The 68,313-nt window shown below is 38.9% G+C and overlaps 9 protein-coding genes, 2 long non-coding RNA genes and 1 pseudogene across 11 annotated transcripts; 2 read left to right on the plus strand and 10 right to left on the minus strand.

The window, feature by feature from the left end:
• Window positions 1–10,281: 10,281 nt before the first annotated feature.
• LOC123475658 lies at window positions 10,282–12,715 on the minus strand. Its single transcript, XM_045178656.1, has 4 exons — window positions 12,569–12,715; window positions 11,342–12,148; window positions 10,498–11,284; window positions 10,282–10,334 (listed from the first exon to the last, which is right to left on the minus strand). The coding sequence occupies exons 1-4, from the start codon at window positions 12,713–12,715 to the stop codon at window positions 10,282–10,284; spliced, it is 1,794 nt and encodes a 597-aa protein (XP_045034591.1).
• An 11,650-nt stretch (window positions 12,716–24,365) lies between these two features.
• Window positions 24,366–25,658, plus strand: LOC123475763. The gene is made up of 2 exons (XM_045178795.1): window positions 24,366–24,774; window positions 24,833–25,658. The coding sequence occupies exons 1-2, from the start codon at window positions 24,423–24,425 to the stop codon at window positions 24,940–24,942; spliced, it is 462 nt and encodes a 153-aa protein (XP_045034730.1). The 5' UTR covers window positions 24,366–24,422; the 3' UTR covers window positions 24,943–25,658.
• A 6,361-nt stretch (window positions 25,659–32,019) lies between these two features.
• LOC123466380 lies at window positions 32,020–32,961 on the minus strand. The gene is made up of 4 exons (XM_045178657.1): window positions 32,720–32,961; window positions 32,471–32,652; window positions 32,313–32,406; window positions 32,020–32,250 (listed from the first exon to the last, which is right to left on the minus strand). Exons 2-4 carry the CDS (start codon window positions 32,563–32,565, stop codon window positions 32,020–32,022), a joined length of 420 nt encoding a protein of 139 aa, XP_045034592.1. The 5' UTR covers window positions 32,566–32,652; window positions 32,720–32,961.
• Window positions 32,962–33,759: 798 nt separating this feature from the next.
• LOC123475659 lies at window positions 33,760–34,500 on the minus strand. The gene is made up of 3 exons (XM_045178658.1): window positions 34,366–34,500; window positions 34,052–34,188; window positions 33,760–33,990 (listed from the first exon to the last, which is right to left on the minus strand). The coding sequence occupies exons 1-3, from the start codon at window positions 34,406–34,408 to the stop codon at window positions 33,760–33,762; spliced, it is 411 nt and encodes a 136-aa protein (XP_045034593.1). The 5' UTR covers window positions 34,409–34,500.
• A 30-nt stretch (window positions 34,501–34,530) lies between these two features.
• On the minus strand, window positions 34,531–35,966 carry LOC123475660. The gene is made up of 6 exons (XM_045178659.1): window positions 35,804–35,966; window positions 35,421–35,656; window positions 35,197–35,360; window positions 34,916–35,131; window positions 34,627–34,839; window positions 34,531–34,546 (listed from the first exon to the last, which is right to left on the minus strand). The coding sequence occupies exons 1-6, from the start codon at window positions 35,886–35,888 to the stop codon at window positions 34,531–34,533; spliced, it is 930 nt and encodes a 309-aa protein (XP_045034594.1). The 5' UTR covers window positions 35,889–35,966.
• Window positions 35,967–36,112: 146 nt separating this feature from the next.
• On the minus strand, window positions 36,113–37,525 carry LOC123475762. The gene has a single exon (XM_045178794.1). The coding sequence runs from the start codon at window positions 37,464–37,466 to the stop codon at window positions 36,297–36,299; it is 1,170 nt and encodes a 389-aa protein (XP_045034729.1). The 5' UTR covers window positions 37,467–37,525; the 3' UTR covers window positions 36,113–36,296.
• A 2,708-nt stretch (window positions 37,526–40,233) lies between these two features.
• LOC123475764 lies at window positions 40,234–41,771 on the plus strand (annotated as a pseudogene).
• A 387-nt stretch (window positions 41,772–42,158) lies between these two features.
• LOC123475765 lies at window positions 42,159–42,835 on the minus strand. The gene is made up of 3 exons (XR_006651073.1): window positions 42,471–42,835; window positions 42,341–42,395; window positions 42,159–42,280 (listed from the first exon to the last, which is right to left on the minus strand). It is a non-coding gene; the product is annotated as an uncharacterized LOC123475765 (long non-coding RNA).
• Window positions 42,836–43,787: 952 nt separating this feature from the next.
• Window positions 43,788–48,277, minus strand: LOC116931920. Its single transcript, XM_045178793.1, has 8 exons — window positions 48,158–48,277; window positions 47,925–48,090; window positions 47,072–47,867; window positions 46,763–47,011; window positions 45,523–46,691; window positions 45,353–45,445; window positions 44,242–45,027; window positions 43,788–44,179 (listed from the first exon to the last, which is right to left on the minus strand). Exons 3-8 carry the CDS (start codon window positions 47,352–47,354, stop codon window positions 44,051–44,053), a joined length of 2,709 nt encoding a protein of 902 aa, XP_045034728.1. The 5' UTR covers window positions 47,355–47,867; window positions 47,925–48,090; window positions 48,158–48,277; the 3' UTR covers window positions 43,788–44,050.
• LOC123475766 lies at window positions 48,267–48,838 on the minus strand. The gene is made up of 4 exons (XR_006651074.1): window positions 48,768–48,838; window positions 48,555–48,707; window positions 48,412–48,490; window positions 48,267–48,337 (listed from the first exon to the last, which is right to left on the minus strand). It is a non-coding gene; the product is annotated as an uncharacterized LOC123475766 (long non-coding RNA).
• A 4,593-nt stretch (window positions 48,839–53,431) lies between these two features.
• On the minus strand, window positions 53,432–56,527 carry LOC123475661. The gene is made up of 12 exons (XM_045178660.1): window positions 56,427–56,527; window positions 56,237–56,352; window positions 56,060–56,162; window positions 55,867–55,998; window positions 55,615–55,801; window positions 55,186–55,392; window positions 54,870–55,098; window positions 54,613–54,812; window positions 54,414–54,540; window positions 54,011–54,358; window positions 53,715–53,761; window positions 53,432–53,557 (listed from the first exon to the last, which is right to left on the minus strand). The coding sequence occupies exons 1-12, from the start codon at window positions 56,525–56,527 to the stop codon at window positions 53,432–53,434; spliced, it is 1,923 nt and encodes a 640-aa protein (XP_045034595.1).
• A 2,984-nt stretch (window positions 56,528–59,511) lies between these two features.
• Window positions 59,512–61,016, minus strand: LOC116933612. The gene is made up of 5 exons (XM_045178796.1): window positions 60,834–61,016; window positions 60,278–60,761; window positions 60,099–60,209; window positions 59,944–60,027; window positions 59,512–59,883 (listed from the first exon to the last, which is right to left on the minus strand). Exons 2-5 carry the CDS (start codon window positions 60,354–60,356, stop codon window positions 59,708–59,710), a joined length of 450 nt encoding a protein of 149 aa, XP_045034731.1. The 5' UTR covers window positions 60,357–60,761; window positions 60,834–61,016; the 3' UTR covers window positions 59,512–59,707.
• Window positions 61,017–68,313: the final 7,297 nt, after the last annotated feature.

The raw sequence follows: 68,313 nt of genomic DNA on the forward strand, positions 1-68,313 counted from the left end.
ACGATTATCTACTAAAGAAATCTACTTTGAATGTCAATGTTTTTTTTTTTTTTTTTTTTTTTTTTTTTTTTTTGTTTTTTTTATGTCCTTTGTCTTTTAACTGTCTGAGTCTAGTCTGAGAAGTTTTTCTACAGTATATGTGAATGTTTTCTTTAATTGATCCCTCCTTTTTGCAAACAAAAACTTTTTATGTAAATGTTAGATTTTAACGACTCCTCCTTATAAGGAGTTTCAGTCTCGTACGCGATTTCTCTCTTTTGTAAAATGGACTTTGGAATGTTATTTCTTCCCCCCCCCTCTTTTATTGTTTTATTATTTTTTTATTATTGTTATATATTTTTTTTTATTAAGATTGCGTCAAGGCGATCAAAGTAGTCTGGTGTAGCGTCTTCTTTGTTCTTCAGTTGTCGCTTGACTGTCTTTGCCGTTTGTTTTTTGAATCCCCCATTTCCCGTCATTATGTATACGTTGGATTTCGTTTCTCAGCATCTTGCTGAAATTAGAATGGCTTTTTCGCTTTTCCACCCGTTAATCTTCCAAAATCCGTGTTGTGAATTTCGTCGCTTTACGACTGCCGATGTGCAGTTGTTCGATGAGTTGTTCAACACGGTTCGGAGTGGTGTATCCTTTCCCGTTGCTCCCGTATCCGTGGTGCAACCGGTTTGGTGTAACGATTTTTACTACAAGTAAGTCCGTTTTTTTTTCGTTTGTGTTATCCTTTTCTGTTTTGGATGTTCTGGATCCTGTTCTGTTCTGGATTCTTTTTTTGTTTTGTTATTTTTGTTCTATTTTCTTTTTAGTTATTATTATTATTATTATAAAAAAAAAAAAAATTTTTAAAAATTTTTTTTTTTTTTTATATAGTGAATATCCTGGCTACGCCCGACTTCGCGATGTTCTTCCCCTGCTGCACGCACGGTTCTTGTGGTGGGCAGAATCCGGAGATGATATTTATCATCCTTCAGCTTCGGTTTCCAATTTTTATCCGGAGTTGACGTATGCCGATATCCAAATACGACTTGAGCACCGCCAAGTCTGATTGGCTGTTTTGAATCATTTGAGTGATTCTGCTGAGGAAGATTGATTTGCTTTTCCGTCGGTGTACTCTATTTTTCACTATGGTTTTGTTTTGTATTTTGTTTTTGTTTTTGTTTTTGTTTTAACTACTGATTGGAAATATAATCCTTTTCTACGTCTACGATTTTTTGGTTGTTTTTTTTTTTTTTTAATTACGGATTGGAAATAAAATCCTTTACTACATCTTTGTTTCTTTTTGTTTTTGGTTGTTTTTGGTTGTTTTTTTTTTTTTTTTTTTTTTTTAACGTTATTTGTTAATTGTGCGTTTTAAATGGTCTTCTGGAGTACATCTGCATAGATCCTCCCACACCATTCCGTATCCAACGACATAGCTGCAGGTCGTGTGGCTACCTGTACATTCCTTGTTTTGCTCGTTTTCCCATTTTAATTCTTCGATAGGGTACAATTTTCCTTTCTTTGGTGCACTTGGTGTGTTTATCGACGTAAGGGTTTCTTTTGGTGTTTCTGTTGCTAACGTCATTAAAGGTGCAAATTCCCTAATGAACGGTTTTTCATTTGCTCCTCCAGCGCTGTAGATGGGTTCTGGTATCATTGAATCCATTTCTTGACCATCACTTTCGCTCACGTTACGTGATTGCTTGCGTCGTCTGAAGCTTTCCTTAATCCGTGGAATAGGATTACAGGCAATAAAAATTCTTAGACAGATGAGGAATAGGATGAATCCTATCGCTGAGAGAGCCATAATTTTTAATGTGTCAAACCAGGAAAACATGTTCCCGATTTGATTGTCCTGCTCTTCTGTTACTAGGATGTCAGGTAACTCTTTGCCTTCTCCTTCATTAATTCGTCCCACCAGGTCATTTAAGATGTTTAGCTGTTCCATTTCCATGGTTCCATGAGCTGGATGGTTCCTTAATCCATAGTCGAAACTGTTTAAGTGCAGTTCTTCGAATTCTGCAATTAAATCCAGATTTGAAGTATGTATGGTCGCCTCTTGTTTAATCCAGTCTCCTGCTGTGGCGTTATGTTGCCACGTATGAGAATATCCGTTGATGTTTATCAATTGGGATTTCCAAAAGCACTCCGAATACGGATGAATAGACCATCCGTCGAGTCCGATTGTACAGTTGTTTTTTCCGTAAACAAAAAATGGCTGGAACCCACACTTGGTCTCTTTTGCTGATAGTGATATCCTTTTTGGGTCGCATTGTTGCAATGTCATGGCTTGACCAAAACCATATATCCTTGTACACATTGGAAGTCCGAGTGCGGCGGCTGCAAGCAATCCATTTGTTTGGGCTAAGATTATGGCTTGCGTTCGTTTTATCTTTGATAACTGGCAGTAAACATCCCGAATTTCTTTTGCCAATTTATTGTCGTGTTCAGTTTCAATACTGATTTTGTATTGCTCGTGCATTTTTCCAAGCTCGTATTTTATCAAGTCACTTAGCTCCTCAGTGGATTTTGGTAGACCGTTACTTGTATTAGCGTCATTTAGCGGTCGATAGTCATCTATTACAAGTTCGTGTGCTGTATTTTCTTTTTGTTGTGTTGAAGCCTTTAATTGATCATTTGAATTTTTGTCTTGAAATTCTGACTTATCTCGGGTTGTATTGTTTTGTCTCTCAAATTTTTCTATATCTTCTTCTTCGTTATCCCTTGATTTTGTTATTTCAGTGGTTGTTGTTTTGCTTGGCTGTTCTCTTATTTGACTTGGTGTAAGATATTTTAGGCTTATAGTTGGCTCGGTGGACGAAATAATTTCAGCTTGGTTAGATTTTGGTTTTATTGTGTCTGTCGTTGTGGTTTCTGTGAAAACTTTTTCTGTAGTTGTAGATGACTGTGTCGTGATAGTCGTTTTGAGTGATGTACTAGTTAATGTTGTTGATGCGGTTGTTGATGTTATTGTTGGTAATTTCTCTGCTTCTGTTGTGAAAAGTATTTAAATCTAATTAACAACTCTAATACCTGCGATTCAATACCTTTGTAAATTTAACTTAGGCAGGTTCTACCACTGGTTTATTTGAAACTAACTTATGACACAAGAAATGGCGTCTGCCTTTACACAGGGAAAAATTCTAACAAAGGCTATTGCCGATATCGGCCACCAAGAAGGCTCTGCTTGGCAGCGCCCCTGGCGGCCTACACAAGGTTTACAATTATAACATAAATTATAAATCAAAAACAGTAGGCCGTCTGACGGGCCTTCCAAACTTGGATACTCTTTCTTCTTGTGGGTTTTTACAATCCGCAACATCCTCCCCGCCGGAATCGCCAGCGTCCTCGCGCGATTCCAAATTCTTCTTACGGAGCGGATTCTTCTTTCTTGTAGACGTAGTCTTCTCCACTGTGCCGATTCCGGTATCATCGACGGGCGTGTCGATATCGGCTTGAACTTCTAATGGGTAGACAGTCTGGATGCTCCTGGTGGTTTCCTTACCCGAACGTAGTCGTAAAACAACCGCTCGCACCTTGGCGTCGGTTCCAGGTATCACTCCTGTAACAATAGCTGTCGGCCACGAAACACGTTTGATGTTAGGTTCTTTCAGCAGGACGATTTCGCCAACACGCGGAATTCTGGTGCCCTTTCCCTTGCGACAGTGAAATCGCTTAAGATCAGACAGGTATGACTCTTGCCACAGCCTCCACCATGTTAAGGCGTGTTCGCTCCTCTGCTTGTCCAGCTCGATGAGGTCATTACGGCTCATCTTCGTTGAGTCGGGTGACTCTGATGTAGCTCCAGGTTGTCTTCCGGTCAGCAACTTTTGTGGAGACAAAACTTCGTAGGAATGTGCGTCGCCAGAAACATAAGTTAGGGGCCGTGAATTCACGATAGCTTCAATTTCCACCAGTATGGTGTGAAGTTGGTCGAAACTAACCTTCATTTTCCCCAGCACCTTTCTTAGCGGTTCTTTAACGGAGCGGACCATCCTCTCCCAAAACCCACCCCACCATGGAGCTAGGCTAGGAGAAAACTTCCATTCTATACCCTTACTTGAGAGCCAGTTGGCTAGGGTAGGATCTTCCGTCACTAGTTTTGCGGCACAAGTAAACGTTGACGCGTTGTCACTGTAGATAATTTTACAATCTTCTCGGCGTGACATCATTCTTCTTAACGCGTACATAAAGGTTTGTGTTGTCAGATCAGTCACAAGCTCCAAATGCACAGCCCTTGTGACTGCACAAGTAAACAAGCACGCATGCACTTTCTTTTCACCAACACGAGTTTTCTCGATATCGTTCCCATCACTGTCCTTTTCAATAAGAATCACTTCTTCTAGCACAAACATTGGGCCGAAGTAGTCGATCCCGATCACTTCAAATGGCTGCGCTTTCTTGGTTCGATCCAATGGCATCGCAGCAGTTTCTTCATTAAAGGGACGCGATTGAACTCGTTGGCACTTTACACACTTTTTTATGACACTTTTAATCCGTTGGCGTGCACGAATGATCCAAAAACGATTTCGTAAGAACGTCAGAGTGTTTTGGACACCAGCATGCTTCCGTTTAACATGATGATAGTGAATCATCATGTCGACAATCCTGTCGTTTGATGGAAGAAGGATGGGTGGATCGATGAGCAGTTCTTTTAGGGCCGGGCCTATTCTTCCAGTCACTCGGATGAGTTGCTCCTTTGCATCCCAAATGGGCTTGAGTGTATCAATACCGTGAAGCAGTTTACCATGTGGTTTTCCCTTTTGCAAGGACTCTCTGCAAATGCCCTTTTTTGAATGAGTTTTAAGATGAAGTTCTCGGCGACGGCGATTTCGTGAACAGAGAGACAGGAAACTTCCACTCCCCTGATCATTTCAGTTGCTTTGCCGGGCGACTCCTTCCTAAAAATCCTAAACATCCAGGCGATTGTACGTAAAACTCTCAGATAACTGCTTGCTCTTGATACGAGTACGTCAAACCAATCCGAAGTACTATTAGCTGCAAGGATTTGCAGTTTCTGCTTCAATTTTGCTTCGATCTCCATCAATTGCATTACTTCTGATGTCAGCATATCTTGTTGCGGCCATTCCGTCTTTTCTAGTTTCAGCCAGGAGGGACCTCCCCACCAGGAAGAAGCCGCAACTAACTTCTTTGCTGTCAAGCTTCTTGATGCGTGGTCTGCTGGGTTGTCCTTCCCCGGACAATGTTTCCAGTGATCTGGCCCAAACCTCTTCTGGATGGCTTCAACTCTGTTTCTGACGAACATCTTCCAACGGTTTGCTTCTCCGCGAATCCATCCAAGGGTTGCCATTGAGTCAGTCCATAAATGGACTTCCCAATTTACTTTGTCAACTGCGTTGACGATTCTTTCAGCTAGAACACTGCCGAGTTCGGCACTAAGTAACTCTAACCGTGGTAGAGAAACCTCGTTCTTCGGGAGTGGTGCTGCTCTGGTTTTGCAGCAAATTAGCCGAATGAACTCTGGATGTCTTGATTTCACGTAAGCAACAGCTCCATACGCTTTGGTTGAAGCGTCACAAAAAACATGGAGTTCTTGCGTGTGTTTGCTAGGTGCCATAGAAATCATTCTTGGCACTTGAATCTTGTCAATGTATTTTAAATCTTCAACAATTGTCCTGAAACGGCTTTCCGTTTCTTCGGGCACCTTCTCGTCCCATCCAATCTTGAATTCCCACAATTCTTGAAAAAGAAGCTTAAATTGGAGCGTTACAGGTCCAATTAATCCAAGTGGATCGAACAATTTTGTTGAAATCTTTGCAAAAGCTCGTTTAGTCAACATTTGAACTTTTGCTGCTGCGTCTACGATTACGTCTGCCTTGAAATAAAAGCAATCCGTGCTAGTATTCCATCTAACTCCAAGCACTTTTTGTGGGTCTAAATTAAGACATGAGTGCGACTTGTCGGAGTCATTGGTTAGGCCTTGTTTTTGTAGATATCTGCGCAGCTGTTGGTTGTTTGTTACCCATTTTCTTAAGTCCATGTTTGCGTCAGCAAAAAGTTTCAGCACAATTCCGATTACGGCCATTGCTTCTTCTACTGTAGATGCATTCGACAAGTAGTCATCTACATATAGGTGGCGTAGAATTTGCTTGCTGATTTCTGCTAAGTCACCTTCATAGGACTCCAAATGTTTCTTCAGGACGGTCCTGAGCACTGCCGGGCTGCATGTGAGTCCAAATGGAAGCCTGTTCCATTTATAAAATTGCAGTGATCCTGGGACGTTTTCATCCTCTAGAAAAAACCGTAACGCTTCCGCGTCTTCTTTAAGCAGTTTCACCATTAGAAACGCTTGTCTAATGTCAGCTGTCCAGGCAATGGGGTTGAGCCTAAACTGTAACATGATGTCAAGAATGTCTGGGTTCAGATTGGGTCCTTCTTCTAGGCAATCATGGGCGCTGAAACCCGTTTTCGGTTTTGCTGAACCATTGAAAACTGGCCTTACTCTACTGGTGGTTTTGTCTTTTCTGACAACCGGATGATGGGGCAGAACCGTGTAGATACCGTCGAATGACGTATCCGCCTTGGAAATGAACCTAAGTTCCTTTAATTTGCTGAACTCGGCTTCGTATGAAGTCTTCATCTCCTGGTCTCTGTCCAATCTTCTTATCAGTGCCTTTGCCTGACCTTCTGCCATGGCTTCATTCTTGCTGAGGTGTTTTTTGTTCCCATTCCATGGGAGCGGTGCTACATAATGTCCATCATCATCTTGAGTGATGGACTCTGCATAGGTCTTCCACTGTACTGAAAGTGGCACCTTTTCCAGTGGATCTAGACTCTCTAGTTTCCACCATCTGGCAAAATCGATTTCTTCTTTTTTCGGGTCAGTTTCTTCATGTAAATCTTTGGGTGTTCCTAGTTTAGCTTTTAAGAGAAAGCTGATAGCCGTTGTAGACGATAACGCCACCTTCTCATCTTGCCCTAGTAATAGCCATCCCAATTTACTTTCTATCGCTCGAATACCTGTATTCGACACGATCTGTTTTGAGCCGAGAACCTTCCATACTTGATTCGCTCCGATCAAGATGTCTATTTGGCAGGGTCCTGCTTTTCCGCTCAGTATTCTGTCGTCGGCTAGTTGGTGTCCTTGTCTCCAAAGTTCGCTGACGAATTCTGTCTTACTTGACCCAGCAATTTTCCCGATTTCGGGTTGCTCTATTGCTTCAAGTTCAATATCTTCCGCCTGTGGGATTGTTCCGCGAAGTCGTAGCTTTCTTACGCTTCTTTCTTTCTCTGGATGGATGTGTCCCACTGCTTGCAGCTTCAGATTAATTTTCCCGACTTCTTGTAGCCCTAAAGTCTGTGCCAATTCACTTCTAACAAGGGTTGCATTCGATCCTTGATCGATATAGGCGATAGCTTTATGCCACCCGTTTGGGCCTTCCACTACCACTGTTGCCGTTTGGACGTATACGCCACCAAATAGGCGTGCTTCGATTGAGAGAGGAGCGCCATCTGCTACTTTTAACATTGGAGACGCTGCCACAGTTGCTGTCACCGATTTCGGTTTAACTGCCTTGTTGCAGATAGACGTGTGGTGACCCATTCCGCACTTGTAGCATTTTCTTGTACTCCAACACTCTCTCACCTGATGATTTTGTCCCAGGCACTTCCAACACCTTTTTTCTTTCTTGATTAGCTCCAGTTTCTTCTCTAGGGTGATATCACATTTAGCCGGTGAATGTTTATCATTGCAGAATAAACATCTTCTTTTGACCATAGGGTTCTGTTTCCTGTCCTTATATTCTGTAGCAGTGCCTGTGACTGCTAGTTCAGCTGCCGTAGGTGTGGTGGCAAATGTTACTTTTTGCGTTTTTTCGCTTGCTTCTGGTTTTGTCTTCTTCTTCTCTTGCTTCTCGGTTGAGTAAGCATACTCCCAATCTGCAGCTATTGAGTCGATGAAGGTAAAGAAATCTTCTAATGTCTTGTTGAACTGCCTGGTTTTGCCATGCCATCGAGATTTTAGTTCAATTGGCAGTTTTCTGGTCAAGATTTCCATAATTGCTTCATTCTGAGCTGTTTGTTGGTCTAAGCTGCCGAGGTTTAAAGCATGGCCCATTGCCTTGTCATGTAGTTTCCGTAGTCCTTTAAAGTCTTCTTGATGCTCTACTCTTGGAAGTTCTGTGATGGCAATATAATGGTCTGCTTTTACCGATCTCGGCTTGTTGTATTTCCCAGTCAAAATGTCTATTGCTTTGATATAATTGTTGTCTGTCAGATCCAAGTACGATATCGCACCAGCTGCGTCCTCCGTTAAATGCAATTTCAGTCTGCTAAATTTCTCGATGGGTCTCATTGACGGATTCTCGTGGATCAGTGTGCGAAAAATTGCCCACCAATCCTCCCATTTGCTAAGATCTCCCTCAAACTTGGTGATTTCTATCCGTGGTAACAGATGTGAAATGTTCCACGGGGTTGAAGGTACTTGCAATTGCATCGCATTCATCGGTGGAGTAATTGTGCTTGGAGGTGTATTGTTTCCACTTGGAGCTTCTACTTGAAGTATGGGGCTTGCCATACTTGTTGTTACTACTGGTTTCTTTTTCTTCCAGTCGATGGTTATTTTGTGGAAACGGTCGACGAACTCTTCATGCTGCACCAGGTACTTCTGTTGAACTTCGGGGGCTTGTTCCAACATAGGGATGATTGTTTCGTAATTTCTGATTAGTCGTTTCATCCTGTCATCGGCCAGCTCAAACGAAGTTTCAGCTTCCTGCAATCTGTTTTCAGAAGCTGCGGTTTCATAATTCTTTAGGTCTTTATGAAGTTCTTTCTCCAACACTTCTATGGTCACCGCCAACGTTGCTTGATTCAATCTCTTGGCAGCCATTTTTGTTGTGGAGCTCTATTGGTGATCTGAAAAAGTTGTCTAAATAACAATTATAGTGGGATATCCCAAGGCAATATTGTATCTGAGAAAGCAACACAAAAACGAGTTTAAGAAGAAACAAAAGAATGTATTTTTGCGAAATCGCACACCTTTAACGACTTGTTAATTAGGTAACAGATAGGTCAAAACACTTACACTATAACTTAATAGCGGGTTGAAAATTTCCCTAACACGTGATGCCTTACAACAAGTGTTGAATCTCTCACTCAAAGTCTACACTTTAAATTACGCCAATTACTTGGACGATATCGTCAGTCTCAAAAAAGGTTCGAAGGACCATGAAAAGTATTTAAATCTAATTAACAACTCTAATACCTGCGATTCAATACCTTTGTAAATTTAACTTAGGCAGGTTCTACCACTGGTTTATTTGAAACTAACTTATGACACAAGAAATGGCGTCTGCCTTTACACAGGGAAAAATTCTAACAAAGGCTATTGCCGATATCGGTCACCAAGAAGGCTCTGCTTGGCAGCGCCCCTGGCGGCCTACACAAGGTTTACAATTATAACATAAATTATAAATCAAAAACAGTAGGCCGTCTGACGGGCCTTCCAAACTTGGATACTCTTTCTTCTTGTGGGTTTTTACAATCCGCAACATGTTGATATTGTCGTAGATTTTGATGTTGTAGTTGATTTGGAGGCTGGTATTTGTGTGGTAGTGGTTGTTTTTAGTGTGGTAGTATTTGGCTTTTGAATGATGGTGGTCGGTTTTTGTGTGGTAGTGGTTGGTTTTTGTGTGGTTGTGGTCGGTTTTTGTGTGGTTGTGGTCGGATTTTTTGTGGTTGTTGTCGGCTTTTTTGTGGTAGTAGTTGATTTTGTTGTTGTTGTTCTGAAGGTTGTTGTCGGTTTTGTTGTGGTTGTAGTCGGCCTAATCGATGTTGTTGTTGTTTCTGTCTTCGCACTTGTTGTTACCTTGGCTGCAATGGAAGGTATGACTGATTTATCTGTTGTAGCAGTCATGGATGTTGCTGACTTTGTCGTTATGGTCGAATTTTTAGTTATTCCTTCCGTTGCGTTTGTTTTATAGTTAATCTCCTTTGGATCACGATGGTTTAATGGTGGCAAGATTGGTAGATTTTTTCCAAATAAGGCGTGTTGCGTATGTAGAGATATTATTGCTGCTGCCGTCAATGTTCTAGGTTGATGTGGATTCCGGTACTCGAAGCTAAAATGTTGTTTCTGGCTTGCTCCATGACAGTGTCCCAACGATAATTTGTCGATCCGTCTTGTTAGGCATTTCCGGTCCGAAGCGCCTGAATGAAGTCCTGTTCTATCACTTGCCATTAATTGTCCTGTGTGATCGAATGTTCCCCAGATGGAACTTTTATCTGAGCATTCGTGCAGGATGAGCATCGTTGTGTTCGCTTTAATGCAGTTGTTTGTGTTAAATGGTCTTATCGTGAAGTCTGAGGAATATTCGAAGGCTTGGCCCTTGCTAGATGCTTCGCTACAGTTAGCCACGGTTGTTTGTGATTGCACCAAGGGGTCATTACTTGTTAATAATTTTTGTAGGCTTGTTTGACATTTGATCCAGTTAGGATCGCATGCTTCGAGTGTTATTGGTTTGTTAACGCCATTGTGTGTTAAACATTTTTCATCGGGTGACTTACCATGTTTCATTAGTCCCCATCCTATCATGTCCCATATGATGTTTCCTCTCCCATGGTTCCGCTTCAATAATCCTCCAAAAATTGGCGAACTGACGGTCGTTGTTACTGATGTCCTCTGTTCCAACTGGATTTCTTCGAATTCGTCAATGGATGCATCTGGGAAATTGTCCAACACATCCGGGTTTGTTGTTAGGATTTCGATAACCCATTGTTGATTTTCACTAATTGTTCCCTGTCTACTGCACGTTTTTAGTGTTGCCAATCTAACTCGTCCTTCTTCTTCATCATGTAAGGTGATGCACAGGCCTGTTTCTAGAGAAATCCATTGGTAGTTAATTAAATCCAGTATCCATCTTGATGTTTTTTCGGTACAATTTTCTGCCATAATTTGATTGTTTTCATTTGCCACGATGCAGATGTTAGTGTTCATAAGCCTTATGCTGTGATCTACGATGTATTCGAATTTTGTTCCTGTTGGCAAAGGATCTTGGATATCATATTGGTTGTGGACTGATACTTGCGTGTTTATTGATGAACCATTAACCATGAGATACGCAATTGTATCTTTTTTAGTCATTATTCCATTTTCTTCTACGTTTGTTATTATAGGATGTCCCATTCGTATCGAACCCCATGCATACGATATGCTGTAAAGTCTTTTTCCCATAGCTTCTTTCTTAGCACGATTGTCAAGAAATTCAATTTCGTTATTAGTCGACCGTTTTACTTTGCTCGCTATTGGATCTGCGTATTCATTGCAAGACCATGTATCTACATTTACTTGGTTCTCACAGGATGGTAATGAAATTTTAAAATTCTTGTATAACTTTGTGGTCGTCTCTACTGGAAAAATAAGAAATGTTAAAGGCATCCCTACTACTTTAAATCCAGGTTGGGCAAATTCTTTATTATTTATATCTGGTTTGTTAGAGAAAGTTATTTCTATCTGCTTGTTATTATCAAGAAGACGGCTAGTATTTACATTAATCATTGAGTTTGTTAATTCTATATACCCTTCACCTTTAAAAATAATTTGTGAATTTGATGAATTTGTTGATCTATCTCCCCATACTATGGTGTTATGATTTTGTGTATACTCCCCTTCTTGCTGAGTGGTGTTTAAGAATCCAAATGGACTTTCCACTAAGCTTTCTGGTGTCTCTTGTTTTAATGTTATCTCTTCTGCTAAACAATTTAATGCATGGTATTCTTTGATAGCATACCACTTCCCTTCCCCTGTAGGAGTTGATGTAAAACTCAACGTTGTTGTTCCTGCCTGCATAAGATTACCCCCACATTTTTTATTATTTACCATTTCCCAGCATTCAATTGCTGAGAGCAATTTTGTTTCCTGTGAATAAACTGTGTCAAAAGATCCTATCCAGAAAGATCCGGTTATTTTCTTAGTCTTAATCCATTGTTTGCAAGTCCATCCTTTCCAAGTTTTTACTGGATTTTGTTTAGTCATTAGCGTATAATTTGTTAGGTATCGTGGTTGATGATTAGTGCTGGGGTTTTGGCAATAGTATGGTGAGTTAATATCTAGAATTCCTCGTGTTTTAACATAGTTGCAATCGCATACAGACGAGAAGATTGTGTGGGTTGTTTGCAATGTAGTTAGAATGCAAAAGAGTAGTAATTTTTTCTCCATCTGTTAAAAAAAATTAATTGCTTTTTAGAAATTGGATGCCTGATTTCTCGATCTTAAATTATATCGTGAGGTTGTCCTAAAGTCAGAATTAGTCTGGTCTATTGGATTGGGGAATAGCATTCTTGGATCTAAGAATGATATTATGGGTTGTTCCAGTCCAAGTTGCTTTTTAGGCCTCCCTGGTCTTCGTCTAATGGCTGTCGTTTCTGCTTTTCTCGCTTCGATCTCTTGTTCTTGTTTGGCCGGAGCATCTCGTGCCATATAAGGTTTAAGTCGGTTGCAGTGAACAATCGATTTATGTTTTTCATTTTTAATGTTTTGGATTTCGTACGTAATTTCTGAGAAACCGCGTATGATTTTAAATGGACCATTCCATCTATTTATAAATTTTCCGGCTTGAGGTGGTGCTTTTAATAGTACCAGATCGCCGGGATTGTACTTGACACTTTTTGTCCCTTCATCATAATACTTTTTCTGCTTCGTTTGAGCTTTGAACAAATGTTGGTTCGCTAATTCTTGTGCCTTTTTCCACTGGCGAGAATACTCTTCATGTTGATTTCCCTCCATTTCGTAATGACGGTTGATCTTGATGTCGTTTGGTAAAATGGGTTCTCTTCCGTAGAAAAGGTAAAATGGGCTATCTTTCAGAGTTGCTTGTTTAGACGTGTTGTATACGAATGTGACGAATGGCAGATACCTGTCCCACTCCTCGGGTTCGTCTACCACATAACAAGCAAGCATATCACATAGCGTTCTATTAAACCTTTCTACCAATCCATCGGTTTGTGGATGATATGCAGTGGTACGCATTTGTTTTATCTTAAATGATTTACATATTTCTTGAACAATATTTGATAAAAAATTTGTTCCTTGATCTGTCAACACGATTTCTGGGGCTCCATATTTTGTTATTAACTTATTTACTAGGATATTGGCTATTGTTTGTGCGGTTTGATTTTTCATTGGAAATGTAAAGACAAATCTACTGGCATAGTCTGACAATACTAAAATATATTTATATCCCTTAACACTTTCTTGAATTGGTCCAACTACATCCATTGCAATTCTTTCCCATACCCTATCTACTGGTGGCAAAGGTTGCAATGGTGCTTTACTCGTGCCAAATGCTTTTCGTCTTGCACACTTTAAACAGCTGTTAACGTATGCTGTGACATCAGATCGCATATTAGGCCAAGAGTATTGCCTTTGTAGTCTTGCTAGAGTTTTTGTTATACCTAAATGTCCTGCTAATATGTGATCATGATTTTCCTCCATGATTTCTCTTATTTTTATGATGGGAACTACTATCCTTCCATATTTATCAATTGTTTCTCATTTAACTTATATCCATTTATATTTCCTTTTTTATTGCCGTTCTGTATCTTTTTAAGGTTCTCAATTATTCTTCGGCAATAGTTATCTTCATGCTGTAATTCAGTCCATTCTTTCTCCAAATTATTAACCTGGTGTTCTATTTTCGATTCTACTTTAGCAATGGGTAATATTGGAATACGACTAAGAGTGTCGGCGTTTTGGTATGACTTACCAGGTCGATATCCGATTACGATGTCAAATTCTTGTAATTTCAATGCCCATCTTGCTAGTCGTCCTGCCGGTTCGGATTTGCTCATCAACCATTCTAAAGGTCGATGATCAGTGAATACCGTAAACTTCCGGCCGTATAAGTACGTTCTGAATACATCTACAGCATGAATGATTGCATATGCTTCTTTCTCTGTTGTTGACCATTTGGCTTCACGATCGTTCAGATGTTTAGAAGTATACGCGATGACGACTTCTAGGTCGTCTGATTCACTGTGATCCTGTTCGTCGGTCGCAGCTGAATCCGCTGATTGAGGTGGAGATTGTATTTGTGCCAAGACTGCTCCTATTCCGTATCCTGATGCATCCGTATAGATGATAAATTCGCGCGTGAAATTGGGATAGCTCAGAATAGGTCTAGATATGAGGCAGTTCTTTATACAATTAAAGGCGTCCCTTTGTTCCTCCCCCCATTTCCATTCGACTGACTTCCTTGTCAGTGCTGTCAATGGATGAGCTTTATCAGCGAAAGCTCTGATAAATTTTCGATAGTAGCTTGCTAGTCCCAAAAATGAACTCAATTCTTTTGTGTTTTTAGGTGCAGGGTAATTAATAATTGATTCCAATTTTTTAAGATTTGGTGTTATGCCTTGTTCTGATACTATGTAACCTAAAAAGTCCAACTTCTCTTGAAAGAATTCGCATTGTTTTCGTTTTAGTTTTAAACCCGCTTTTGTCAACAATTTAAAAACTTCTTCTAAATGTTTTATATGTTCGTCAATCGAACAACTGAAAACAATAATGTCATCTAGATAAACCAATACAAACTTAAAAAGTACATCTTTCAGGATGTTATTCATTGCTCTTTGAAAAGTGCTTGGTGCATTTGTTAATCCAAATGGCATACGATTGAATTCATATTGTCCAAATTCACATATAAAGGCTGTTTTATATTTATCGCTTTCTTCTATTTCTATTTGCCAGTATCCGCTTAATAAATCCAATGTTGAAAAATACTTTGAACCGCACAATGCATCTACGGTATCATCTATTCTAGGTAAGGGATATCTATATTTTATTGTTATTTTGTTTAATTGTCTATAGTCAATGCACATTCTCATTTCACCATCTTTTTTGTTAACCATTACGATTGCTGCTGAGAATGGACTATGACTTTCTCTTATTATTTTATTTTGTAGCATATTATCAATCTTCAATTTTACCGTATTTTTTAGCGTTTCAGGCGTTCTACGCAGACGCTGATTAATTGGTGCGCTAGCTCCCGTATTAATGAAATGTTTGACATTAATAGCCAACCCAAGGTCTGATTCTTTATCTGCAAACAATCTTTCGTTTTTTACAAGCAACCATTCAATTTTTGTTTTTACTTCATTAGGAAAATTGGGTATTTTAAAGTCCTTCTTTTCTAATTTTCTATTTTCCTGGCTTGATAAATCTAATTGACTAAAAGCTTCTAAATTAATGTAGTCTTTTGTAGTTAATGGAAGTTCTTCTTCTTCTACATTTGATAAAGGTCTTAGTGGGATATTTATTCCCACTTCGGAAAAAGTAATGCTATACAATGGCAATATACTTTCGCAAAAACTATGTTCTACTCCATAGTGATCATAACTGATCTGCTTATTTTTAGTGTTAATTTTTACGTTATTGCTAGCCAAAAAATCTAATCCTAAGATACAATTTTCATTAAGATTTTCCATTACATAAAAGTTGTGGTTAATGAAATGATTCTTATTTATTGTTATTTTAAATTCATATTGGCCTAATGATTTTAGCTCTTGTCCTGATACTGTCCTAAATATCGGATCATCGCTATTTGTTATTTGTTTTAAATTTTTATTACTTATGTTAAAATAAAAGCTAGATGAAATTAAACTTGCTGCTGCACCAGTGTCTACTAAAGCTTTTGTTTCTTTTTCACAAATTCTAATTGGGATACGTATAAGTTTAGGTATTTCCGCCGTAAAGTTAGGTTTTACATGATAGTGATTAATGCTATTAGAATTATAGAGTGAGTGGTTTCCTACATTTGACGTCGTGGTTGACGGTTGATACGTGCCATATCTGTCCAACATTCTCTTGCAATGTGTCCTTTTTTATTGCACTTGTAGCACGTAATGTCACTGTTTTTCGCTGGTTGTGTGTTGTGAAAAGGTTGACCTCGTGGTTGATACTGATCACCAGTCGATTCACGCCATGGCTGATTTTGAGGGTTCCCAAAATTTGAGGGTTGGTAAATATTTCTTCGCGGTTGATACAAATTATTCTGAGGCCGTTGAAATTGTCTTTGGTTTAATTGCCGTTGGCCATTTTGATGTGGCCCGTATGAATAAGGTGTCTGGCGTTGCGTTGTTGGGTCTTGAAAACTTTCCCTTCCCCTCTGGGCGTTATAGTTTTCTCTATATGGGCTGGCTTCTCTGCTTCTGGAAAAACTTGGTTCTCGGCTGCGTGAGTAGCTTGATTCGCGGCTGTTTTGCTGATTATTGTTAAATCGCACTCTCGGATACTGTGGTCTTGAATTGTGTTCCCGTGATTGTGATCTGCGGGGCTCGTATTGGTCAGTTGCTGCTATGACTGCAGTTTTTTCCTGTGATATTTCATTTTTATTAGCACATTCCATCTCCAAAATTTTCTGTCTTAATTTCTCTATTTCGAAATCCTGTTGTTTTCCATGGTGTGCAATGCCGGCAATGACTGCTGTTATTTCTTTGTCGTCATTGTTTTCTTTGTTTTGCAATATCTGTTCCGAAATAAACAGTTGTTTGCATAGTGCATCGAAGTCGTTGGCATCTTCTGGCATTCGTAGGTAAAGTTCCGTTTTTATTTTTGGTAAGATCCCTTGGATTAAAATTTTAATTTTTGTGGTATCCCGCATCCTTTTTACTTTACTGAAGAGCTGGTCTTCCACAACTGTCTTGTTATAGTCAAGTTTTTCTTCTTTTCCTTCGATTCCGTCGTATAGGTTGTTAAGTCTTGACACGAATGCTCTGCAGTTTTCTTCCGGTTTCTGTTTTAGCTGCAACAATTTTTTCTTTAAAGCGGCTAGATCATAGGCGTCTTGGAATCTCGCTATGATTGCTGATCGCCAGTCATCGTATTCAAGTTCATCTCCTTGCTCCGATACGTATTCTTCGTGCCAATCCAGAGCTTCACCTTTAAGTCTGTCTGAAAAGAAACGTAATTTCTGGGTGTCGTCCCAATTGTTGTTTCTTGCTACGTGCTCAGCTGTTTTAAGCCACTCCGTTATCATTTTGTCTGTGCTTTTTCCTTTGTATGGAGGTATGGATTTTTTATCTTCTCGAGAGAATAGTTCCCCCAATACTTTTACTATTGGCTGAGTAAAGGTTTTGATCATGTCTATTTCTTCTGCGGTAGGGGTTTTTTCTGTTGATTTTCCGATTGGGTTGTGTCTCGAAGTCTCAGCTTCCTCGGAAGTTTCGTGGTCAAGTCCCATGATTTTAAAATTTGGTTTCTCTTTGTTAAAAAGTTCGTTCTGTTTCTGCAATAATTCTATTGTTTTATTCTGGGACTCTAGTTGTTTTTTTAGAGTTTCAATAGTTTGCTGTTGTTTTAAAACGTGTTCGGTATCTAATTCGAAATGTAATGATTTGTCGTTTATTTCGCTTAGTGATGTTAGGTCATTGATTTGTTCTATTAGTTTTGAAACTTCTCCTGTATGTTCTTCTGTTCTAGAATTGTCTGCGCTTTCTGCTTCGATGTAAAAAGCTTCTTTTTGCTTATACTCCACTAGACGTTCCTCAAGGCGTTGTATCTTGCTCTCCTGAGTTGAAATGAGTGTTTCTTTATCTCTTATTTGTCTTTCGAGGTTTCTATTCCTTGCGGCTAATTCTAGTTGCCCTTTGTGTAGACAGCTTCTTTCTCCCTTTGTTGTTTCGAGAGAGTTTTTCAATTCTCTTACCTCCTTTTCTAATTCGTCGCTTCTTTCTTTCTGTGCTTTTTCGTGTTTCTTAACGGTATTATAACTTTCTAGGAGTAACTTGTTTTCGTTTTGGAGTTTGTTTATATTTTCTTGACCTTCGGTTTCCACATGTGCTGTGGTTTCTTCCTTCTTTTTCAATAGTTTTTTAAGATATTCTTCGTTTTCTGTGTTTTTTCGAATTATTTGTTCTAATTCACTGATTCGCTGATAAGTTTTTTCTAGTGAATTTTTTAAAAATTCGTTACTTTCTATTATTTTTTCGGTCGATTGATTTGGGTTCCTTTCTTTTTTTGCAATTTGTTTTTGTAAGTTAAAGTTTTCTAAACGGATTTCTTCTGTTCGTTTTTTCTCTGCGACTTGTTGCGCAAGTGCTTCTTCTTGGAGAACGGTGTTTACTTTGATCAAGAATTCTTTCTCTTTACCGTTAACAGTTTTTAACTGTTGTAAAAGAGTGTCTACGTTACTAAATTCTCCTCCGAGTGACTGAATCTGATCTCTTATAGTTTTTGTTGTTTTACTTATCGTCTCGTGAGTGATTTCGTCTGGCGTATTTAAAGTTTCTTTTAATATTGAGTACGCAAATTGGTATAAGGCGTTATGCGCCGCTGTATTTGCCTCTTTTTTCTAGCTTCCAATTCTTTTATCGTGGTTGTTGTTGAAGTTGTTTGATAACTTTTTGATTTTTCCTTAGTATACTTGTATTCTAATTCAACTAATTCTTTCCAGCTGAGAATAAATGCGGCTCTTGGGGTTTTGATTTCAGAGTCAGGATTTGTTATATCATGGGTTTTCAAATTTGGGTTTAGTGATGGTGAAGTTTCGTTAGTTAAGTCTGGGTAAATGGAGTCGGTCCTGAGAGTAGTGTGTGGTAAAAAGATTTCTGCATTCGCTTACCGTGATGGATTTTGTTGACCGACGCAAGTAGAAGGAGAGAAGAAAAAAAAAATTATTAGTACTTTATCCTCCTGATTCAATTATATTGTCTACTGTGTCGAAGTCTCTTATACCGGTGACAGAATCTTTTATTTCAATTTCAAGTCTCGTTGGGACCTCCAATTGTAAGATTTGCCAGGCGTGTATTTATTAGACTTCTACAATAGCAATACAATCAAACCAAGAAGCATGGCACTACTCTACTCTGAATATTGTTGCGAATAACACGGCTTTTATACAGAATTGCAAGTGGCACATTGGGTGTGGCTTAGATAGCGGTGGCGCGCGGTCACTTGGTCATGTGGGCGTTGCCTTTGTGTACACCTTGCGTACACTCAATGTCCGTGCAGATTTGCCATCTTCTGTAAAGCGTAAATAATGCAGTTGGCTCGTTACAACTTGTTTACTGATTTAGTCACTAAATATACTGAATTGTATATACCGAATCGTTCTTTATTTACTGTCTTTCCAGTTTATTCTGCGTCTTCTCCAGTCTTTATAAATAATTAATCATCCCTAGTTTATCCATGAAAATTAATTCAAGTAAAAGGCTAAGTAGTAATACTTTTCCAATTCAGGAAATGTTCTAGAATACTACACTTTAAGACATTCTGCGTTTTCTCCAGTCTTTATAAATAATTAGTCATCCCTAGTTTATCCATGAAAATTAATTCAAGTAAAAGGCTAGGGATGCTGTTTAGTATTTTTTGCGTTTCTAGTGTCAAGAAAATATGTAAACATGGGTGATTCAAATGTGGATATAGGGATAATGGATAAACTAGGGATGATTAATTATTTATAAAGACTGGAGAAGACGCAGAATGTCTTAAAGTGTAGTATTCTAGAACATTTCCTGAATTGGAAAAGTATTACTAGGGTAAATAAATCAAAAACCCCCTTTTTTCCTATCTCCCCCTGCAATCGAAACCCCCCTGGATTTTTTTTAATTTTGCAACGCAGCATCCGAAACTGGTCTATACACATTTCCGGGCAAATAAATTACATATATTTTCCGCTAATTAGCGCACTTGGAACAACGCCACACTGCGCGTTTTTCTTTCAGAACATCCGGTGGAATAATTTCGCACTCGGGATGATACCACTTCTTACAATTAATGCAGCCCACTACCGTTCGAAACCTTTCAGGTACACCGCAGTCCTTGTCATCGAATGGCATTCTACATACGCAATGAACTTCGTATGTCCATTGTGTGTTATGTCGCCACTTCGAATTTCTGCAAAACCCAGGCATGGTTGGAAACGGTTCCATTTTTCCCGACGAAATACACCTCATTAGGTGCTTTCGCATTTCATCCTTGTTAAATATAATCTCTGATGGATTGAGATGAAATGCAAGGGTGGTTGCGAACGCAATAGCAAATGGGCCGCAGTTAAATCCATCCTGTTGATTTTGACAGGGCATCATTGAAATTTTTAAAAAATCCTTGTCTGTATGGTGCATTTTTGCAACGCAGTATACAGTATGAGAATTCAGCTTTATATTGCTCGAACTATCATAAACAAGAATATTGCTATTGTTGCCAAACCCATTGGCTGCGGTGATCCAATGATTGGTTCCGGTATGTAAAATCTGTATCTAGCAGGTTGACTTCACTGCCGGGAATTCTATGGTTTGTCCCCATTGGACATTGAAAAGTCCGTCAATGTTAGGAAACTGAGTCCTCAGAAGAGCTAAGGCTGCGTTAATATGTTCCGTCCCCAGCCATTCTTCTTTTTCGATTCTGGCTATTTCTTTTGAATCCAGTATGTGGTTCGCTCTAGGATCCAAATTTGTTTTTTTCTCCAGTGATGACAATTCTTTTGTGATTTGAAGATCGTCGTACGCGTCCGGAATATGTCTCTGAACAACGGTTGATTTTGCCTATAAATTTTTGATAATTACAGATAAAGTTATTGTTATTTTATTACATAGTAGCAATTTAAAGATAAAGTAATTTTAGTGTGTTATCAATTAGATTTAGTAGTAGATGTAGGAATTGCCATAGACAATTACAAGTAGGATTATTGTTACTTATGCCAGAGTAGACTAGCTCTCTCTTTCTCTCTCTCTCTGCATATATATTTATGTATACATTAATACATAACATTATATATACATCAAACAGGTAAGTTTGTAACCGTTATTACTTTTTTCGAGATTCTCACAGGAAGATTAATGGGAAACCGATCGCTTGCTGTTTCACGGTCGCCGTCAATGCTCAGCAGATGAGAATTCTTAATGTTTTTTGTTGTTGTTGCCTCTTCGCTTAATTTTTCATCTCCGACATTGCTCTGGCAGGAATGAGGGCCATGATGTGGGGATAACATCCCTCCCGTTGCTTTGGCCAAGTTTTTTTCTGATTCCGGCCACAAGGGATATTTGACATTTGTATGGTTTTCTAAAAAAAATGGTGTGTTAATATTCTTAGATATCATGGCAAGGTCTCTGTCTATATTGGCCAAAAAAGAACGAAAATCCTTTCGCTTCGCGATCGACGGCATTTTTGTCGTTGGCATTACTTACTTGCATTTTGGGGAAGGACAAATGTATCGTTAAATGGTTCCTCCTGTTCCGCAAGTAGCTCTTCCATAATTCCGAGATCGTCATCCACCTAAAAATTGTTTTTTAAAAATTCCATTAATGATAGAAGCGTTTAAAATATTTATATGAGATAATCGGCGTTTTCTCGTCAGATTGTTAATTGTATCAGCAACGCGAGGTTTCTTTCTACCTGACCTCTTATCAGCTGCCTTTAGTTGATTTTTTCTCATAGTTGTGGTGTTTGGCTGCTTTTTCAACTGCCAAACGCAGTTTATGGAAATCATTGCCGCCATTATGTGGCAGCACGTACTGGTAGCAACACAGCTACAAGTCGGACATTGCGCACCGTTGTTGAATAGTTCCACACAGTATTTTTTGCCCGTTGACCCTTTCACCGTCCAGCTTTGTATTTTTGGGTCAAGTGATATATGTTCTTTTTCTATAATTTTTATTGCACGCTGCTTGGTGCTTCCACTAGGATCATAGTACCTATTGGAGTCGTTGGGGACCTAAAAATATACAGTGGCTACCTAAAGTATCGGAACGCGCGAGAGAACCTTATGGGAAATTGCGATTTTCTCGGCGCTCCTAAATACAGCGCATTCGTCGGAAAGCGACCAATTTTTTTTTGTAGGGAGTTATAGGGGTCAGCTATTAGGTGATTTTTTAAAAGATTTTTTCAATGTTGGGAAGGGGTGTTTTTAATCCGAGCCCTAAGTATCGGAACACGCGAGAGAGCCTTATGGAAATGTGGCTACTTTTACGACCTATTATTAGTGAACTATTTGTAATAAAACTACGGGAAAAGATGCAAAAAACAGAACTATGCTAGTTCTACAATACACATCATTTTCAAATTTTTTCATTTAAATTTAACCCAATGAATTTCAATTTGAAAATCCAATTTATCAATTTATCCTTTTTTCCCCTTTCTTTCTCCCCCCAGCAGAGTTGTCGTGTTTTCTCCCCATTGGGTTGGGAGAAAAAACATCACCATTTTCTCCCAAACCAATGGGGAGAATACACCCGGAATATGAAAACGCGACAACTCTGCTGGGGCGTTCTAAGATATCATCTGAGGATATCTTTTGGGTATTTCAACTCCTGGGTTATTAATGTCATAGAGGTGTCTGAGATGTGGTAACAAAATGTTATCGTCGCCTAACACCAAATTGCCCTCTTCGGATTCTTGCAAAATGCATGTCCGATAAATCCAAAAGGGCAAATACTATTTCATCATGCCTCATCTCTTTCCAGTTAACAAATCGCTTTAGCGAAGCATTTAGCGATTCAGATGAATTTGTAGTAGCTAATTCAAATCCATATGGACGTAGCGCCCATGATCCCATATTCCGCGCATCGTCATAGATGTGCTGTTTGAAGTAAACCTGAAATTTCTAATAACGATGCGAAAATTTAATTTATGATTAGTAAAAGGTAAAAACTGGAATTACAATAAAACTTTACCTTATCCCATGAACACATCAAATCTATTAATTCGCCTTTAAAGTCTTCTTCAGAATCCTGTTGAAGAAGATGGATAAAATCTTGCTTGTAATTCTGACACTCCGGCCGTGTGGTTATGTTCAAGGATGCCAGCTATATTTCATATTTCTCCAACAATGAATCCAACAGCGTACCCAATGCACGGTGGGTAAGTATCGCTTCACTGAATTAACGATAGCGGTTTCTTCGTCAGTCGCGATTGCCATTTTTTTTTCTGCAGTCATTTTAGGAACAATTTCGGTGAATCACTAAAAAAAAAAGTCATGACTAGACTCCCATTTCCGTTCGTGCAGCATATACATAAGCTGCGTAACCGGCCTCTGTTCAAACTGTGTATCACGGTAGGTCAATATAGAAAGATAAAAATCTCCCATCTTGAATGTAGTGTCATAACTTAACCACATGGCAGGGAGATCGCTGCGGCCAATCAGATTTTGAAAATTCTCCATAACCGCTAAAAATACATTTTAGTTACGTCAATGTAAAGCGAGTTAACAATTGAAACTTACGTTTGTGATAACAGAGGCAAATCAAAGTAGGAAAAAGGAGCAGGTCACTGATGAAGTCGGTTTCGTAGTAGAGTTCTGTTAAGTAACAGATGGGATCACGGGAAAGTCTTTTGTTATCTCGAACAACCTGTTGGGCGTTTCTCGCTTGTTTTAGGTCCCTAGGCGCATCAATTACCTGCCGAGTTAACGATCTTGGCGCTTTGTTGACAAAATCAGAATAAAATTTCACAGGATGTCCAATTCCTTCCGTTAACTTCAATTCCTTTAATAGCGACGGCCTGTCGGAATGGAAAACTTTTTCGGTTTTTGCCCTACTCGTCGCATTTCCGTGACAAAAATCGTTCACCACGGAAACGTCACCCTCATAAAGTACGAGAACCTTTTTATCGTAGGTCGGATGCGTGTACGCAGATTTCTTAAATTGTTTAGACCATTCTTTAAATCCAATTTGTAACTTGAAATACAACTTTTTCCCTCTCTCTACACCATCATGCACAAAATTACACGTACCGTCTTGCTTCCAACGATAGTCATCTCGTCTCCAGTCTTCTTTTTTTCACTTTCTTGCCACTGATAAATATAACAGAATCCGGGTTTTGAACGCAATAGCACTTCACTAAGCACTGGAACTGATTCGGTTTCAAATAAATCCATCACATCAGAAAATGGGTTAGCCATTTTAAAACTAAGCCGTATAGGAAAGCACACTGCGAGGGGGAAACGTGGTCGATGACTAACCTTCAACTTTTTAATGTGGTTGGGGTTCAGCAACTGACCTTGAAGACTAAATCAGTTTAGCTGTGTTAAAGTGCTAGCTCAGTACACGGTATTCCATTTCTTTGAAGCTGAAGTAAAAAAAATGAACAATTTTACTCTCTTTATTTTATGTATTTTACTATTATTTATTTAGTTACACATTATTTTCATACATATTTAAAACACATAAGCATTCGCCACAGTAGTGTTCTGTGAACTTATTCCGCCAATCCGTTCCGCCATTTAGACCTAGCATAGGTATGCAAGGAGCAGGCTAGTTGGCGGAACGGGCAAAAAAAAAATGTCCTTTCACCTTGATTCCGCCGTTTAGGTTCCGCCAATCCGCCATTCCGCTTCCGCCGTTTAGGAACACCCTCATTTGATGTTGAACCAGATTTCAACCAAACTGTACCCCGTAAAAGCAATTTTTAAATGTTTGTAGTATTATTATATTAATTTCTTTTCCTGCAAAGTGCTCTTGAAAGTTTTGCTGTTTTAGAACAAAAAATTGGACTGTCTAGTGAAATGATGAAATTAGCCCATGTCCGGCTGGACAAAATGAAGAAGGACAAAAGAGCAGTGAAAAGAAACAAAGAATGTTTAGATGAAGCTTGGTTAGAAATGGAACAAGTGGTCTTCTCTGCATTTGTTTGTTCGAAAGCCTGTTTGAAAAAAGAATGTGATTCCTGCTCCGAGAAACACGAAATACTGATTAAGTGTTATCACTGTAAAAAGCATTTATGTGCTGAATGTGATTTGGTTCCTCACATCAACAGTCCTTTCCATCAAAGAACAGTTTTTTTTACTGATTTCACATCAAAACATCTGTTGTCTCATGAATTTGTAGATCCCAAAAGTGGAATTATCTTTCAGAAAGGTATTATTTATTCTATGGATTGATGACATTTATTTTTAATAATTTAAAACATTTTCAGAAATAGCTGTTCCTGTTTTTAGTCCAAATTCCTGCCAAATTTGCAATCAGACTGGAACTTGTTCCTTGCTACCGGGATCTAAACCATGCATTGTGGTCACTACTCTCTAAGAAATATGTCGGAAAAATATTTCGAGATTGTATCTCGGTATATTTTTTCCTAATTTTACCGACATATTTCTCGGATTTCCCGCAATTTTTAGCGCCAAAACCACCACAGTCGTGGTTTTCTTTAACCAAGAGTCAAATCCGACAAGTTATCTCGGGATTTGTTTGGAGGTAGAGACGCTTATGAGTTTCCTTGGAAGGGGGGGGGGTGGCATCCATAACAAAGAAATAAAAGAATAAGTACCACCAGACCACGGCCTTGGATTGCAAAAAAATTCGTGGTCGCATGTTTGTTAAGGGTAGGCTACATGGGCAATAAGTCAGTTATACTTGGCTACCCACGTCATTCTAACGTTTACAAGTTAAGTTATAATAGAGTTATTGTTTATCATCATGTTTAACTGCCCCGTGTGTAAGAAAAATGTGGAAGTTGGTTCGCGTTTAGATGTTGGGAGACATATGCGAATGCATATTCGTACGCTTGATTATCCAGTGTCTTTCCCAATACGGTGTTGCCAACAGAGATGTCATTCTATTTACTCTTCCTTGGATGCGTTTGTGAAACATATGGATAAAAAGCATAGCAGACAATATAGCAATATTGCTCCCGTAGCTAATGACTGCGATAACCTTGACGGCTACGTCCCCGAAGGGGATAATGGAGACCATGAAATGCAAGAAATGCCGCATCCGAGTGACATTGAATCAGATAAGTGTTATAGCAATGAGACTATGAAATTAATACTGTGTTTAGTTAGTAAAAGCTCGGTGACATTTAATTGCGTGACTGAAGTGCTTGCAATTTTTGATAATTACCTGCAATCTACACTTGCCAACATACACAACAAATTAGAGCAAATTGAAATTGCCTATCATACCCCTACTTTGTCCATTGTACTAGACGAAATCAATAAATCAAGGCAATGCATTTCTTCTCTGAACACCGATTACAAAATAAAGAATTCAATAACTCAACATAATTTGTTTATAAATCCCATAGAGATTGTGCTGGGTGAAAGAGAGGAAGTGCATTTGCAGGATGGGGCCTCAATCAATAATGTCACTGTTAAAGATAAAGCTTACTACGTTCCCATTTTCAGTATTATAAGAAATTTGTTGTCTGACGAAAAATTTGCAACACATATTTTCAATGAAAAATTGTTTCGCAAAAAAGCTGACGGAGTATATTCAAATTATTGTGATTCTACTAAGTTCAAGCAACACGGTCTCTTTTCCGACAAAACTAAAATTAGTTTGAGAATTCAATTGTTTTATGATGGCATGGGAACAACAAATCCTCTTCGTGGCCATGCATCAATTCACAGTGTTGGTGTATTTTATATTTCTTTTGAAAATGTACATGAGAAGTACAGCTTTAATTTTCAAAAAGTACATCTCCTTGCTATGATTAATACTTTAGATGTTAAAACGTATGGTTTCGATGTTATTTTAAGAAAAATTACTGATGACATTAAAATTCTTGAAACTACAGGAATTCCCGTAGAAATAAAAAATAAAGGAACAGTGCAAATATTTGGATCAATAAGTCAGTTTTGTGGGGACAGTCTCGCAACAAACGAAGTATTTGGACTTGTTGAAAATTTTAGTAGGACGGAATACTGTTGCGCGATTTGTTACGGTAATATCCAGGAACGAAGTACATACTTTTGGGAATCCGCGTTTCGTTTACGTAACAAAGAGTTGCACAAGGACGACTTAGAAATGCTGCATTCTGATGATGAATTACTTCATGTTCGGGGTGTTAAAAAAAACAGCGTCTTAAACGAACTAAAATTTTTCCATACGTCAACAAATCGTACCGCTGACATCATGCACTTATTGCCTGAGGGAATCTTACCTCTTGTATCTGGGAATATTTTACATGAATTTATTACTATCCGGAAAGTTATGTCACTGACTGATTTAAATAGAAAAATTCGATGGGTTTTTGCTTGCCTCAAAGTAGAAAAAGGTAATACGCCCCCTGAACTGAACAGCCTCAAGCCACCGGGGAAAGGGTTATCACCTAAACTTACCGCTAATGAAATGCTTTGTCTTTTTAGGTATTTACCTGTTATCCTTGGGCCATTTATCCCTACGGGCGACAAGTTTTGGGCTTTTTTTGTTCAGTTGCAAATGCTTGTAGACATCGCATATGCTCCTAAACTTACAGACGTGATATTAGATTACTTTGAAGAGCTTTATGAAGATCAAATGTTGTTGTATAAAGAACTTTATCCTGAAATCGCGGTTAAACCCAAGCAGCATTTTTTGGTCCATTTTAAAACAATTGTTAAAGAAAATGGACCTACCCGTAACCTTTCTTGTTTGAAATATGAACTACGAAACGGATTTTTTAAACGTTTGAGCCATGTCGTTTGTAATTTCAAAAATATTAGCAAAACCTTGACCACTCGAAATCAATATACAACCCTTGCTCACTCTATTATAGGAGATATCTTACGCGACGAGTTTATTTTCTCAGGTCAACAAAAAACATGCGTTTTACAGTGAATTGAATCCTCAGAAATCGTAGCCCAAAAACTTAACATACCATTAACCACGACTGTTGACATTGTAAAACACGTTGATTATTATGGCGTAACTTATTCAGTAGGAAATATAGTCGTTATTAGTAAAGAAAATTTTGAATTAAAATTTGGTGAAGTACAGTCTATTATTCGAGAAAAGAAGCAATGCGTTATATTGGTCCAAAAATTTGAAACTGTTGGTTTTAATTCACACCTGCACGTATTTAAGGTAAAAAGACCAACAACTACTGAACTTATTTGCATTGATTTCACTGAACTTTTTGATTACCATCCTTTGGACCTCTATTATAGTATATCTGACGATAATTACTACGCCAGATTGAAATATCACCTCTTTTAAAAACAACCGTATGAAAAATAATTTATATCCATTTTATGACTCACATTAATTTTAATATACTCCATTAAACACGTTTAGTTCATTTTACTGTCGTAAGAGTCAATAGCAAAATTACTCCTTTCGAGTAAACGTTGCCATATAGAAAACATTATTTTAGATAAAGCTCTTTTTTGGTGGGCATCTCATGGGTTTTGGCCCTGCATCTCCACCATGTAACAGATTCACTGGGTTTAAGGGATGTATTCAGTCATAGACAGCTTACACGACCCACACATACAGCATTACACAGAGACAGCACTGACAGCACCAACAAGTAGACTGAATCACTACATTGTACTGCCCCCTCTGGCCGGTCATAGACGGGCTTTTGAGTCCTCTGACATCCGGCCAGAGTGGCAAAGTCCATTGACATCGCACATTTGCATCTCTTAGCATCCGGCGCTAAGCGACAAAGTACATTGGCGCTACATCCCCCCTCCTACCTACTGACATGGGTTCCCTAAACTGGATAACAAACCCCACAAGGCATAACAAATAGAGTCCCCTATGTTTTCTACTTTACCATTTGGTAAAACTAATCCGGGTTAAACACCAATATTCAAACGACTGCATTCGGACCGGGCTGGCCTTGATCCTCTTCTTTTTCCTTCCTCTTCGAAGGATCTCCTGCCCGGGCTAGCTCGTCCCTCAGTTCTTGAATCTGGCACTGTAGGTCTTGCACCTTGTCAAGGCCTACTGCCCCGACTGCCGGCTTCTCGCGCTCTCTACGCGCATCCTCATACCCCCTCTCATAGGCTGTTTTTACGGCATCCGCGTGAAGTCTCGCCTCCTCCAGGAATTCTTCACACGATTTAATGCCCAACACGTAAAGCCTCTCGTAGAGAGCCGGGCTCAATCCCCTGAAAAGGTGGTCTATGCGTACCTCTTCGGCCATGTCCGGCTGAACCATGCGACACATATCCATAACGTCATGGTAGTATTCCGTGATGTCTTCCACCTTTCCTTGGACCCGCATGCGCAGCTTCCTTTCCGTCTGCCGCTTCAGGTTTACCGCCACGAACTGCTTCAGGAAAAGCGTCTTGAGCCCACGCACCTCTCTGTAGTGTGCTGGCTCGTCCTCAGTTCCGGCTACTTGGACCTCCCGGTCCTCCCAGTGCTCCGGGCGTGCGTTTCTCACCTCAAGGCCTACAATCCATTTGTAGGCAGCACCCTCGAGCGACACATCAATAGCCCTTGCAAGATCATTATTAGACCAACGATTACGGCGACCAATCCTTTCGAACCGGTCTATCCACTCAATTGCGTTTTCCGTTGGCGTACCCCGGAACTTTTCCGGCTCCTTGTAGTGGAACATTGGGCGTTCCGCCATGTCTTCCTCCCCTTCCAAAAACGGGTTCCACTCGAGTTCAGGATCTTCCAGAGACTGTCGGCTTGGCGATCCTCCTACGCTGAATCCGCCGCGTCCCTGTCTCACCGTTGCCGCTTCCTGTGGAGTACTAAACGCTCTAGGCCGTAGGCCTTCGCGCAGGCTTCTTCTTTCCAAGCCCACTCCTTGCTGCTCGTCGTTCCTCGCTTCCAACGGCTGTCCGCTGTCGCTACCCGACGATCTGTTGATGACCCCGGAGGTATCGGCTTCCACGCTAACTATGCGTTTTCTGTCGGCAGCGTCTTCCGCCCACGCCGACCCCTGCCACACCTCTCGGTTTCCGGTCACCGACCCCTGCGTTCCGAGTGAATTTGGGTCGTACAACTTCCTCCGCTGCTCGTCGATCCTTTCCTGCACACTGGAGACTGACACCTGCGGAATAAGCGACTCGTGGTCGTCGACTCCGCCTGACGTTTGCGTGATCCCTGATCACGATCGACGACCCGCACTTCCTCCGCTGCTCGTTGATCCTTTCCTGGACACTGGAGACTGACACCTGCGGGATAAGCGACTCGCGGTCGTCGACTCCGCCTGACGTTTGCGTGATCCCTGATCACGATCGACGACCCGCACTTCCTCCGCTGCTCGTCGATCCTTTCCTAGACACTGGAGACTGACACCTGCGGGATAAGCGACTCGCGGTCGTCGACTCCGCCTGACGTTTGCGTGATCCCTGATCACGATCGACGACCCGCACTTCCTCCGCTGCTCGTCGATCCTTTCCTGGACACTGGAGACTGACACCTGCGGGATAAGCGACTCGCGGTCGTCGACTCCGCCTGACGTTTGCGTGATCCCTGATCACGATCGACGACCCGCACTTCCTGCCGCTTCTCGTTACCCGCCCCGGTACGTGCGCTAACCCCTCCTTCGTTCCCTACCTCACGAGCCCCCTCGTGCTGCTTACGTGCAGCTACGGACTCGTATGCCCCTTCCGTCACAGCACCCCCTGCTTCCGGATTCCCAGAATCCTGGCAGCTCTGTGCGTCCTCGAATTCCTCGCCCCGTGGCTCGGAATCAGACTGGAATTGTGACGGATCTGGAACCTCCCGCGGTAGGGAAACTTCCCTGGACAACCACGTACCTTTCTGTCCCAAAGTGAGGTCACTCACTTCTCCAGGAGGGCCTCTCGAACGGCCCTTTGACCGAGATGAAGCAGTGCTTGCTGCCTGCAATCCTGTTGAAGATCGTGCTAGAGGTGTTGCCGCCCTCAAACCCGAGTAATAGGTCTGAATCTCCTTGGCGGCCTCTTCTGCTGCTCGTCTACGGTTCCTTTCCCCAGTGTCTATTATCACACCTCTCCCGTGTGACATTCACACGAGGATCCGCTGCGATCCCACTTCCAAATACACGCTCTCCCAGACCGTTGCTGTGGTCTCGTGCCCGGCAATAAATTGCCGAGTTCGATTTCCAGAGACCCCTCACAGCGAACGCCTACCTGAGTTAAAACGTGTACCTGATGAGTGAACAACGCAGTAGCATCTCCACCATGTAACAGATTCACTGGGTTTCAGGGATGTATTCAGTCATAGACAGCTTACACGACCCACACATACAGCATTACACAGAGACAGCACTGACAGCACCAACAAGTAGACTGAATCACTACATTGTACTGCCCCCTCTGGCCGGTCATAGACGGGCTTTTGAGTCCTCTGACATCCGGCCAGAGTGGCAAAGTCCATTGACATCGCACATTTGCATCTCTTAGCATCCGGCGCTAAGCGACAAAGTACATTGGCGCTACAGTATAATAATTGAAATAAAAATTAACTGAAAAGTGAGAAGACATTTTTTTACCTCAGGTTGGAACAAATTTATCAGAAGCCTTGCAACGGTGTGAGACCGATGGAATGATCCAACCCGGATTAATTGTTATTGGAAATCGCCGTTACATAAAAGCGGATCTCATCCAAATCAAAATTAATACTCCATCGGCTGCTGAATCTATTGCAATTTTGTTTGCTGTATATCATATATTCAATTTAATTTTTTCCCGACAACCTCAACCTGGTGTATATTTTTTGCAAAATATGATGGAGTATGGGAGGGGAAAAGAGGCTTTACCCAACAAAAAAAAAAGAAAACATGTAAATCTTTGGTTGTCAACGATTTTTCATTGAAAATTCTACAACTTTTGAAGCCGGAATAAAACTCGGAAAAAAAAATACAACTACTTTTTCTCCTATTTCACCTCCTTCGGCCATTTTTTATTCTATGATTCATAATTATGAAAAACATAATACTTGATTAAAAGGGAGAAGCATTTAAATAATACTTAACATGCGTACAAATATTTACTGAATTAAATGAATTATATCAAATAACAGTTAAATAAACATTATGTAGTAACAATTAAATTAGTTGTATCTAATAACAATAACATCAATTTCATCTAATGATAATTTCGTTAATTTAATCTAATAACAATAAAATAATGTCTTTAAGCGTTATGACATACCACAGTATTGTATAATAACGAAGGACATATGCATACATGTAGACAGAGACTGTCCTTGAGAAATCGAGACTTGGGGAAGGGGGAACCAGACAGCCAGACTAATTAACCTTAGAAATAATAGGGGGGTGTGTTTGCCCTTTAGTCATGCGCAAAAACCGATAATAAAAATCGGTACAATGAAGCAACACCGAGAAAAATTTTCTGAATTTTTTCCTAGTTTAATCTCGGCAAAAAAATACCGAGATTGAAGTCTGGACGTCGATTACCGAGTTTCTTCTCGGTAAAAATCCCGACATATTTCTTAGAGAGTAAGCTGTTTTTTGTTTTTCAGTGAGTGCACTTTAATATGAGAAGCAAAGGTATGACGGAAGGTTTCCCCTTCGTGCATGTCAATTGAGCACTGAATTACGCCATGCCCACAGGACGTCATTACGTTGCCGGTTACCTCTAATCCCTTATATCGTTTGGAAAATTCTCGTGCAGCCTCAAACTGAGAGTTTCCACATTTTTGAGCGCCTATAGTATTTTTACCCTGAAATCACGCAAGTAGAATAAAGTATATAGAAAAAATTTAAATATTCTATATTACTATACTTGAGGTTTATAGCTGTTAATTTCCTTGTTTAATACATCAAAGTCTTCATCACGCATAATTATAGCATCGCCGTACCATGACCTTTTAACTCGTCTAAAGAGAAGAACGTTTATAATTATTTAAAAAAATTATTACACTATAAGCTTTATATTAATACTCATTTAGGCGTCGTCTTTTGATTAACTTGTGATCGCCATCAGGATGACACGACAATTGAAATGGAGTGCAAGATCTGCATCGTCGCTTATCCATTTTGCAAATTTTGATATCAACTAAATGACTCGTATATTCATAAGCCTTCGCGGCTTTGTTGAAAAGCGGAGTGTTAATTGTAGCGTTCTAGTATTTTAACATGATAAAAAGTTACTAATAAAAATACATAGAGTTGATTTTGATTGAGTCTTACCCTCTCTGCCTTGAGTGATTTGGCAGATAATGTTTCAAGAAATTTTTGTTCGGAGGTACCAGGTGTTAAATACTTGAGATGAAACCAAAACTCTGAAAGATCAGAAGAAATAAAAAAATTTGTTCTTTTGGGGTTTCCAGGAAAGTAACCAGACGCAATATAGTCTTCTATTGCTGCAGGGTAAATTGAATCACAACTTTTACATTTAAATACTGCTTCGTACAAATCAAATCTTCCTGTAAAGAAAATTATAAGCTATTCCTCTACAAATTAATAAAAATTGCTAGTTTTTTGGCGATTACCATCCATACTCTCTAAGAAATATGTCGGGATTTTTACCGAGAAGAAACTCGGTAATCGACGTCCAGACTTCAATCTCGGTATTTTTTGCCGAGATTAAACTAGGAAAAAATTCAGAAAATTTTTCTCGGTGTTGCTTCATTGTACCGATTTTTATTATCGGTTTTTGTGCATGACTAAAGGGCAAACACACCCCCCTATTATTTCTAAGGTTAATTAGTCTGGCTGTCTGGTTCCCCCTTCCCCAAGTCTCGATTTCTCAAGGACAGTCTCTGTCTACATGTATGCATATGTCCTTCGTTATTATACAATACTGTGGTATGTCATAACGCTTAAAGACATTATTTTATTGTTATTAGATTAAATTAACGAAATTATCATTAGATGAAATTGATGTTATTGTTATTAGATACAACTAATTTAATTGTTACTACATAATGTTTATTTAACTGTTATTTGATATAATTAATTTAATTCAGTAAATATTTGTACGCATGTTAAGTATTATTTAAATGCTTCTCCCCTTTAATCAAGTATTATGTTTTTCATAATTATGAATCATAGAATAAAAAATGGCCGAAGGAGGTGAAATAGGAGAAAAAGTAGTTGTATTTTTTTTTCCGAGTTTTATTCCGGCTTCAAAAGTTGTAGAATTTTCAATGAAAAATCGTTGACAACCAAAGATTTACATGTTTTCTTTTTTTGTTGTTGGGTAAGCCTCTTTTTCCTCCCATACTCCATCATATTTTGAAAAAAATATACACCAGGTTGAGGTTGTCGGGAAAAATTAAATTGAATATATGATATACAGCAAACAAAATTGCAATAGATTCAGCAGCCGATGGAGTATTAATTTTGATTTGGATGAGATCCGCTTTTATGTAACGGCGATTTCCAATAACAATTAATCCGGGTTGGATCATTCCATCGGTCTCACACCGTTGCAAGGCTTCTGATAAATTTGTTCCAACCTGAGGTTAAAAAATGTCTTCTCACTTTTCAGTTAATTTTTATTTCAATTATTATACTTACCGGGAACCGACGAACAAGGATTTGGGAAATATTTTTCAGATTCGGAAGTGTAAACCCTTTCGAGGCCCTAGATGGGCGAGGTGGAAAAAGAATTGGAAGAGATGAAAATATTATAAGTGTCCTGTCGTTGGCCGTATCTAAAATCATATAAAAAAAATACTGTAAGTAAAAATATAAACAAATATAATATATAATATTTATATGTAGTATCTATATAGAGTATCTATCTATCTATATATATATAGTATCTATATAGAGTATCTATATATGTATAGATAGATATATATACATATTTGAAGTTTTGAAATTTTTACCAAGTCCGAGCAGTGAATTTTCATAAGAATCTACTAGATCCATGGTGAGCTCTGCAAACGGCTCCAAAGATTCTCCGTGTTTTTTCAATAGCTCCACTGCCAAAGATTTTTCAATTTTTTTCCACCTTTCGGTAAATTACTCTGTTCGCCACCCTTCCACAAATTTCAGGTCACAATCAACCTGTAAAAATAGAAAGAACAACTTATAAATATTTTATATATTAACCCCAGGGATAGGCCCGATAATTATTATTTTGTTACGCTCCCTTTAGTGATGTGAATCTGGGAAACCTTGTCAGAATGTCTGTCACGGTAGGTTTCTTCTCGAGGATCCATTTTCTACGGGATTCGAGCGTGCCAAAATGACACTGCATCATTTTTTCTTTATTTTCGGCGGTTACTTGGTTCTCGCGCATAAATCTTTCTTGGTCTTGTAAAGTAATGTCGAATTCATCTTCAAAATTTTCAGTTTGTCTGCATGCAGAAAAACATAAAAAAAATAAAAAAATGTATGCGCGCACTGTCAAAAATATTATTTTGAAATACGTACCTTTTATTGTAGCTCCTTACAATGGCCCCTTTATTCTTATTATTGGATCTGCGATCCCTGACGTAATTTGATAAACGTCCAACGTTTGTATTTACATCATACCACGAAGAGTGAATGATGTTATCGGGAGTGCATGATGCATCCTTTGCTATCGGAAAATGCGCTACAATCGACTTGGCAGCCAAGTCAAATTCTGCTGGCTTTGGCATGCCATTCCTGTTAATAATTTTAATCAAATTAAATAACATTAAGATGAAATTTGAATAAAAAATCCTACTTACATTCCCTTATGTTTGTAGAGCCATTTACCGACTGCAATATTAATAGCAGAACGATCCTTTTTACTGAGCTCCGCGTCCTCGGCATCTAAGCGGCATAACAAAGCATCAACGCGGCTTTTATCCCACCCGTTTTCACGAATTATGTCGCGAATCGGGTAATAATCCTAGTAATGAAAAAAAAATAGTGTGAATAAAATGTTTGGGAATTTATAAAACTAAGTTACCTCTAAAGATATATCGATCCCAGTCTCAGACGTTGATGGTTCTGGATCTAATTCGTTGCCCAAATCTGGTAGGCCTCTATGGTCATTGTAGCGTTCACGGCCTTCAAGGATAGTGACAGTGAATGTTAAAGGACCAGCAACGATACTCAGGCACAAAAAGTCGTCATCGCACACAACAGGAAATCCGTCGCTATGCAGCTCTAGGAGATCGACAGGTGCCAGGAATCTTTGAGAAACTAAAAAAAAAAGTATTAAATATAGATTCGAACTTCAGACCTTTGCATTTGTCAGCCAGACACGCTTCCACTTAGCCAACGTTAGCACATTTGTGTAATATTTAAAAATAAAATGTACGTAAAAAATGGTATTGAATGAGTACTTACTTTTATTTTTCAAGTCAAGCAGCGTTTCTTCGTTGAATATACCAGTTTGTCCCGTACCTTTTATCATTATTTTACACAGAGGCATTGCGTATGTTTGATATTCACTTCACTGCTTTGTCACTGTTTACTTGTCTTGATTTTTTTTAATATTCACTATTTGCTCTTTAACTGACACTCTAGTTTGCTACCAAACTCAGTTTTGTGAGGAGAAATTAATAGGCCGCGGCAGACACCTACGCACAAATGAGCAATAGCGTAGAAAATTTGGGAATAATGATAGACCCACGGCTACTGCAGCTCCCGCCACCCCCAACCCCCACCAAAAAAGAGCTTTATCTAAAATAATGTTTTCTATATGGCAACGTTTACTCGAAAGGAGTAATTTTGCTATTGACTCTTACGACAGTAAAATGAACTAAACGTGTTTAATGGAGTATATTAAAATTAATGTGAGTCATAAAATGGATTTAAATTATTTTTCATACGGTTGTTTTTAAAAGAGGTGATATTTCAATCTGACGTAGTAATTATCGTCAGATATACTATAATAGAGGTCCAAAGGATGGTAATCAAAAAGTTCAGTGAAATCAATGCAAATAAGTTCAGTAGTTGTTGGTCTTTTTACCTTAAATACGTGCAGGTGTGAATTAAAACCAACAGTTTCAAATTTTTGGACCAATATAACGCATTGCTTCTTTTCTCGAATAATAGACTGTACTTCACCAAATTTTAATTCAAAATTTTCTTTACTAATAACGACTATATTTCCTACTGAATAAGTTACGCCATAATAATCAACGTGTTTTACAATGTCAACAGTCGTGGTTAATGATATGTTAAGTTTTTGGGCTACGATTTCTGAGGATTCAATTGACTGTAAAACGCATGTTTTTTGTTGACCTGAGAAAATAATCTCATCGCGTAAGATATCTCCTATAATAGAGTGAGCAAGGGTTGTATATTGATTTCGAGTGGTCAAGGTTTTGCTAATATTTTTGAAATTACAAACGACATGGCTCAAACGTTTAAAAAATCCGTTTCGTAGTTCATATTTCAAACAAGAAAGGTTACGGGTAGGTCCATTTTCTTTAACAATTGTTTTAAAATGGATCAAAAAGTGCTGCTTGGGTTTAACCGCGATTTCAGGATAAAGTTCTTTATACAACAACATGTGATCTTCATAAAACTCTTCAAAGTAATCTAATATCACGTCTGTAAGTTTAGGAGCATATGCGATGTCTACAAGCATTTGCAACTGAACAAACAAAGCCCAAAACTTGTCGCCCGTAGGGATAAATGGCCCAAGGATAACAGGTAAATACCTAAAAAGACAAAGCATTTCATTAGCAGTAAGTTTAGGTGATAACCCTTTCCCCGGTGGCTTGAGGCTGTTCAGTTCAGGGGGCGTATTACCTTTGTCTACTTTGAGGCAAGCAAAAACCCATCGAATTTTTCTATTTAAATCAGTCAGTGACATAACTTTCCGGATAGTAATAAATTCATGTAAAATATTCCCAGATACAAGAGGTAAGATTCCCTCAGGCAATAAGTGCATGATGTCAGCGGTACGATTTGTTGACGTATGGAAAAATTTTAGTTCGTTTAAGACGCTGTTTTTTTTAACACCCCGAACATGAAGTAATTCATCATCAGAATGCAGCATTTCTAAGTCGTCCTTGTGCAACTCTTTGTTACGTAAACGAAACGCGGATTCCCAAAAGTATGTACAGTATCCTGCACAAAAATCCGAACACCGATTTAATTTTTTAAAGCCACCTATTGGCGGGCTAGCGGGTTTTTTTGTTTTTTTTAAGGGGGAGTGTAGACGGTGTGATGGACACGACAGGGTAGGGTAAGTCTAGACATAAAAAAAATGCCTTAAGGTATTACGCTTTAAGGCAAGTTACAGGTCAGGACAATTTTGCAACCCCCAGGGTGGTGTGTTTTTTTAAACGACAGTTGGAAATTTAGGGCTTGGGCTTGGTAATGTTGCTTACTGAAACAATTTAGTTTATCTTCCAGCTGCCTGTGATTGTTTACGTCGTTGTCAATGGCGTAGGTGTAGCCTTTCTGAATGTGATGCAGGACAACCGTGTTCGATTCCAGATGAGGTGATGAATTATTGTAGTTAGCTTACGAGAAGTTCTCGTTCATATATAAATCAATATGTAGCAATATGTTTTTTTTTGTTTATTAAATAACTAAAAAAAAATAATAATTTACTTCGTTCTAAAAAAAATAATATTCCCAGCATATGCGAATGAAGAATATTATAAAGTTACCAAATATATCGTAATTCCTTATCGGGAACCGAACACTGACCTCCGGCATCTCAATCAGAGGCTCTATGCATATGCCATTGGTATCGACAAAATTGTGCACAGGCATCTGTGTAATTTATTTTGGGTAAGGAATATTACACAGCCTAAATCCAACATTTCCAACTGTCGTTTAAAAAAAACACATCACCCTGGGGGTTGCAAAAATGTCCCGACCTGTTACTTGCCTTAAAGCGTAATACCTTAAGGCATCAAAAAAAATTTTTAGACTTCCCCAACCCTGCCCTATGTGTCCATCACCCCGTCTACCCTCCCTCTTAAAGAAAAACAAACAAAAAACCCTTTACCCCGCCAATAGGTGGCTTTAAAAAATTAAATCGGTGTTCGGATTTTTGTGCAGGATACTGTACTTCGTTCCTGGATATTACCGTAACAAATCGCGCAACAGTATTCCGTCCTACTAAAATTTTCAACAAGTCCAAATACTTCGTTTGTTGCGAGACTGTCCCCACAAAACTGACTTATCGATCCAAATATTTGCACTGTTCCTTTATTTTTTATTTCTACGGGAATTCCTGTAGTTTCAAGAATTTTAATGTCATCAGTAATTTTTCTTAAAATAACATCGAAACCATACGTTTTAACATCTAAAGTATTAATCATAGCAAGGAGATGTACTTTTTGAAAATTAAAGCTGTACTTCTCATGTACATTTTCAAAAGAAATATAAAATACACCAACACTGTGAATTGATGCATGGCCACGAAGAGGATTTGTTGTTCCCATGCCATCATAAAACAATTGAATTCTCAAACTAATTTTAGTTTTGTCGGAAAAGAGACCGTGTTGCTTGAACTTAGTAGAATCACAATAATTTGAATATACTCCGTCAGCTTTTTTGCGAAACAATTTTTCATTGAAAATATGTGTTGCAAATTTTTCGTCAGACAACAAATTTCTTATAATACTGAAAATGGGAACGTAGTAAGCTTTATCTTTAACAGTGACATTATTGATTGAGGCCCCATCCTGCAAATGCACTTCCTCTCTTTCACCCAGCACAATCTCTATGGGATTTATAAACAAATTATGTTGAGTTATTGAATTCTTTATTTTGTAATCGGTGTTAAGAGAAGAAATGCATTGCCTTGATTTATTGATTTCGTCTAGTACAATGGACAAAGTAGGGGTATGATAGGCAATTTCAATTTGCTCGAATTTGTTGTGTATGTTGGCAAGTGTAGATTGCAGGTAATTATCAAAAATTGCAAGCACTTCAGTCACGCAATTAAATGTCACCGAGCTTTTACTAACTAAACATAGTATTAATTTCATAGCCTCATTGCTATAACACTTATCTGATTCAATGTCACTCGGATGCGGCATTTCTTGCATTTCATGGTCTCCATTATCCCCTTCGGGGACGTAGCCGTCAAGGTTATCGCAGTCATTAGCTACGGGAGCAATATTGCTATATTGTCTGCTATGCTTTTTATCCATATGTTTCACAAACGCATCCAAGGAAGAGTAAATAGAATGACATCTCTGTTGGCAACACCGTATTGGGAAAGACACTGGATAATCAAGCGTACGAATATGCATTCGCATATGTCTCCCAACATCTAAACGCGAACCAACTTCCACATTTTTCTTACACACGGGGCAGTTAAACATGATGATAAACAATAACTCTATTATAACTTAACTTGTAAACGTTAGAATGACGTGGGTAGCCAAGTATAACTGACTTATTGCCCATGTAGCCTACCCTTAACAAACATGCGACCACGAATTTTTTTGCAATCCAAGGCCGTGGTCTGGTGGTACTTATTCTTTTATTTCTTTGTTATGGATGCCACCCCCCCCCTTCCAAGGAAACTCATAAGCGTCTCTACCTCCAAACAAATCCCGAGATAACTTGTCGGATTTGACTCTTGGTTGAAGAAAACCACGACTGTGGTGGTTTGGGCGCTAAAAATTGCGGGAAATCCGAGAAATATGTCGGTAAAATTAGGAAAAAATATACCGAGATACAATCTCGAAATATTTTTCCGACATATTTCTTAGAGAGTAAGAATTTCAATATTCCCGAAACCAAAAAAACACTGAAGATCAACCTGCAAACATCATTTTTTTGGACCAAAATTTTTGTCAACGACGTTGTGTGTCAATACTGGCCATTCGCGATCAAGATGGGAGAGCTATCAGAGGCCTACTGATATCTTACTTCTGATATGGTCCCTTTCCTCTCTCGGCTACACGGCCAAGCCCATAGCTGGCCATGCCAAGTATTGAAATTTATTATAAAAAGATAATTTTATATTAATTATTTCATTTGTCGTTACAGATCCTACATTTTGGTCATTGGAGAGATGGATCAGCTGGAACTTTAGGAGAAGAACAGGAACAAGTCTTTTCTACTTTTTCAAGCTATAGTAATTCAACAAAACCAATGGGAGCAGCAAGTATGGAGTGATTTTTATTGTTTTTATTATTGATATCTGACAGTTCAAATTATTCATAATCAGACAGACGAGATTTTTTAACCGGAGCAATGTTTTATTGGGATGGCAGAAAAGAAAAAGGAATGGCTCGTACCCTCACTAGACGATTGCTGATTGTATAACAACTACTAATGTTATCGATTTAATATTCGTAATTTAACACTTAACATCTTTAGGCTATGTATAGAGTTCAGTTTTATCGTGAAAAACTGAACAAATTACTATCAGCGAAAAAAATTCAATTGTCCGAATTACCTGTAATTCAATTTTTCGTTGGAAGAAGAGGCCCGTGTTGCACGAGGTAACTGAAAAGTTTGAAGTATAATGCTTATTTTTTTTTTTCTTTTCTAAAACTGCTTTTAATTTAGAGAAAGAGAAGATCGCCTAATTAAAGTGGGATTACCTATCGGAGTTAAAAAGTGAACTGGAACGGATTCACTTCCAACACGTAACATTGCACGACAGAATTTCGAGTGTTGCAGGTAAAATTAGGTCCTAGAGGTAAAATGTAAGTAATTTTATACTGATAACACTTTCTGTTTTTCTAGTTTCTTGCAAATGGCGAACTAAACTTAGAAGAAAGCAGACTTTATTAAAAACGAAAGCTATTACAGTAATGAACGACATAAACGACCTGGCTAACGTTATGGTAACCGAGCAAAATTTCTTGGATGGCGTTTTCCGTGGGATTCTAACCAAAACCGTAATTTAATTCAAATGCGATAAAAAATAAGTTGCTATAACTCATTTATTTTATTTTCGTTCAAGGATAACTTCAAATTAGTTGATTGTTGGATGCTCTACAAACGAAACACAGAACAGATTCTTCAATGCAAACTAGAAATGTCGCAATTCATCACAACAATCAGTGATGATATTTTGTCGATGCAACATGAAATAACAAAATACAACTCGACTGATGAATTTTTTTCTGTAAGCAATTGCCCAATGAATTTTTCAGTATTTCAACAATCTGAAATAGTCATTAAAACGCAAGAAGTGAAACGTCTCGAAATATTATTGTCAGACTCGCTCGCCTTCAAACAAAACTTTTATGAAGAAAATTTAGATGATGATGATTTGGTTTTCGAAGATGATTGTATGGATGATGATATTGATGGTGATGGTATTGACAAAGATGATTTATGTGATGAAATTGAATGTTCTTCCGACGATGATTATTAACTACATGAGATGACTCGTGTTTTCATTGAACAACCTTTCACAGTATTATTAAAAGTTTGAAAAGACAAATTTTAAGCCTACCTTTCTAAATGTTGGTTAAGATATCTTTTTTCTGAGGTCGGCCAGCTCCGGAATCGTGGCTGTACTTGGCGGTAAGGACGGTATGGTTTAAAACGTGAAGGGGGAGCGCCACTGGGAAATCCTTACCGCCAAGTACAGCCATGATTCCGGAGCTGGCCGAAAGGAGCAGCGCAGTCGAATTCGTCTGCTAGAGAGGGGGAGGAGGGAAAATGTCGACTGCTGGGCTTTACGTGGAGTGAGCCATCTCCTTATCTCTGGAATCCATGAACGACACAAAGATTTTATTTCGTTTCAAGATTATAATTAATAAATTTAAAAAACAGGTTGCGCAATGACAACGATATTATAAAGAACACATTTAAATCGGATTTTAAAAGTAGCGTAGGTTTTCCTACTATTCCGTGATCCATGTTTCGTTTGCTGGACACCTGCTTGATGGAAAATTGATTCGTAAATACAAAAATTGGGACCAATCTATGTGTGCATACCATATTCTTTTGTAATGGCTCTGGAAAGTACCACTTAATTGCTCCTGGTTGTTTCCTATAGATTAAAATTAATAAGAGGTTAGATTTTACGTATAATATTTACTACGCAAATTCTAAGAGACTATACTACCATTGAATGGAAGTATTCGACGCCTTTCGTGCATTTTATTTTAGTTTTCACATAAAAATAACTTTTTCTTTGGTTTAATCTGTTTCACTTTAACAGGTGAATCATCAATAAATATCCACTTTTTCTGTCCCACAGATTCGGTTGAAGTAGTCACAGTTGTGGCAGGAGAGCAGGTATCATCTGTGGGCAGTTGGTTTTTCTTTAAAGGCGCATTTACGGATGTTTTCATTACTTTTTCTGATGTACAATGCAGTTTTGCACAACTGGTATCTTTACTTTTTTTCTTTCCGGAAGAATCTTTGGGCAGTTGGTTTTGCTTTAGAGGTGCACTTTGAAAAGTTTCCGTTTCTTTTTCTGGTCTACAATGAGAGAGTATGGCAAAACTAGTATCTTTACTTTTTTCTTTCCGGAAGAATCTTTGGGCAGTTGGTTTTTCTTGAGAGGTGCACTTTGAAAAGTTTCCGTTTCTTTTTCTGGTGTACAATGAGAGAGTATGGCACAGCCGGTAGTAGGAGATTTATTGGTATTTTCCCCATTTTCAGGTTATTTGCGCTTTCTAGCAGCGGCAACAGCAGAAAATTGTTTATTTTTAGATCTAGATTTCTCTAAAGGTAAACCTCCATTAATACTTTCCGAATTTTCTGATTGGCAAGTTGGTTTCTGTTTGGTACGAAGTGTTTCGCTAGGCGAATCCTTCGTTTTCTCAACTCTTAACGGGACAGGAAGTCGGGACTTTGATTTTGACATATTATGTTTGAGTAAACTCTTAGCAGGAAATGAAAATTGGGTAGAAATATCACGGTTGATATTTGAGTCCTTATTTGCCTTTAAAGAAGGCACGAGGGAATTCGTAGATCTCACTGGGGAAACAATTTTCAGTTGACTTAGAGAGTCAAGTGACATTGCTTCATCCTGAGAAAATTCAAATATGTTTACAGGTTCTTCTAACAAAGATAGTGGGTTATCGTTTGCAGCATTTTCATCGTCAGTTTCTTTGGAAGATAGGGAAATTTCTTCGGAAGTGGTGATTTTAGCAGAGTAATAGAGAGGATGGTGGCGTCGCCCTGTCGAAATTCTCCATAAGGCTATGTCCGAGCCGTCTCCCTTAAAAAGGGTGACACCTTGCGGATTTTTCCAAGAACTAAACTGAAATTTCCCCGCGAGTCCGTAAAATAAGATTACAACATGCTGTCTGTAAAGCAACAAATCTCAAATGTAAAGTTACACTTAAATTATACTACAAATTATACCATAATGCAAATAGTTGATGATTTATAAATATTTTTCCTTTTTCATGAAATGAAATAAATATCAAACTTTAAGTTTTATCCGTTGTATTTGCTGTTTCTTTTTCTTTGACTTTTTCACATTGAATTTCAGCACTTTTTGGGATTCTTGACAATTTTTTGTTAGTTTTCATTTGCGTTCGATCACTAGACAGATGTATGTTTCGAAATCGCTTAGACTCTGTGTGAAAACGAATATGTACATATTGCATTATTAAATAGGGCAAGGAATCTTCGTGTTTATCACAGCAAACATTCAAAACATTTAGTTTGTATAACTCTGACATGACTTCCTCATGTCATTCTCAAAATTAGTTGGGTTGATGTGAGACTCAGTAAGTTTAAACGCCCTCCGAAAATGATTTTTTTTTCCAGTTTATGTAAACGTTTGTAGTAAATGAAACGTGCAGTTGAACCACCATACTAATGAGAAAAAAAGTTAAATTTTGCAATTTTAGAACACGTTTAACATTAAAAGTATTTACCTGAACCTCTTTATGTGTTAGAATTTGATTTCTTGTACACTTTAAAAGATGCGGTGCGTCAAACAACCAATATATTTTGATAGATGGATCCATTGGATGTTTCATGAAATAAGAATTGTCTTTTTCAACCTTTTCTCTTGATTTTTTTCCATGAATACCAAATAAAGTCATGGCGGCTTTATTCGAGGAACACCCATCACACACGAGGTTCTTGACGATGGCATTATTGTTATGAAGTAGAACAATACCTTTCACAATAACTTCGTGAAGTATTGTGAAGCTGGCAGCGTTTTTAGATGCGAAACAAGCAAAGGGTTGCACCCAATTGACTCTGTATGGGCGAAACATTAACACTAGGGCATGTGTAGCAATTCCACTCTTCACGGCTCCCTTAATATCTTCACCGAAGTCCACAATACCGTGCCATTCCAATCTAGACGAATGCCAAGTGAGATCTTTCTTCAGCGAAACCTCGTCCCACATAATACTACCCCAACGTTCAGATTCTGGTAGATTTGCCATAGCTTTCTTGATGTTTTCCAGTGCTAGTTCGTTGAAACCAAATTTGCATTCCGATGAACTAAGCCGCCGACGAATCGTTGATGGACTAGGATGGGGCAGAATTTTGTTCTTTCTCAGATGGTTATAGGTGGAGCTGCTTTTCAACTTTAGAAGCAGGCACTGCATCAAGAATCCAGCATCGTATTTCATACCGTAAGCTCTTCCAGTATCAGCCTTAAGCTCAGCTTTGCCCTTCATGATGAAGGTGTTGATGATGACTCTTTCCTAAAAATTGAAATTGCTTGTTAAAAGACTTGACGCATGCAACTGTTTCAAAAATTGTCTTATAGTTTGGTCATCAAAGTCGATACATTTCAAAGGATAAAAGTCAAATATTATAAAGTTATTATGAAGTCAATAAGTCATTATGAAAATTGCAATAAAATTTTATCATTTTGTAGCTTTTCCATATTTCCGTAAGTTCCAAAGTAGAGAATTAAAAATGTTTCATCTAAACAACTCACAAAAAGTAAAAAATTTTAAATTACAATTAATTTACATTTTTTACTCATAAACAGTTCCTTCATAGAGATAGAAATGGGCAACTTACTCCGTGAGTTAGATGCTTAATTTTCTCGTCCAGTTGATTTTCGGTAAGGGTTGCAACGTCATCCTTTAGCTTAGAGATGGTTTCTACGCAATCCTAATGAATGACGTAAAGGGTTTGTAAATATTTTGCTATTGAATGTACTCATTATTTAATAATAGATAAATATTTACCACCGCATACTGACGCATTCTCGCCAAATGTTTGGATGACGTATTCAGTTTTTTGTCCTTTTCCTTCAATTTACATTTTAGTTTTGCTAAGTCAACTGTCGCTTTAACTTGATAACTCCTCACAATCTTCAGTTGTTTGTCCTTTTCCTGTACAAGCATCTTTAGTTCCCTTATCTGACATGGTGCACACTTCCCCTTTATTTCTTTATGGCATTCGCAGTAAGTTGGTGCCTTTATTCGATAAACTCTTTTAGGCTTTTTCCCCCGGACAGTTGGGGCACCAACTATTTCTGCATCCGTAGTTTCATTTGCTGTAGTTACATCGTTGATTTCTGTTTCTGGATGTTGTAGGGTTGGTGAAGCAACCGATTGAAATGCAGTAGTAGTTTCACAACTAGCAGTGTCTTCTTCTACTGTGGTTTCTCTGTCATTGAACAACTCAAAAGACTCACCCGTTTCTGTATGATCACTGTCACCATTGAGTTGTGAATCACGATATTGATGTGGAGGAGAATTAGTAGTAGTATCACTACTGACAGAATCTTCTTCTTCTAATGTGGTTACAATGTCAATGGGCAAATTTAAATGCTCACCAGTCTCCATTAGATCCCTGCCAGCAATTATTTCTGTTTCTGGATCTTGTTGTGGCGGTAGAGCAACCGATTTAGATGTAGTAGTAGTATCACAACTGACAGTTTCTTCTTCTACTGTGGTTTCAGCCTCAATTGGCAAATTAAAATGCTCACCAGTCTCCATTAGCTCACTACCACCAATGATTTCGGTTTCAGGATGTTGTAGGGTGGGTGAATCAACCGATTTAGATGTAGTAGTAGTATCACAACTGACAGTGTCTTCTTCTACTGTGGTTTCTTTGTCAATGGACAACTCAAAAGGCTCACCCGTTTCTGTATGATCATTGTCACCATTGAGTTGTGATTCATCTTCTTGATGAGGCGGTGAAGCAGCCGATTGAAATGCAGTAGTAGTTTTACAACTAGCAGTGTCTTCTTCTACTGTGGTTAGAGTCTCAATTGGCAAATTAAAAGGTTCATCAGTCTCCATCAGATCAATGCCACCAATGATTTCTGTTTCTGGATGTTGTAGGGTTGGTAAAGCAACCGATTGAAATGGAGTATTGCTTTTAGAAACACGACTAGGTGCTTGGTGGCCTGCAATAACATTTAATTTGAAAAATACAAATATAATTACTAAAAACTGATTGAAATATATAACAACTTACTTATAAGTTTCAATTTTTTGTTATGTTGGTTAGGTGGTGTATTCTCGGTACCAACAGTTCTTTTTAATGGTTTGTGTCTGTTTGCTCCATTACCCAGAGGTGATGGTAGGTTTTGGTGATTGTTGGACATAGAATGAACACTAGAAATTTTAGCTTGTATGCCATCACTTTTCTTCTGTTGTGTGTTGACTGAAAACAGTTGTTTCAGAGGAGTACGTTTGACTACTTTGGAAGAAGCTTCCTTTATACCTGTTTCAAGTAACGTTAGAACTTACTACAAGTTTTACAGCACAATAATATTAATTATACCCAAGAAATGTTTAGGAACAGCAGAAATACTTAATCTCCATCTTCCATAGGGATGATACACTGTGCCATCTGTAAATCCTTTTAAAACATCTGACTCATCAAAATGCTTTTCACACAGTAACGATGCTTGCTTCAGCTCTGGAATGATTAATTGCCAACTAGAAAACTTGTTCTTAGGTACACCAAAAATACCAATTCTTTTGTTTTCATCCTGATAATTGACACCACAAAAGAAGCAAGTTTTTCTTGAAGATTTTAATTTCAACGGATTTGAAAGAGACATTCCCTTGAATATTACCAGCCATGGGGAAGGAATGAAGGAAATCGTGGAAAGGAATGAAGAATGATTTTCTTGCTTATGTTGACTGAAGGCTACGCGTGGCGGCGCTGCGTTTAAGGGAGAGCTATTCTGTAACGTCCGCCAAACAATTGAAAAAATCTTGAAAAACCTCGGACATAGCCTTATGGAGAATTTCGACAGGGCGACGCCACCATCCCCTCTATTACTCTGATTTTAGTAACAGGCGTATCGAAAATTGAATCTTGTTCGTAAATGGGATCTTCATTGATTCGGTCCTTCACTAAATTGACTGAAAGATTGGAAGAACAAATTTTCTGGGGAGTGAAAGACTGGGATGATCTGCCATTATTTGGTGTTGATGGTAAACATTCAGAGCTTTTCGGAATCAACTTTGGAGGGGGAGAACAATTAACTAGACCTTGAACTGGATTTGATTTTTGGTTCATAGGCTTTTTGGATTTCACAGAAGCTAACTTCTGATTCTTGTTTTTTCTCCTATAGAGAGATAATAATATAATGAAAGCAATAGTTTTTCAGCAAATCAATTCTTACTGTTCTTCCAGCAATTTCAGCCTTTTCATTGTAGCTGCCTTTTTTACAGCAATATTTACTGCATTTCTTGCTATTTCTGTGGTAATTTGGTCATTTTCATCAATGACTGAATCCATGGTTTTCTTCGTAACATTTTTCTTTTCAGGTTTTTTCCCAGAATAAGGTCCTACATGAGGAAAAAAAGAAATATGGTTGAATGAGTTTTAATTTAAGTCTTGAAAGGTTCAATTTACCAATCCATGTTTTACTAGCTTTATCTAATGTCGAGTGAACTTGTTCTCCCAGCTTTGTGGAATACAAGAACCAATCAGCATGTTCTCCAAAAGATTCTAAAAATCTGGTTGGATTTTTTTGTTTGGTGCTACATAGCATAAGATGGTTTGAACTTTTGCATGAATGCTGAGTTCTTCAGCCTAATGAAATTAACGAATTTAATGAACAGTGAACGAAACGGTGGAAAACGCTTGTTATTAAAGTCAAAACTTACCAAATCCCGCATCTTTTTTATTTTCCTTTTGGTTGAAGCTGCAGAAAAAGGGCCTCTGATGGTAGGTATCTGTCTATCACTAAAAGAACCCAAGCATAAGTGCATGGGTTTTTCATTACTTCACACATTTGGATCTGCATTACTTTCTGACACATCATCTTCATTTTCATCCATATTTGCTCTTTTGTCCTTCTTCATTTTGTCCAGCCGGACATTGGCTAATTTCATCATTTCACTAGACAGTCCAAGTTTTTGTTCTAAAACAGCAGAACTTTCAAGAGCACTTTGCAGGAATTCTATGGTCACAAAAAGAAATTAACATAATAATACTACAAACATTTAAAAATTGCTTTTACGGGGTACAGTTTGGTTGAAATCTGGTTCAACATCAAATGAATCAGCTGGTTGATCGTGGATCTCTGGGCACTGTAACGAAGGCCTACAAATACCTTTAATTATGACACCCACATTCTTATTATATTATGTTTACTCTCCCTTGGCATATAATTATGTCTATATTTTGCTCTCTTGCATTTACTCTTCTTTTGCATATTACTCGAATATTGTAATCCGCATAGTAACCATTTGTCATAGACATCTTAGCGTTGACCTAATTGAACACCTGCTGTCTGACTCACACGTGCGACGCATTATCACGCCACTAAACAAACTTCCGTGATTGGTCACACGTGCGACGCATATCACGCCATTAAATAAACATCCGTTTGATTGGTCGCACGCGCGACGCCAATCAAGCCATTAAACAAACACCTTCTGATTGGCTGCACGCGCGACATAGCGACACGTCAACAGCATCACGCCACTTTGACGAGATGCGAGGTTTCATGGTGAACTCAAAATCTAAGAAAGATCAGACAACTAGCAGCTCGCTAAATGTTCAGTTGCCTTCAACAACACTAGTTCGACACCTAACTTGCCTTAGTGTTTTCTCTTACAAGTGTTTCTCCGACTACCTGTTTCCGTAAGTGCCTATCTGAATTGTATCTCCAATCGTCTCCATTTTCGTGTATGTTTTCCCCGTGTCCCGCTCTCGCTACCACAAGCCACTTCGTATCGTTTTACCAACGTGCGCTTCCGTAACGCTCGCGCTACATCGGTAAGCTTCCAAATTGCACTTATTCTGTTGGTCATTATGGTTTGGCTCGTTATCCCCTTTCTTGTCATATTGTATGTCCTTTCCCGTGTAATTCTTATGGCCTAGTCTAATAATACACTGTCATCATTGTGGGTAAACGTCTCCGAGTTCCGTATTCATATATTTGTCTTAATCCGTAAAGTCATTCACCCGAGAGGGAGGATGCTTTACATAATGGTGGCAGCGCTTTTTGAACTCAACCACAATGAATGATGATGTTATTACTGGCGGGTCGAGAATTCCACGAACTCCCATACAACCCAGTGTGCCCCAAATTAACGTTCCCCGGCCGAGTGAGCCAACTGTAGCTAGATCACTTAATTTCGATAAGTTGCATGCTGAACCCCAAATTGCACCTGGTACATGTCCATCTTGTACCACTCCCAAACCAATTGCTGAACCAGCTAGTGAACCCGCTTCTTCCGTTGTAAGTACACAACCATCTAGAGTTAGTTCTCAGTTAAGTAAGCTTAGATCTAACGGTGCGTACGAAGCCGTAGCTCGTCTTGATCTTGTTTCCAGACGGAAACCCAGAGGTAGTTTGGCCTCTGGAACCGTTTCAGGGAAGCGTTCTCCCTCTATTTTTGCTAGAATTGCTGCGCGTATGTCTCCAGCTAAGTCTCCTCCACAAGTTTCGCCTAAGTCTAGTTCAGTAGCAAAAACTGTGTTAGGGTTTTTCACGAGGAACTCCCCGAATGGAAAATCAACTGAACCTGAGCCTACGACATCTATTCAACAAAATCAAGAACAATCGACAGAAGATATTCCAGCCCAAAACGAGCCAGCTTCCGTACCTTATCCTTGCGATCAAGAGCCTGAAGGAGAGAGAAGCGGACCTTCAGTCGACCGATCCGAAGACCTGGGTACAGCTAATTTGGTTGATTCAAGACATCCGTCTATCGAACCACTATTTACCCGAAACGAATCCAACGACGGTGTGGACAGAACCAACGATTCTGCTGAGACATCTGACGTCGATCCTACAGGTGAAACTACACGCACAGGTGAAGAAAACAACCCAATCGGAAGCCCAAGCGTCCGTGCTGACATCGATCTTCATATCACATGCGAGACAATTCCTGATATTTCTGCTGAGTCAAATTCACTGCATCACGGAACTACAAGGCGTGACACCACAGAAACACGAGACAGTCCTAGCCTCTTTTCGGAATTTTGGAACTTCAATCAGACACCGAGAAATACGCTACCTACATCTAACGTACGAAGTGAGAGAGTTATCCTCCCACTTGGAAGTGCAGCTACTGACCCATCAACAGTCGTTCCTGATAGACGTCCGCAACTTAATCTTCTACCTGCGGGAGCTACGCCTGCTGACTCCGCTGGAACCGCTAGTTCCGGAAATCAACTCGTTGCTGAGGAAATTGGACAACTTCCCGGGAGCGGTCAACCCGAACAACGTGCAGCTGGCAGAGGAGATCAAACAAACACTCTCCCAAGTCAAGGTCCGATTGCAACGGTTCCTACCGTCCCATGCGGCGGAGGACGTACCTCAACAACCCGCGGCCCAACAACCAGCACACCATTAAGAGGAGAGAACCCCTCAACCACAGATACCAGTGCGACACACCGTCCACCGCCCTATGCGCTTCGCCCGTCGTCGAGATTCGACCCGACGGCCGCGCATACTGATTACACCACCCAGGAGCACAGCAGACGTTGTTGCGAACCTCGATCGCCTACGAGCAGCGTTCCAGCACAGTCTCAGACTTCGCAACAGGGAAATTTAGGATTTCGATTGCCAGTTCAAAACAACAACATGGCCTACTGTACTTCCCCCACCAGAGCAGCAACAGTCAGAGATTTGGACGATTTTCAAAATAACCAGCATACTTTCTCCCGGTTACAATTACTTCCTCCTTTCACCGGAAGCCCTATTACTCGTTTTGACTCTTGGTTAGAATCATTTGAAAGTATAGTAGATGGGTCGGGATGGTCAGAAGAAAAAACGATTCAGATGTTACGTGCTAAATTAACGGACAGAGCTTTTTCCGTCATTCAGGCAATTTTAAAAGAACATCCGCATGATTATGAGTCAATTAAAGAAGCATTGCTTGACCATTTTCATGGCGATGAAAATGTTGATTTATATCTTCAAAAGTTTAACAAAGCCAAACGTAAGCCAGGTGAAAAAGTTGTCGATTACGCGCTACGTATACAGGAAATTTTTAAACGCGCGTATCCCTTAGGTCATTCCGAAAAATCGTTTGCAGTTATTCTCATGCAAAAATTTATTGAGGGATTAGACTCCAAATTGCAGACAAAAGTCAAATATAAGGAATTTAAAGATTTTAACGAACTGGTTGCAGCAACACGGGTGTATGCCCTCAGACTAGAAGCGTTGAAACCGATCGCGAAAAACAGGAGTTTATTCGATCCATAGACGGGTCACAAGACACCAGCAGTGCAGAGTTAAAAGAAATTAAGCAGATGGTAAAAGACCAAAAGGAAGCTGTGAATAAGGCAGTTGCCAATATTCGCCACGGGGATAAACCTGTCGAAAAAAAGAAAACAGAAAGCGAAGAAATTAAAGATGTACTTAATGAGCTTATGCAAACCGTGAAAAAACTTCAACTAAATAAAAACGACGTCTCTTATCCGGCAAACGCAGCATACAGGAAGCAAGTTTCTTTTCAAACGCCTACTGTTAACCAGTATAGTAATGGTAGACCGTTTCCGCCGCGCTTCCCTAACAATAGTGGCAATCGACAATTCTCAAACACACAGAATAGGCCTACAAACGCTACACCATCGTTTCCGAGATCATCTAACGACACCAACAATAGGCCTACACAGCCGTCGATAATTTGCAATTTTTGTGGCTATCGCGGTCATATTCAGGCAGATTGTCGCCGTTATCAACGTCAAGGACTAGAACAAGCTCAGCCGCCTATATGTTATTCTTGCCGGGACATCGGCCATAAATCTAATAATTGCCCTAAGTTCAGAAGCACCAATAGGCCTAACATACCAGGTTCCCCGCAAAACCAGGGAAACCAGTAAGGATCAACTGTAGCTTCGGGTCAGTTGATGAAGAGCCTCATTTAAAATCCCGACAAGTCGCGAAATTAACAACCATTACGAATGAATCAACTCCAAGAATTCCATTAAAAATTTTCCAGGTCCCGTTACAAGCATTATTTGATACAGGCGCGTCTAAAAGTATTATTCACGAGAGATTATTTAAAAAGTTGCCCCCTAGAGGTCAGGTGATCAGCAATCAGCTTGATTTCGATTTATATGACGTAGGGGAGAAAAAGTTACATACGTTGGGAAAAGTGACTTTGCCCGTTGGATACGGAGAGTCAATTTTACAACAAGAATTTATCATTACAAATGGGATTTCTGAAGATTGTATCCTTGGATGGGACGCAATTCAGAAACACGCATTTAAGCTTGATGGAGAAACGAAGAGCATTTATCTAGCTAGAGATGGGCAAGGCTCATCTTCTGTTTTTATGGTACCGGAAATGGCAGTTACGACGGTCAAAAAGACGACGCTATCTCGTCAGACGTCGTTCGTAATTGTAGGCCAGCTAAAGGGTTCATTTCCGTATGTTTCCCCTAACACCGCATTTATATTTACACCAGTAGAAAATTTGCCGGCAGGAGTTTATATTGAAGAATTTATCGGAAAAGTATCGGGAGATGGAACGTATAATATTGTAGTTGAAAACCATTCGTTAAACCAAGTCAAAATCCCAAGAAACACCAAATTAGGCGTAATTGAAATTATTCATCATGTCATCGGAAAAATAGCTTTAGATCAACGAGAAGCTAAGCCTAACGAAATAACTGAGCCTATTGAAATTTCAGAAGTCGACACTGAATTTCAAGCACCGCTCTCTAAATTACTAAATGACTTCCACGACTTGTTTGCTTCAAAAGATTCCGAACTAGGGGGATGCTGACGTTCGCCCGACAAAACTTTACATCGACACCTATTCGACTTTCTTTCGACAGGTGGCGACACTACCTCGACAAATATGCGAGACTATTTCGACAAATTTGCGAAAGTACTTCGACAAGAAATGCGAGACTATTTCGACAAATTTGCGAGACTATTTCGAAAAATTTGCGAAAGTACTTCGACAAGAAATGCGAGACTATTTCGACAAATTTGCGAGACTATTTCGACAAGAAATGCAAGACTACTTCGACAGTATATTCTAATTTCTAATCTGTAAGCATCAATTTGTATTAAATTGATGCTTGGTTTTCTCATTTACATATTAAATCTGGGTTCATTAAATCACAAATATCAAACATGCACCGTCATATTTTGAAATGGCAATTGACAACGAGTACACTGACGGAGAGGGATAGAAATGGTCAGACAGCTGGAGCAAAGAGAATGGTTGCATGGAAGAAGAGTGAATTGTTGTGGATTGATGGAACAGTTGCGACATCGTGAATTTCGAGTACGCTCTGAGACAGGAGATTGACGTGGTGAAGTTCGTGATTTGTCTGCAGAAGTCGATGGGTGCTCCGAAACAGCAAAATCATTAAAACGAGTAGGCATTCTACAGATGCGCTTGGGGCGGCTACTGTCACTAACATCGATGTCGACTCTTCTTTTCGAACGGTTATTCGATGAAGTAGAAGCGATGGGCTCGAAAGTCGTGGAATTAGCAATGGGTTCCGCAGCCGTTGCAGTGATTGCGGGTCGAGTGGCGTTTCGTCGAGTTCGTGGAGGTGCTACTGGCGCAGCCAGTGGTGTCAAAGATTGCTCTTGCGACACGGCTTGCTGTGGCAAAGCAGGAGCATCTGGAGCTATTAAAAGAACAAATTGTTAAATATTCTCAAACACATCAGCATTTTAATTTACCAGGAGCTGCTGGTCTGGCTCTATTAGTCCTCGGCTGTGCTGCTCCAGCTCGAAGTCGTTGCTGCCCTTGGCGATTCCTTGGTCTTGCCGGAGCTCTAGTGGTGTCAAAGGTGGGACGTGGCAATGTCTATGAGAAGATAAGCAAAAAAAATTAAGTCTAACTAAACGTTTCAAAAACATATTCTATGATCTATGTTACCCGATCAGGTTCAAAGAAATTAGAGGCCAATTCCAGAAAAAGAACACGGGATATGGTTTTGTCATCTAACTCTTCCCAAAGTTTCATCAACTTTCTATCGACTGTACGGTAAGAAGCAGATTTATCGCGGGATAAACTCAAGCCCCTTCTTAGTCCTTCCAAATCTCGTTTAGAGCAGTCATTGGCGTCAATCAAAAAAGCTTTACAAAAAAATTAGTTTCTTTTTCTTAGCCTATTTATGAAAAATATTTTCTTACTCATGAACTCGAAGAAACCAGGATGAGCAACTAGGACGCGCTCGTTGAACCAACGGTTCCAGCATTCGATGGCGTTGTTTGTTCGATTGTGGTCACGATAGACGCTGTATGTTACCGGTTCAACTTCAAGAAGCCAATAATTCATGTAGTAAGCATAGAGTAACTTGACGGCATCTTGGACGACTTGGGGTTGGTTGGAAAGTTCATCCGCATATTTTCTTTTGATATCCTGTAAAAAAGTATCGATGTAAATCAATATTATACTGACAATATTGAAACATATTGAGTAATAATTCATAAGAAATTCAAAATATACCGAAAATCCCTGGAAGATTTCGTTCTCCGGTAAGAGGGCGAGCGCAATTAATTGCTTCACGATAAGGTAAACAACCCCCTTTTTCTGATATTCCTGCTGAAGGCCAAACACTTGCGTTTTCCGGAAGATTGCTTGTCCGTAGTGGAACCAGCAACCGCGCGGTCTGGCGTTCGGAAATGCACTGCCCATGGAACTAAGAATAGCAGGCTCGAAGTCCGAGATGACTAATTCTATTTGATCAATTGACGCTCCTGGATTGTGTTTTTTGAACTCATCAAGAATGTGACGTAGGGAGGCGTCGTAGATCTTTCGGTTTCGATGAGTCATTAGGACGTAAGCAAAAGGTAAAGTCTGTAACGAACATAAATACAATAATCTTTGAAAATTCGGACCATCTGTGATTGAACTAACCTTGCCACGATACGTAACATGGATGGTGAATAGCTGCTGAAACATACTTGGTGAGCTACGAAAGGTGCCGTCGGAAGCAAGTTGTGTCACCTCGGAAAGCAGTGACATAATGTTCAAGGACAAGAAGATAAAAGCAAACGATCTAACGCCATCGGTCTCCTCTTCGACGCATCCACTGAAAAAATTGTGACCCTTTTTGGTTTTCCTGTAAAATTCCGATTCACTTGTAATTAAAAATTAAATTTAATTTATTGAAAAAAAGATAGCTACCCGTATTTCGAATATTTGGTGAGAATATCCGTCATCTCTGCATATGTCTCTGGTATACGTGGATGGTTTTTCATACGAGCAACTTGCATGCGCTTTTCAAGCGCAGCGTCAAAAGTCAACGTGACATTGGTGCTAAAAACAGGAGAGATCAATTTAATAAAAAGTAATGAGTATCAAGAAATATGTTAATTACCGTTGACGGACTTCCTCGAAAATTTTTTTCAGACTTCCGTGACGTTTTCCAGCCAAGCGAACACATTCGTTGACTGCAGCAATCCGGCGCAATTCTTGTGTTTCTGGTAACAGAAGGAAGAAAGGCTATTTAGAAGAACTAGGTTGCAAGTGAAAAATAATAATTTGCCTAACATACCAGGGCCATGATTGTGCTCCCGTCCAGTTTTGTAAAAAACGCCGTCAACGGATTTCATTCTGCTACCGCAAGAAAGTCTTTCGAAATGTCGACATTTAAAATACACCATTTCCTTCCTTGAAGGTAGAAGAACACACACATCATTACACACAGTTCATAAAGAAAAGCATTACAAAATTAACATTTATACCTTCCACGATCTTTACTGTAAATATAATCGTCACTTGAAACGTAATGAACTGAGCCATGTCTGTCACCGGGTTCTTCTCTTACGTCAATTCTTTCTTCCATGATTCAGATGATACAACTCACTCAAAGCGATATGTATTAAGATGATGTTCACAAGAAGACGGAAAATACCTTATTGACATGTTTTACTTTTGACGGGTCTTTATACGTCTTTATTTGTCGTATGCAGAATGCACTGGCCAATCCAGAGACAGAGTCATTTCGAGGTTTCAGTCAGTTGCGGAGAAGTAAGAGACGTAAGAATGATGAGTCCCTTGTGGTGTTCGCTAACAAGGTTGACACCAACTACAAGCAATAAAGGGTGCCGCAAATACTCACCGCCACGGCCTCACCGGCAAAGAAAAGTTGCCGCATTGACCTTGCCGTGTGTTGGTAATCTTCTCCACAACCGACTTAAACAACTTGAAATATCCATCTTCCATGATTTATCTTCCTGATTTAAATCGATATTTTCAAATTCTAATTTGATTTCTTCTTATACTCAAACGTTAGTCATTCATCTATAAAATATTGTAAAATTCAAGAGAATTGCGTAAAAATGAAGTTCTCAAATTCAAAGAACCTATATCCGAAGGTTATGGTACTTTTAACGCGTGGAGTTGGAGTGGATGATTCATTGAAAGAATCTTCTTCGTTGTCAGTGTGAAATGTAGACGAGCGACTGCCTTCAGGGCATGTCGAATTAACGAAACAATATGAACCAAAGATTCGATATAATTGTTGTCAAATATTCTGCTGACATAAAAAATAAACCTTTTTACAAGATCGTGTCATTTTGTTTGAGTTTTCTTCGTCATCGTCTCGATCACTTTCTAGTAAAAATCTAAAGTGTGATTGGATCTGAAGTCATCAATTGAAATTGAAATAAGTTTCAGGGTCAAGGGAAGTCTAAGCTGGATTTCCGGTCGAAATTTCTTCTTCAGGCTTCGATTGATTTAATTGTTTTCCTTTTAGAAAATGTCTTCTCTTTGCTTTATGTTTGTGATAAAAAGTAGTAGATAACTAAAATTTTGACAGCTAATAAGCGCTGACAACTGTTAAACAGCTAATAATAGCAGACAACTGTTAAACATTCCAATGAAACAAAACACGGCGATTGGGGCTAAAGGGCTAATGGCTCAACAGACAGCATACAAATTCCTTTCAAGACGGTTCAATTGTCGAAACAGTCTCGCATATTTGTCGAAGTACTTTCGCAAATTTGTCGAAATAGTCTCGCATATTTGTCGAAGTACTTTCGCAAATTTGTCGAAATAGTCTCGCAAATTGGTCGAAATAGTCTCGCATTTCTTGTCGAAGTACTTTCGCAAATTTGTCGAAATAGTCTCGCATATTTGTCGAGGTAGTGTCGCCACCTGTCGAAAGAAAGTCGAATAGGTGTCGATGTAAAGTTTTGTCGGGCGAAACTACCCATACCGAACTAGGGAATACTAACCTTATTAAACACACAATTGATACCCAAGGACGAGGCCCCATTCGACAACGCCCATATAGAGTAACAAATAACCAAAGGAAATTATTAGAAGACAAAGTGCAAGAAATGCTTCAAGCAAATGTAATTCGATATTCGCAGTCCCCATGGGCTTCACCCGTGGTATTAGTAGAGAAAAAGAATGGAGAAATAAGATTTTGCATCGATTATAGGAAATTAAATGATATTACAAAGAAAGATTCTTTTCCCATGCCAAGAATTGACGAAACTTTAGATAAATTATATGGAAAAAAATTCTTCACAACTCTCGATTTAGCTTCCGGCTATTGGCAAATTCAAGTTCATGATCCAGATATCGAAAAAACCGCTTTTGTGGTAGAAAATAATCTTTACGAATTTAAAAGAATGGCATTCGGTTTGTGTAATGCACCAGCAACTTTTCAACGATTAATGAATTATGTACTAAGAGACGTCTTAGGAAGTAAAGCATTAGTATATTTGGATGATGTCATAATTTTTTCAGACACTTTTGAAAATCACTTACGAGATATCAGAGAAATTTTTACCCTATTAAAAGAAGCAAATTTAAAATTGAAACTTAACAAATGTCAGTTTATTAAACGTTCCGTAAATTATTTGGGTCATGTCATTTCAACGGACGGTATTAAACCCGATCCTGCTAAAATTGATAAGATAGGGAATTAGAAAACGCCAACTTCTGTTGACGAAGTGAGATCATTTCTTGGGCTTGCTGGATATTATAGAAGATTTATCAAAAATTTCGGTTCAATAGCTAAGCCGTGAACTCGATTAACGCATAAAGATCTAAGTAGAAAACCTTTTGACTGGGGAACGGAGGAACAGGTTGCCTTTGAGAAATTGCGCACTTCTCTGGTAACTCCCCCAGTCCTCGCTTATCCAAATTTTAACGAAAAATTTTTGCTTTTTACTGACGCATGCGATTATGGAATAGGAGCCGTGCTGTCTCAAATGCAGCATGGGCAAGAACATCCAATAGCCTACTCTAGTAGACAATTGACCAAGGCCGAAATGAAATACAGTACAACTGAAAAAGAAGCATTAGCCGTAATTGATGCAATTAAACATTTCCGACATTATCTCTTGGATAAACCCTTTGAAATTATTAGTGACCATCGTCCTTTGCAATGGCTGAAAAATCAGAAAGATAATAACGGTAGGTTAGGTAGATGGGCTATACTATTAGCTGCAACAAATTATGAATTAAAGTATAGGCCTGGACGTATTCATCAAAATGCTGATTGTTTATCACGATTGAAAGTAGCTAGTATTCAGCCGGTACCAAATAATATTAAGTTAATTTGTGAAAAACAGCTAGAAGACGACCTTTGTGGAGCCATTAGAAATTATTTAGAGAAAGGAGAGCTCAATGAGGAAAATAGCCAATCTAAACCCGAATGGGCTAAAGAAATCGAATATTTTGAAATTAGAGAAGGTACACTTTATCGCCACGAAGTGCCTTCCAAAAATAGTAAGCGTAACGAAATTAATTGTCAAGTAGTGTTACCCTTATCGCTCCGCCATTTAGTGTTAAAAGAATTACATGACGCACCGATGGGTGGACATTTAGCTTTTTATAAAACGTATTTGAAGGTCAAAAATCATTATTATTGGCCTACAATGAGAAAAGATATTTTAGAATATTGTCAAGCTTGTGAAACTTGTATAGCTAACACTTCTTCCACATAAAGAGCACTTTTGCACCCCCATGAAAAAGCACCCAAGCATAAGTGCATGGGTTTTTCATTACTTCACACATTTGGATCTGCATTACTTTCTGACACATCATCTTCATTTTCATCCATATTTGCTCTTTTGTCCTTCTTCATTTTGTCCAGCTGGACATTGGCTAATTTCATCATTTCACTAGACAGTCCAAGTTTTTGTTCTAAAACAGCAGAACTTTCAAGAGCACTTTGCAGGAATTCTATGGTCACAAAAAGAAATTAACATAATAATACTACAAACATTTAAAAATTGCTTTTACGGGGTACAGTTTGGTTGAAATCTGGTTCAACATCAAATGAATCAGCTGGTTGATCGTGGATCTCTGGGCACCGAGAACAACTTTCTAAAAACAAGAAAAGTAAACTAAAACTGTTTTTGAATAAGTCATACAAAGATTAAAATAATCAAGTTTACCATCTCTTTTTCGCTTCATACTTTTAGTCACAGCAATTTCAGAATTTTTCTGTTTAGAACCGTCTCCTGAGTTATTTGAACCTCTAGAAAATAGTCCGAAAGATTTCATTCCTTAAGAAATGCCAATTAATATTTAACATTTGAAATATTTCATTTGTCTAAAAAGAAACAAAACTAACCTTTTCTTCGACTATCATTGTACTTCTTAACTCGAGCCTTTTGTTCTTCGATGCTTAAACACAATTTCTTATGTCCCATATTTCCAATTAAACGAAATCAATAGTTACTTTTGAATAATTAAAGTCCAATCAGAATCTAAAATAAAAAAAAGGTATTATATTCAAGTTGACAGCGGGAACAGCCGAACAGCAAAATGCAAACAAGAAAAGAAAGGTGCGTCTGCATTTCAATACTAAACAGTATCCGAAATTTGAAATGTTATTGTTTATACAAATAAATTGAATTTGCGAAATTCAGACTGTTTTCAAACAAAAATAGTGAAAATATAAGAATTAAATGATATCTAATTTTAAAAGTTTAAATTGAAATTTAAATCAACCAATCTCCATTCTGACATAGGCTTAAGAGCGAAGGAAAATTAATAACTAAACTAAGAATATATAACTGAAACTGGGTGTGTATGAGGTTGTTAAACAAAGAAACCTATCAAACAACACATTTAAATTAATTGAAATACAATGGAAACAATTCCAATTAAAAACATCTCGCCATTACCTTTTCTCATTCCAGCCTTGATAGTTTCCGATAAATAAAAACCCAGAGATAACCAATGCTGGCAATTTCTTGAGAAAAAGGTCCCTAGATCAATCATAATGAAATAAAGGTTAATATAATTGAATGGAAGCTAACTTCCTGTAAACAGAATGTCAAATGCAGGAAACAGCTTTGCGAACTGACCCTAGTGTCATGGTATAGGAGTTATATGGTACGCGTACTTCCCAGAGCCGTCGACTGCGAAAATGGGACGAAAATTGGAATCGTCAACATCGGCAACTCTGGCCGGGTGTGTAACTAGAGGGCCTACTTTAACGTAGGCTCTTATGGGACTACCCCCTTTGAATTGTTACATTAAGGTGTTTGAATTTTTTTTTCATTTAGAAAAATTTTTATCGTGCGTAGAATTAATTTTTATGCAAAGTTCATTTTTTGGATTTTAATTTAAAAATGCTTGTATAATTTAAAAAAATAAAAATGGTCCAAGAATTTCTGAAAGTCTTTAACTTTCCACTTCTGCTAGACTGTTCCACATTATATATAAAAAGCGGAATTTGTTTAATTTTAATTTAAAATAGCAACAAGCAATAACAAGCAAACACAAAAACGAACGAAGACAGGAAAACAAAGAACCGACGTAAAAGAGCGTCAAGAAAGAACTAAAGGACGAAAAGAGAAGAAAAGCATACAAAAAAAAATGATTGAAATCTGTCGTAGCATTCCAGTAAAAAGGAACGTAGACCATCATTTATTAACTAACATTTTATTAGCCTAAAGACAATGAATAACGGTACAGGAAACATATCTTGTATTTTGTGCCTCATACTATAGCCCAACAAACAAGAATAACGGTGAAGGAAAGAAAGTAGATGACGGGTAAAAACAAGTTTTCACCTAACCATTGCCACGCCATATGCCGAAGAGAAGTAAGGAGAAGAAGAAAATCAGAAGAAAAAGAGGAAAATTGGAGGACCAATTTCTTCTTGCCGAAGGGGGGAAGGAATGTAATAGACCGCAGCAACTCCTCCCAACAACAGCAGCCCCACCCAGCAAGAAGGTCGTCACGAATGCAACCTTCCCTGCGGATAATAGTTTATGATAAAAGTAAAAGTTATTGTTAACCCCTCCCTTCTTAACCTTCAATCTTTTGGTATATAAGCGCATGGTTGTATCGTCTTAAGTAGAGTTAGTTTACTGGCAAATACACAGTCTAGAAACTATTACAAAACGAAACAAAACCACTTGATAAGCACCTACCCGAGTAATGACCGATCAGCTATTTTTCAGGTAGGTAGGTCGGTGCGGTTTAACGTGTCTCGGGTAATCCCTCTATCCCAGTACACAAAATTAAAATAGCTTTCTAACAAATCCGTCGCATGCAACATCATAGATGACTTGGTGGAAGGAATCTCTCATGTAAGCCTTTTCAGAGAGAAGATGATTTTGAACAATTTTCTCAACTTTGGCAAATGTAAAAAAACATGTCAAGAGAGGCAAAACGCAGGGAGCCTTTGCCTCTCTTGGCATGTTTTTTAAGTTGAGAAAATTGTTCAAAATCATTTTTGAACGGCCTTGTTTTGTCAAAAATTTGTTGCGACGAACATCGCATGGAAATGGTCCCTTTTTTAATGTTTGAATATTGTCGTGGGTGAAAAGGGAGATTGGTTATCTCTTCGCAGAGATGAGTCATCCGCTCCTTGGACAACGCTGCGATCGTGGTGAAGAAATTATCGGGAGAAGTCCGCTCTAAGAAAGATACGCAGATGCGCAGTCCGGAAGGGGAGTAATTCGCGCGACGGTATAAAACGCTGCCCCGAATCTGAGTTAGATGAGTCTCCATCGGGTGAGCTCCCGGAGCTGGGCTCCGTTAGAGGAGTTCCCTGGTTTCCCTAGAGGTCTTCAGACGCTTCTCCAACTTTTGGTAATGGTTATCCTTTTTTGTTCGAGTTAAACCATTGTTTAGAATTTAAGTCATCACTTATTGTATTCGTTTGTTCTTGTTCTAATACAACTCGTGTGACAATATATAGAAATCTGATATCAGAGGGAAGCGAAACATTTAAAAAATGAGGTAAGCCAGAAATTTAAAGAAGGGCAGCATAAGCTGCGCAAACTGTCTAAGATGGTCAATTAATGTGTATTAATGTATATTAAGGTTTATAATACAAAGAGGAATTGATTCAGGTTTCCTTTATTTGTATAGTAAATTTTTTAAATTTTTAATACAGAAGACAACAGCGCAAAAAACAGTCACAAGCGACTACTTTCCCCATTGTTAACAACGTTATGGAGGGAATGTTATGACTGATCCGGGTAGTCAGCGCCCCTAGCGAGTGCCCCAAAATTTGTACGCGGAAATAGCAGACGAACAGCCCAAAACAGGCCTAGCAGACGACAATTCTGGGACCTCTAATGTTAGACCATGCCAGAAGTATCAAACGTTTTATTTTCAAACGTTTCGACACTTTTTTACGTATCCCTGAATTTTACAGGTAAAAACCTTTGAATTTCAAGATTATTATATCTCTTGTCAAAATTTCATAAGTTAAAACCTTCGATTTTCAAGGATTTGTAACCTTCTATTTTGTTAGGATGCTTTCGCTTTCGGACTCAAATATTTTTCGACGTTTTTGAAGAGAACAGCATCCATTAAAGTGACAATTTAGGTAATAAAAGTTCGAAAATTACTTTCATTTACTCAAATAGGGTCTTGTGTGGTAATACCAGTTAAAAATTTAAAAAACGATTAATGAGAATCTGTAAATTTTAAGAATTGTTGCTATTTTTAAGGTTAGTTGTTTTTAGATTCAGTTTCCGTTGAGCATCTGCAAAGGTCTTCCCATACCATTCCATAACCCACAACGTAAGTGCACGTCGTGTGTTTTCCTGTGCATTTGCGAGCTTGATCGGATTCCCAGTTTTCTTCCATAACAGGGTAAATATTACGTTGATTCGGTGCGCTTGGTTGAGCTGGGCGTGATTGTGTGGGTCTTTCCATGGTAAGAGGTGTAGGAGCCGTCATCCTAGTGAATGGTTGTTCTATTATTTCTTCTGGTGGTTGAGTGCTTGAATTTGGATCATTGAAGTTAATTCGTGCGCTTCTTCCATATTGATTCCATATCGTCTTAATCTTCTAGCTTGGCGAATTTTTTCCATGATTCTTGTGAAAGGGTCACAAATGATCAATATGCGTAGGCATACGATGAATATAATGAATCCGATAATAGATAGGATAAGAATTTTTAATGTGTCGAACCATGAGAACATGGTTCCTATCTGATTATCCTGTTTTTCTGACATCACTATGTTAGAAACTGATTTTGAATTGGATTCCTGCATTAGGCCTACTAAATCGTTTAGGATATTCAATTGCTCCATTTCCATTGTTTCATGCGCTGGATGGCTCTTCAAACTGTAGTCGAAATCACGAAATCATCAAATTGTAGTCGAAATCATTCAAGTTCGGCATGTGAATGCTTGCTTTTTGTTTTACCCACTCTCCGTCTGTTGAATTGTGTTCCCAGGTGTGGAATCCATTTAAGTTTACCAAATGAGTTTTCCAAAAGCAATCGGAATATGGATGTATAGACCATCCATCTACTCCAATTGTGCAGTTTTTATCTTCATAGGTAAAGAATGGTTGAAATCCACATTTGGATTCTTTTGCGGAGATGAAAATCCGTTTTGTTTCACATTGTTGAAGTGTCATCGCTTGTCCGAAGCCTTGCAGTCTCGTACAGATGGGTAATCCAAGCGCTGAAGTAGCCAGAATTCCGTTACTTTGAGCTAGAATCACCGCTTGGGTTTTCTTTATCGTTGATAGTTGACAATATACGTCGCGGATTTCTTTTGCAAGTTTGTTTTCGTGTTCTGTTTCTATACTTATTTTATATTGCTCATGCATTTTTGAAATTTCAAATTTAATTTTGTCACCGAATTCTTCTATATTTTGGGGTAGACCGCTTTCTGTTTCCTCCGGTACTTGTTCTAGTGTTAAAGATGCTGCCTCGGGTATTTCTTGCTGAGATGTTTTTTCAGTGTCATCAATAATTTCCATTATTGCATCTTCCATACTGGTGTGATTTTTCGTAACTGGAGGATCTTCTATTTTTTCAGTTGTTGTGGGAGGTGTTGTTGAATTGCTTATTGATTCAGTTGTTGTTCTCGCTATAGCTGTCGTTGATGATTATGTAGTGGACGTGGTTTCAGTTGTAGTTGATGGCAATGTAGGTTCAGTACTTGGAGTTGTAGGCCTAGTGGTTGTAGTTGTTGGCTCAGTAGTTGTAGTTGTAGCTGTGGTAGTTGTAGTTGTAGGCAGGGTGGTTGTAGTTGTAGGCTTATTTGTTGTAGTTGTAGGCTTTGTTGTTGTAGTTGTAGACTTTATTGCTGTAGTTGTAGGCCTAGTAGTTGTAGCAGTAGGCTTATTTGTTGTAGTTGTAGGCTTTGTTGTTGTAGTTGTAGGCTTGGTTGTGGTAGTCGTAGGCTTAGTTGTGGTAGTCGTAGGCTTAGTTGTGGTAGTCGTTGGCTTTGTAGTTGTTGTAGGCCTAGTTGTCGGTGGTGTGCTTTTAACGGTCGTTTTTATGGCTGTTGTGGCTATTGTGGTTTTCATTGTGGTTGTGCTTAATTTTGTAGTCGGTTTTGCTGTCGTTGTGGTGCTGGAAGTAGATGAGATAGATTTTTGTGTGGTGGGCGTGGTTAAGTTTTCGTTGTTTACTTTACTTTCTCTTTTGAGAAGAGGGGATATAAGTGGGAGTTGTGTTCCGTCCAATGATTGTTGAGTGTGAAGCGCTATAATGGCTGCTGCTGAAAGCGTCCGCATTTGGTGCGGGTTTCGATATTCGAAGTTAAACTGTTGTTTTTTACTTGAACCGTGGCAATGTCCTAAACTCAGACGTCCTACTTTTATTGTGAGACATTTTCTGTCTGACGCCGGTGAATGTAGGCCAGTTCTGTCTGTTGCCATGAGCTGTCCTGTGTGTTCGAAAGTGCCCCAAATTGAACTGGTGTTGGTGCATTTCTGCAGAATAAGCATTGTTGTGTTTGCCTTGACGCAAGTATTAGTGTTGAATGGTCTAATGGTGAAATCAGACGTATACTCGAAAGCTTGTCCTCTGTTAGTTGCTTTACTTCAGTTTCCTACGGATACTTGTGATTGCACCAGGGGTTCGTTACTTGTGAGAAATGTTTTTAGTTCTTCTTGACATTTTGTCCAATCTCTGTCACAATCTTCCATGGTTAGTTGTTTTTCAAGTCCATGATGTGTGACACATTTCCCGTTTGCATATTGTCCATTTTTCAACCATCCCCAGGCGATCATGTTCCAGATGATGTTTCCACTGCCGTGATTTGCTTTCAAGATACCGCCAAATATGGGTGAGTTGATTGTGGTTGTAATTGCTCTTCGTTGTTCTAATCGGACTTCTTGAATATCCTGCAATGTTACGTCGGGAAAATTTTCTATAACATCCGGATTGGTATTTATTGTTTAAAAGAACCACTGCTGGTTTTTCCTGGTATCTACTTCCAAAGCACACTTTTCCAATTTTAAGGTTTCGTTGACTCCTACGGTAAGACACATTTCTGATTCTTGGTCTGTTCTCTTTTTCAAAAATCCATCTCGTTGATTCCTCTGAACAGGCTGCAGCAAATACGTAGTCGTGTGTTGTCTCCGTGATGCAGATATGAGTATTTTGTACGCGTATCGTTTGGTCGACAATGTACTCAAATTTCGATCCTGATTGGAGAGGGTCGTCCTTTGAAAGTTGACTGTACGTTGTCAAAGGGTTTCTGCTTCCGGATTCGTAAGTAATGTATAATGTTGTATCCTTTTGTACGATTTTTCCATCTTCCTTGATTATCTTTGGTCTTCTATGTGCCAATCTTAGAGTTCCCCAGGCGTATGAAATACTGTAGAGGCGAATCCCAAGTTGTTCGTCTTCGACTTGGGTGTCGAAAAGAAAGTGCACTTCTTGAAGAAGAGAACGTTGTGGTCTGGATTTGTACAACTCTCTGTAGTCTTCACACACGGGTGTGGCAAGGTTGGTATTTTTAAGGCATGTTGCGATTGTGTTCTTGAACATTTCATACAAAATTTTTGTTGTTTCTGCAGGAAACGTCAAGTACGTTAGAGGGATTCCAACCACTTTATGTCCTATTGGTACGATATCCTTATCGGGTTTGTTAAGAAAAGATATTTCAATCTGCCGACTGGTGTCGTAAAGGCGGCTGGAGTTATCCGACTCCGGTTCTCGAGGAGTTTCCAGGTATCCTTTCCCTTTTAGTAACGTCTGAGTGTATGAACTGTTGGTTGTTCTTTCTCCCCACACGATTGTATTTTGATTTTGGATGAATTGTCCTTCCTGTTGGGTGGTGTTTAGTAATCCGAAATGGCTTTCGATTGGACTATCTGGTTTCTCCTGACGTAGCGTGATCTGTTCCGCTATACATTTGAGTGTTTGGTATTCCTTGATGGCGTACCATTTACCTTCTCCTGTAGGAGTGGCTGTGAAACTGAGTCCCGTCGGTCCGGTTTGCATATTATTGTCGCCACATTTTTTATCGTTGACCATCCGCCAGCATTCCAAAGGGGTGATTAGTATTGTTTCTTGCGAGTAAACTGTATCGAAGGATCCGATCCAGAATGATCCGGTTATTTTCTTTGTTTTAGTCCACTGTCGACAAGTCCATCCTTTCCAAGTGGCTGCTGGTTTTTGCTTGGTTACTAAGGTGTAAGTAGTTGGTATCCTTGGTAAGTGTTGTGTTTCTGGTTTTTCATTGTCACAGCAGTAAGGCAATTCGAAGTCTAGGATTCCTCGTATTTTCATGTTGTTGCAATCGCAGACGGATGCGTAGATAGGGTAAGTAGGGTTAAGTGAATGAAGGAGGCAAAGAAGGAAGAGTAATGTCTGCATCTGTGAAAAATGAAAATGTTTAGTAATCCGGTCCTTGATATCGTCTTCTTAAGTGGTATTGGTGATTCGTTATAGGATCGTTTTGGTTTTGGTTACGGTAAAGGTTAGGTTTTGTATGGTTTGTTTGTTCTTTTGGTTCTCCTTCGTTCCTGCGTGGTTTGATGTTCATCTTCACTGTGAATGTATCAGCTGCTGCTTCCTTGGTCGGCCTGGTCGGCGTTGGTGAATTGTTGGTCGTCGTTGGGTACATTTTCTGGTAGGTTTTGTAGTATTTCTTCTTCCTTAGTTGTTTCTTGCTTTCTTGGTATGTAAAGTTTGAGACGGTTGGTATGTACGACAGATTTCAGTTTTTTGTTTTCAGTGTGCTGGATCTCGTAGTTGATATCCGAGAAGCTTCTTGAAATTTGAAATGGTCCGTTCCATCGATTATATTATTTCCTGCTGCTGGTGGCGCCTTCAGTAATACGTAGTCACTTACGTTGTATTTAATAATTTTCGTGGTTACGTCGTAGTATTTTTTCTGTCTTGTTTGGGATTTGAAGAGATGTTCTCTTGCCAGTTTTTGAGCT

This window comes from Daphnia magna, linkage group LG9 (genome assembly GCF_020631705.1).
Source record: "Daphnia magna isolate NIES linkage group LG9, ASM2063170v1.1, whole genome shotgun sequence".
Lineage (NCBI taxonomy): Eukaryota > Metazoa > Arthropoda > Branchiopoda > Diplostraca > Daphniidae > Daphnia > Daphnia magna.

Excerpts from the sequence above, each read along its gene's own strand:
- LOC123475658 (XM_045178656.1), bottom strand. The coding sequence starts at position 12,715 with ATGGAGGGAAATCAACATGAAGAGTATTCTCGCCAGTGGAAAAAGGCA. Across the intron at positions 12,149-12,568 it reads AGTACAATCCCGGCGATCTG|ATGGAGAAAAAATTACTACT; the intron begins GTACTATTAAAA and ends TTTTTTTAACAG. Across the intron at positions 11,285-11,341 it reads TAACATTTCTTATTTTTCCA|AACCAAGTAAATGTAGATAC; the intron begins GTAGAGACGACC and ends CCATCCTGTGAG.
- LOC123475763 (XM_045178795.1), top strand. The coding sequence starts at position 24,423 with ATGATGAAATTAGCCCATGTCCGGCTGGACAAAATGAAGAAGGACAAA. Across the intron at positions 24,775-24,832 it reads TGGAATTATCTTTCAGAAAG|AAATAGCTGTTCCTGTTTTT; the intron begins GTATTATTTATT and ends AAACATTTTCAG.
- LOC123466380 (XM_045178657.1), bottom strand. The coding sequence starts at position 32,565 with ATGGATAAGCGACGATGCAGATCTTGCACTCCATTTCAATTGTCGTGT. Across the intron at positions 32,407-32,470 it reads AAAAGACGACGCCTAAATGA|ACGAGTTAAAAGGTCATGGT; the intron begins GTATTAATATAA and ends TCTTCTCTTTAG. Across the intron at positions 32,251-32,312 it reads TTAACAGCTATAAACCTCAA|GGTAAAAATACTATAGGCGC; the intron begins GTATAGTAATAT and ends GCGTGATTTCAG.
- LOC123475659 (XM_045178658.1), bottom strand. The coding sequence starts at position 34,408 with ATGGATCTAGTAGATTCTTATGAAAATTCACTGCTCGGACTTG. Across the intron at positions 34,189-34,365 it reads AAATTCACTGCTCGGACTTG|ATACGGCCAACGACAGGACA; the intron begins GTAAAAATTTCA and ends ATATGATTTTAG. Across the intron at positions 33,991-34,051 it reads TCCTTGTTCGTCGGTTCCCG|GTTGGAACAAATTTATCAGA; the intron begins GTAAGTATAATA and ends TTTTAACCTCAG.
- LOC123475660 (XM_045178659.1), bottom strand. The coding sequence starts at position 35,888 with ATGCCTCTGTGTAAAATAATGATAAAAGGTACGGGACAAACTGGTATA. Across the intron at positions 35,657-35,803 it reads GCTTGACTTGAAAAATAAAA|TTTCTCAAAGATTCCTGGCA; the intron begins GTAAGTACTCAT and ends TTTTTTTTTTAG. Across the intron at positions 35,132-35,196 it reads CTCTACAAACATAAGGGAAT|GAATGGCATGCCAAAGCCAG; the intron begins GTAAGTAGGATT and ends AATTATTAACAG.
- LOC123475762 (XM_045178794.1), bottom strand. The coding sequence starts at position 37,466 with ATGCTGCATTCTGATGATGAATTACTTCATGTTCGGGGTGTTAAAAAA.
- LOC116931920 (XM_045178793.1), bottom strand. The coding sequence starts at position 47,354 with ATGTCTCTTTCAAATCCGTTGAAATTAAAATCTTCAAGAAAAACTTGC. Across the intron at positions 47,012-47,071 it reads TGTTCCTAAACATTTCTTGG|GTATAAAGGAAGCTTCTTCC; the intron begins GTATAATTAATA and ends TACTTGAAACAG. Across the intron at positions 45,028-45,352 it reads TTAAGCATCTAACTCACGGA|GAAAGAGTCATCATCAACAC; the intron begins GTAAGTTGCCCA and ends TTCAATTTTTAG.
- LOC123475661 (XM_045178660.1), bottom strand. The coding sequence starts at position 56,527 with ATGGAAGAAAGAATTGACGTAAGAGAAGAACCCGGTGACAGACATGGC. Across the intron at positions 55,802-55,866 it reads ACCAAATATTCGAAATACGG|GAAAACCAAAAAGGGTCACA; the intron begins GTAGCTATCTTT and ends GGAATTTTACAG. Across the intron at positions 54,541-54,612 it reads ATTTCTTTGAACCTGATCGG|ACATTGCCACGTCCCACCTT; the intron begins GTAACATAGATC and ends ATCTTCTCATAG.
- LOC116933612 (XM_045178796.1), bottom strand. The coding sequence starts at position 60,356 with ATGGGACATAAGAAATTGTGTTTAAGCATCGAAGAACAAAAGGCTCGA. Across the intron at positions 60,210-60,277 it reads CAATGATAGTCGAAGAAAAG|GAATGAAATCTTTCGGACTA; the intron begins GTTAGTTTTGTT and ends GCATTTCTTAAG. Across the intron at positions 60,028-60,098 it reads TATGAAGCGAAAAAGAGATG|AAAGTTGTTCTCGGTGCCCA; the intron begins GTAAACTTGATT and ends TCTTGTTTTTAG.